Below are 65,838 nucleotides of genomic sequence, written 5' to 3'. Positions count from 1 at the left end.
TGGAAGTAGAAAGACTCCAGATGAGTTGGTGGGAGAGAGGTAGCAGACTGGAAATAGAAGTTGCAAGTGGAGACCAAATTCTCCAACAGTTTGGAGCAATAGCCAAAGGGGAGTATGAGTTTCATTTTCATCAAAAGAAATGAGAATGCGGAACATCCCCACGGCATTGGAAATTATAATATTGCATGCAGACGTTGGAATATACAGGATAAAGAAAGGGAAAGGGAAAGTGTAAGTTTTCCCAAAAGTTAGGAGGGGATCCAATTCAAAGTTCAGGTGGAGGTTTTAAGAGGAAGGCATTAAAAAAAATAATTATATAAATAATTATTTAATGACAATGGTGGCAAATGTTGTGATGGATGGTAAGTGTCCAATGAGAGCCTATATCTAAGGGGGCCCTATAACTGAGAACTGAAGGATCATGGATAGGATTCAGCCAAGCATCAGCTTGTCTTTCTAACTCCTGACTCTCTCAGCAGAACCTTCTCCCTTTCTCTGTACAATTAATTGGTTTATGCTGCCCCCTGTGATGACCCACGATCATCAGACTAATACATTTGACCTTTAGGATAGCACCAATGGGGTGTTCTGTTCACCCCTCTCCTCCAACTTTCCAAGATTCAGCTGATGTTTTATCCTCCCTAAAATGTTGAGTTTCCTTTTATCCCCTTCTCTTTGAAAGGGATCACCATAAACTCTGCCACCCATAGAATTGTTCTATTCCAATGATTCTCAGTCAGGCTGATTTTGCCCCCTACAGGACAAATGGCAATCTGGAGACATTTCTAGTTAGCACAAATCAGTACTGGCATGTAGCATGTAGATGACAGGGATCTGTTAAAATCTCACCATACACAGGACACAATAAATAATTATATAGACCAAAATGTCAATATTGTCATGGCTTAGAAATCCTGGTAAAGACTTTTGAGAGCTAGTGTTAAGATTTTTGTCTAAAAAATCCCAGCCATTACCTGTTACTTTATAATGATATTGAAAATATTGTCAGAAAGAAATCTCACAACCTTTCTCCATTATTATGTGCTATTTGATCTTATTTATTGTGGTTAAATTAAGTATATAATTCTGTTACTTAGCATTAAGTACATTCACATTGATCAGCAACCATCACCACCATCCATCTCCAAAACTTTTTCATTTTCCAAACTGGAACTCTGTCCCCATTAAACACTAACTACCCATCCCCCTCCCTCAGTCCCTGGCACCCACCATTCTGCTTTCACTCTAAATGAATTTGACTCCTCTAGTTATCCCATATAAGTGGAATCATATAATATTTATCCATTTGAATTATCTCAATTTTGACCTTTCAAAATCTGATCTTCTGATGTCCCTTTTCCTTGCCAAACTTTTTTGTCTTCCCAGACTAAAACTGAGTACTCATTAAACACTAACTCTTTATTTCCTTCCTTCCCCAGCCACTGGCACCCAGCATTCTGCTTTCTGTGTCTAGAAAGTTGACCGCTCTTGGTACCTCATATAAGTAGAATCATATAATATTTATCAATTTGTCATATCTCATTTTTGACATTTCAAAACCTGAACTTCTGATGTACCCTTTCCTTCCCAAATTTGCTCCACCCACAGCCCTCCCTGGCTCAATGAATACAATTCCATTCTTTCCATTGTTCAGGCCCAAAACTCTCGAGTCATTCTTGTCTCCTCTCTCTCATGCATATCTTACCTGGCAACAAATCCTCTCAGCCCAACTGACTGCTGCTTCTCAACCCTTACACCACTATCCCTTTGGGTCCTGGCCTCCTATATCCATTGGATTAAACCCGGCTGGCTGCCATCACCTCCAAGCAGACTTCCTCATATCCTACAATCCATTCTCAACTCAGCAGCCAGAATGATCTTTAAAATCCTAAGCATGTCATATGTCTGCTCAAAACCCAGCAATGAATCCCCACATCACTCAGAGTAGATGAAAGCAAAAGTCCTTCAATGGCAGAGAGAGCCGCACATGATCAGCCCCTGATACCTGTCTTCCCCTTCTACTGTGATACCCCAACTCTCTCTGCTCCAGCCACATTCACCCCAGGCCACCTCCCATCTCAGGTCTTTATGTTAACCTTCCCTTCTGTCTGGGGCACTCTTTCCCCAGTATGCACTCACCTCACTCATTCACTGTCTTCACAAATGCAACTTTCTCGACGAGATTTATTAAGATTATCCTTATAATATGACAACCTGACCTCCTCACACTCCTGATCCTCTTCATCCTGAAAAGCTGAGCATAAAATAATGATTGACATATAGTAAATACTCAGTAAAAATAGGTTTGATAAATTAAATAAACAAATATGGTTCTGAAGGGGCTGCCAGTGACATTGTCTCCTGGCTACAGTCGATTGTCCAAGGTAGGAAGAGCACATGATTGTGCCAATCACAGCCCTTTTCTGAGATTTTTTGCACATGAGAAGCCAAAATTAATCCAGTTCCTCTTCAGTAATGAAGCTGTGAGGTGTGAGCTGTGAGAGCTGCTGGTTTCTATGTCTCTTCCCATTTGCAAGTAGTCAGGCTGAGAAAATAAAGCTGATAATCTGAAAGGAAATCTTTGTAGTGTTTGAGCCACTGCGACCAGTTGTGCCAGTGTCCACCTGAGCCTCAGCTCAGACGAATCAGGAAATTCTCTTCTATAACTTGCCAGCAAAGCAGATCTGGCTGTTAGTGCAGACATATTAACATGAGCCAGGACCATGAGATTATCACGTCCAATGAAAATCAGCAAGGAGTGTCATCATAGACCTTCTACCTTCTCAAATCAAGGCCTTATCCCTCAATTGTTGGCAAAACCTAACTCACACACATCTCCTGTGGCACATTGAATAATAGCTTCCCAAAGACATTCATGTACTAGTCTCCAGAACCTGTGACTATGTCACCACAGATGGCAAAAGGCATTTTGCAGATGTGATCAAGTTAAGGATCTTGAATTTGGAAAATTATCCTGAACTATCTGAGTGGGCTCAATATAATCTCTAGAGTCCTTAGAAGAGGGAGGCAGGAGTTCTAGAGAGAGATGTGAAGATGTTCTACTGTTGACTTTGAAGATGCAGGAAGGGGCCATGAGCCAATGAGTGCAGAGGGTCTCCAGAATTTGGAAAGGGGGCTTTGGGGAGAAAAAAAATTTAAAAAAAAGGAAAATAAATAAATAAAAATATTGGCACCTGAGCTAACAACTGTTGCCAATCTTCTTTTTTTTTTTCCTGCTTTTTCTCCTCAAATCCCCCCAGTACATAGTTGTATATTTTAGTTGTGGGTCCTTCTAGTTGTGGCCTGTGGGACACTGCTTCAGCGTGGCCTGATTAGTGCCATGTCCGCACCCAGGATCCAAACCAGCAAAACCCTGGGCTGCTGAAGCAGAGCATGCAAACTTAACCACCTGGCCACAGGGCCGGCCCCTCCAACCTTATTTCTAATATCTCAGCCATAAGTTGCATATATCTTCCTGATGTACCTCACTCTTGAATGTCACCCAAACTTTTTTATTGGAATTACACAAGGTGAGCTGTAAACTTTTACCTTTGTTTTCCACAGGATCTACCATGCACCAGTATTATTATGATCACCCTCTGCATTGCAATAATTTGTGCCTCTCTGGTCCCCTCCTCAATTTGTACACAGCAGACAAGAAATGCACATTGGATTAAACTTAATGGAATCAAAATGAATTGAAACCACATCAAATAATTCTTTTGTTTCTAACAAATTTATTATTTTTAGGTAATTTTGCAGTCCTTGAGTAATTTTGCAGACAATAATTGGAGTAATTATTGTCTCCGATAATTACTTTCTTCTTTTTCTCTGAAAGTCCCTAAATCCTTTCATGATATTGTCTTGATACATCACAGTCTTTATCTTGTGTTAGTTTTGGTTCCCACAGAAGCAGATGCTGAGCCAAGGATTTGTGTGCAAGTACTTTATTAGAAGGAGCAAGGAACATGGGTGAGAGAGAGGAGAAGGGCTATAGGGAAAGATACATCCAATAAAGCTTGCATTAGATCAGCTACCACTGTGAGAGTTTTCATCCTGTGGGAAAATTCTGGAAAATGTTACAGAATCCAAACCTCAGCATTATCCCAGTTAAAGGGTAAAAGACATGGCATACCCCACACCTTTCCTTCAAGGACTGTCTCTAATGTGGCATAATTCCCTGTCACTTCTGCCACCACATGTTGGACAAAGTAGGTTCCAGCTGGTGTTGGCCACTAGCAGTCATGAAATGGAGATGCTGAAAGGATCCCAGGGAACATGGTAGGATAGTTGACAGCATCTACTATTCTACCCTTCCTTGCAGACTCAATTCTATCAAGATTCTTCTCAAAAAGTGAACTAAGCTCCGAACACCTTCCACACGTGTAACTCTGATTTCTATGGCACCTCCAGAGAGTCTCAGAAAAAAAAGTTAAACCATGTAAAAAACCAATCTGATTCTATTGTATTTATTACTACATTCTTTAGGATCTTAGAGGGTGTATTTCTATTCACAATGATGGGAAATAAAGGTCAAATAAAAGAAGGAAAGGAAGGAATGATGGATGGAAGGAAAGAAGGATTACAAGAATGAAGCAACAATATTCTAGGCAGTATATTACTGTGAATCATCTGAACAAACCAGCTTCTAAATCTACATTCCTACTTAGAAGATGAAAATCACATCACTGTTCTTCTGAAAAGTAGGATAGCAAAGTCAGTGTCATCTAGCCAGGTAATAGTCCATCTCAATCTCAGTCTCTTCTTTTGAAAAGTGGGGTGAATGAGAGGAAACATCTCAAAGAAAGTTTTCCAAGATGAAATAAATTCATACATGTGAAGGTCCAAGCACAGTCCTGATGCAGTAAGCACTTTGTTGTGATGACTATGATTTTCATTCTGTTTCTTTTGAAGAAAACAAGCACACAGTCACATGAAGGCAAAAACCATCAAAGTTGGAGAGGATCATTTTTAGGGAAACCACACCAGCACTTGAAATGATAAATAGGTTAAATCTAAAGTTAGAAATCATAACAATGGCTGCAAGAAAGCTGACCATAAATACAACTTTGTGGACAGCACATATGGAAGAAAAGTCAAAAAGGAATTACTGAAGGAGTTGTTGAGGAGACACTAACAAAAAACAAACAAAAGTGAAGTCATTGGTGTTTTGGAAGTTGAAGAAATCAAGCATGTGTTTTAGGGGAGAAAAAGAACCAGGAGATTCAACTTTGAGCCAAGGATTCATCTACAAGCACTTTATTGGAAGAAGCAAGGAACAAGGATGAGAGAGAGAAGACAGGCTGTAGGGAAAAATACATCCAATAAGCTTGCATTATATTATTTGTAGACGATATTGTGAACACTAAAGTTAAACAATGACAACAATCAATACAGAACAATTAAGTGCTATGGGTAAGGTGCATCTGCTGCAAAAATAGTTAGAGAACATAATAGAAAAATCCAACCCCATGAGGAATAAAATAGACAATACCTGGTGCATAATAGATCTTTGGTGAGTAAGTAGTAGGTGAAGAAATGATTGGACACAGAAAATCCAACAGAAGCCTACAATTATGGGAAAGAGTAGAGAAGAGGTGGAGACTCTCCAGAAAATAACTCTCATTGGAAAAAGGGTCTAGATTCCAAAAAGAGAGAGTAGGAAACAGAACAAGAGCTGGAAAAGACCGGTTTCAGTATAAAGTACCTTGAAAGTACTGAGACTTCACCCTCACAAAGTAAATACACATGGGACTGTCTCGGTCTTGTTACTCTAGAGGTAAACCCCAGTACCCACTATCTCTCCTCTTTTCCTTTTTACTCCTCCAGCCCTCGCTGGGACACTATGACCCTCTCTGATGGTTATCACTGAAGCTTTCTGTTCTCTCAGCTCTGTCCCTGGGAAGTCCATTTGGGTTTTCACCTAGGCAAGAATCAGACAATTACAGGAAAAAAGCAACAGGGATACACTATTATTACCTCAAGGCTTGAATTCTCAGAGCTTCTCATTAAATAAATTGTTCTCATAAATGAAAGTTCCATTGAATTTCCTCCTTCCAAGCAATTCAGCTCCCTTGTGGTACAAAAATAAGAGAATGGAAAATTTTCAGCCACCGTTGTGTCTGGGTAGGCAACATTGGGAGAAGAAGAAGATATTTGTTCCAAGAAGAAATTCTTCTTTCTTTTGTTTGTCTTAAAGGTGACAAGGTGTCCCCTAAGGAAGTTTAATTTCTACAAGAGCCAAACGCAGGAACCAACTCTCTGTGATGTTCTTCCCTTGACGAATCTCTCATGATTTTATAGATCCCTTGGTGTCCACAATGTCATGGAAGCAAAGAGGTCCTTTCTGATGAAAAGCACAGTGGTTAACAGTTTTGGTTTTGTTGAAAGGATTAACCAAATGAGGACAGAAAATATCCTTTGACCTTTGCTGGCAACATGGAGGCCTTTGTAGACACCAGGGAGGGTTCCATTTATTATGTCTAAATAGAGGGGCAGGGGCAGAAATAATCCAGGTAGAGTGGGTTGAAGAGTGAGTATTGAGGAAACATAGGTGGCAAAAATACATCACTTATAACATTTGTAAGGGAAAGGGATGAATGAGGTAAAATATAGCTTTAAGGGAGTATGGAGTATGGTTAGTTAAAAAAAAAAATTAGGGCCGGCCCAGTGGCGAAGCAGTTAAGTTCTCATGTACCTCTTTTGCAGCCCAGGGATTGCCGGTTTGGATCCCAGGTGCAGACCTACCCGCTGCTTGTCAGGCCATGCTGTGGTGGGCATGCCACATGTGAGGTGGAGGTGGATAGGCACGAGTGTTGGCTCAGGGCTGGTCTTCCTCAGTGAAAGGCAGGAGGATTGGTGGCAAATATTAGCTCAGGGCTAATCTTCCTAAAAAATAAATAAATAAATAAATAAATTTTAAAAAATAAAAATTAAATGGAAGATATTTGAACATAATTAATTTCAAAGAGGATGATCACATTTAGTGTAGGCATTTGAATACACAGGATATTCTGGCTACATAATTCACAAGATGCAGTATACACTCCAAATCAATGATAATCATAATGTGTTGTATCTCCAGTTTGTAGAATTCATGGGTCCAGGAATCAAAAGTTGGAAGCAGAAGTGACCCCAGCTACTATTACTCCCAGTGAGTTTCTTGGGAAGTTTCTGCTTCGGGTCTCCAACCTCTGGCCTCTGCAGGTTTAGAGGTATTCACTCCGATGGGGTTAAGGGCAGGCCACCCCAAGATGAACCACTCTGGTATGTGGATTATTTTGAGCTGAAGACAATAAAGGCTCAGAAGACTCAGGAAGAACATTTGACCTTCCCTCAAACTGCCTAAAATAATTTAACATAGAAGGCTTGTTCCAGGAAGGAGCTAATAACATAAGACAGCTGTAGTACAATGTAAAATAGATGTGATAGAAAGGCACCAACAAGCCCATTTTTGGCCCAGCAAAACTTGTTTAACAAACATTTGCATTTCCAACCCCACCTGAATTGTCTTCCTCCCCTCTGAAATCCCAAAACACTACCCCCAATATCCTCCTTTGCCTTTAGCTGAAGATAATATTTAAGGTGGCAGCTTTGGCCAGATGGCTGAGTTACTCCGTTTTCCTGAGTTTTTCTCATGCATACATGTAATAAAGCTTTGTTTGCTTTTCTCCTGTTACTCTGTCTTATGCCAATTTAATTCATAGCCCAGCCAGAAGGACCTAGAGTGGGCAGAGGAATTTTGTTCTTCCCATACAACTCCTGAAAGGCTAACACTTGCACAGCCATGGCAAAACTCCATTGAACTTCTGCTGCCTAGCACTTCATGTCCCTCACGCCAAGCAGAGTCATTACTGTTCTGGCAGGGGTAACTGATCCTCGTCATCAATGTCATTGTGTGACTATGGCAACGGGCACGCACTGGTACCCTGCTGTGCTCAGTCAGTTGCTGAGAATAGCCTAGGAGCAACCTCAGTACAAGCACAGTGGTGGATAAAGATGGCTGTTGGTCACTTAAGCTCCCACTGGAAGAGATCTGAGTCATGTGACCTTGAATGGGGCAGGTTCCTTTAGGTTAGCTAAGGGCTGTCAGATGTCTTCACTCTGCACCTAGAAGAATAAGCCCTTAATTCCGACAGAGAAGTGGGTGACACAGCACAGGATTCACTGCATTCCACCCCATCAGCCATTTGAATCATGACCTGCAACAATATATGTCCCAGGAGAGCTTATTTGTGATGCATGAGGGTCAGGAGTAGGGAAGGACTTCCCTTAGGAAGTGAGGCTTAAACTGAGAATGAATGATCATGAGTGAGACTCAGCCAAGCAGAACCTTGTGTTTCTGACCTGCTTCTCTGTAAGCCCAGTTCTCTCTCCCACTACTGCCATTAAGACAGGACACCAAACCAACACATGCCACTTCCAAGTGGATGTTATTAGCAGGGTATTTAGTAGGCACATCAAACTAACCTTTCCAAGAAGAAACTCAATGTCTTTTCCTTCATTTCTTTTTTCCTTCCTTCTTTCATTCTAAACATGTTATATCAGAGAGAATAACACAATTGACAACATCAACAGATGCACATATGGAATTGTCCTAGATGGTTAAGCAACAAAAACATTATGCTAAAATAGATTTCCTTACTTAGTCTTTACCTTTTTTTTATCAGCACTTATCGCAGTTTCTATTTTTTGTTATTTATTTATATATTATTTTCTTTATCCTAATAGAACGTAGGCTCTATAAAAATGAGCCTTTATTTTGTTTCAAACTTCATACCAGTACTTATTAGGTATCAGGAAATAAATATTTAAAGGCACAAATCAATCACACCAATGCTAATACTAGAATTAGAAATGATCTTAGGAGCTCTCTCTCCCAGGCTTTGCCTGATAACTAAACAACATCTACACAAACTAACATTTCTAACTGTCAGATGTAGAGTGGATTTCCCCTTCTTTCTCCCATTAACCCATCTGTTAATTTCAGAATGTCTTGTTTTTCATATACATTTTACTGACATAAAATTTAGGTAATTTGCCTCGTTAAAGCAAAAATACGGATCTAATAGCATTGTAAATAACAGAATAGAAAACGAAACAAGGACTATAGTTTTGATAGCATGTTTCCCACATGATTAATAAAAGGGAATAGTTTTGGAAGGGTATATTACACACATCTTGGGCACCGTTATGGACTAAGATGTGTGCCCCCAAAATTCATATGTTGAAAACCTAATCCCCAGTACCTCAAAATGTGACTGTATGTGGAGGAAGGACCTTTAAAGAGATAATTAAGATAAATCGGGTAATTAGGTTGGGCCCTAATCCAATCTGTCTGATGTCTTTATAAGAATAAGACATAAGGACAAGCAGAGAGACACCAGGGGCATTTGTGCACAGAGAGATGACCACGTGAAGAGGCAGCAAGAGGGCAGCCATCTGCGAGCCAAGGAGAGAGGCCTCAGAGGAAACCAAACCTGCTGGTACATGATCTTGGACTTCCAGCCTCCAGGATGGTGAGAACATAAATGTCTGTTGTTTAAGTCACCTAGGCTTTGGTATTTTGCTACGGCAGCCCTAGTCAACTAAGATAGGCACCAATTCAAGATCTTCTTGCCCATCGTTCTATTTAAGCCATGTCTGCTTTAATTATTTTAAAGGATGCTGTGAAAAGCTTTGCACAGCTGCAACTGGACAGCACCTGCTTCAGGCCCATGCCACATTCCTCCTGCTTCCTGCCATGAGGCTTCTCTGATACCACAGTATGTGACACCTGAGGGAATGTGCTTTGTATTCACAAATGTGAAACTCAGAAATGTGGGGATGTTGATCCCACTGGAATCACCTTGGCCAATAGAAGACACGATCTGTTGTCTTTCATCTACTTAGTGTAAAATTCTAAGACACATTTCATAATGCATCTCAGAAGGGTTTGGTCGCGTTGAGCAGTAGTCACCCATAGAGGGATAAAAATGATGATTCCTCCCAGTGTCTTTCCTTCCTTCTCTGTTTGACTCCCATTGTTCTCTATTCCTTCTCCTTGGGATCAAATTTCCCCCCTAAAAAACCATCTGTATACAGCTTTTGTGTTGAGAGCCTGTTTTCATGGAAACACATAATAAGATTGGAGAAGAGCAGTAAAATAACCTTTAGCTTATGAAATAGTAATAAAATTGTTAATGTTAATGAAATAATGCTAAACTATTTGCAGCTATATTAACATGCCTTGCTCGTTGTTATATCTCATTGTCCTCATATATGCTGTTCCTGATTTTAGAGTTGACTCAGCAATTCCAATGATAAGAATTCACCATTCAGGTACATTCATATTCAAGCAAAATGTTCTATGTACAAGGTTATTCACTGCAGCCTTGTAGTTATATAAAAGTATTGGGCACAATCTACCTGTCAGTCACTAGGGACCTACCTAGATAAATGAGGGAACACTAGTACAATGTAATACTGTGCAGACAAAGAAAAGCAAGGTGCGTGGTTAATACACATACATACACAAACTACTCTAGCTAAGAAACAAATTCAGCAAGGTCGCAGTGTACAATATCAACACAGAAAAATCAGCGTGTTTCTATACACAACAATGAACAATCTGAAAAGAAATTTTTAAAACTCCATTTACAATTGCATCAAAAAGAATAAAATACCTAGGGATATATTTAACCAAGGAGGTAAAAGACTTGTATACTGAAAACTACAAAACTTTGCTGAAAAAAAATTACAAAGGACCTAAATAAAACAAGGATGAGATACTGAAAGCAGCTCAATACAAGGTTGACATAAGGGAAGCCATATTGTAGAAAAGAGACCATGTTATAACCTTGAATGACTTCTGACTAACTAACTCAGCTGGATCTGCACCCTCCAGGAGATCCACCCATTCTGTGGATTTTACGACCCCTGCTTGTGCATATACCTCCCAGCTGCGATAAGATGATAACTTCATTCTTTTGAGTTCCTTAGGAATGTGATGACCTCCCAAACAGAGAGTCTATGCTGATAGCCATCATCAATGAAAACTGAAAGATCTGGTGTGGCAACTCCCAGTCTGTAACATCAGAGGGTCAACATTCCTAACCCCCGCCCCTATAACCCACTGGCCTATATAACTGCTTCAAGATTCTGTGCCCCTCTTAAGATGGATCTTTCAGACATTAGTCGACCATCTTCCCTCTTTCTAGCAAGCTGTAATAAAATGCCCTTTCTCTACCACCGTCTTGCCTCTTAACAATTGGCTTTTGTCTCGCGGAGAGCAGACTATGCCCTTTGTGTGGTAATAATACCACTACACATCAATTAGAAAGTATTATATGATTTCATTCACATGAAATGTCTAGAAAATGCAAATCTATGGAGACAGAAAGTAGGTTCCTGGCAGCTTAGATGCTAAGGGAGTAGGAAAACGGGAGTATGACAGCCAAATGGTGTTTTTGTATTGATGTAAACGTTCTAAAATTGTGATGTTGCACTACTCTGCAGACATACTAAAAAACACCGAATAGTATAGTATGGGTATACTTTACCCATACTTTAAATGGGTAAATTGTATGGCGCACAAATTATATCTCAATATAGCTGTTGCAGAAAACAAACAAAAGAGGAAAAGTCATGAGTAGCTACATCATTAAGAGTATAAAAAATTTAATGTCTTTGAAGCACCTAGAGTAGTGAGATGAAACAAACTTCAACAACCATTATAGTTTTAATTCTAAATGTTAAAACAATATAAAACTATTATAATTAAAAGAGTATGATATGGGCACAAGTAAATATTACTGGAATGGGAGAGTCTAGAAATTGATAGATATATATAGGAATTTATTAATAAAGGTGGAATTTCAAATCAGTAGGTCAAGGACAATCTATCAATAAATGATATTATTACCAAGTGGCCATTTTTCTGGAGGGGAAAAAAAGTGAATCCATTACCCCACACCACATGCTAATGACAAATAGAAATGGCAAGCAATAGGATATATCAGAGTATATGAGGAAGCCATTTGATGTAAACCTAATTTGGCTTGACTTTGTTTTTTCCAAAGGGGCCTGACGTTGGCCATTGAGCAGGCATTCTATATCTGCTTTAAACATTTACTATGGCAAGAACAAATGGCCTTAACATAAAGATGCAACTTCCCCCCACATTGGCATTTCCTTAAGGATAAGCATCTTTCCTTAGGCTAGGAACTAATTGCTGTGCTCACCTTTGACCACCCAGCTCACCTGTGACCACCCAACTCGAGACAACAGACCTGCCACCCTGCTATGTCCACCAAGACAGCAGACCTACCTGCTGTTTTGTGACTACTGTAAAAGGGACATTTCAATCATATGTGAAACATCCTGTTTGGGGGTATATAACCACTCTGTACACCCCACTTCTTTGGTGCCCTTTCTTCCTTTGGGAAGAAAGGCCCCAGCACGTGGTCCTCACATTTTAGCTCAGAATAAACTCACCCAAATTTTCATTTATAGATTGGTTATGGATTATTTTCGTTGACACTAAAAAAAAAAATCTGTGAGGATTAAAAACTAAAAATGTCATTAAAAATTAAAAATTTTAGAACAAAACTCATAAATTTGAATGTAATCTAGGTTTCAAGAGAACTTTTAAGGCAAGGTAGTGTCAAATAAAAATGGCAAGCAATAGGATATATTGGAGAATATGAGGAAGCCATTTGATATAAACCTAATTCGGCCTGACCTTGTCTTTTCCAAAAGGGCCTGACTGGGGTCGTTGAGCATGCATTGTATACCTGCTTTAGATTTTCCCTATGGCAAGAATAAAGGCCCTTCAGGTAAAGGTGCAACTTCCCTCCCCCTCCCAACATTGGCGGCTCCTTAAGGATTAAGTATCTTTCCTTAGGCTAGAAGCTGATTGCTGCGCTCACCTGTGACCGCCCAGCTGGAGACAATAGACTTGCCTCCTGCTACGCCCACCAAGATAGCAGACCCACTACCTGCTGTGTCCATCAAGTGCTGTGCTGACAGGGCAATCTTGTGACTATTGTGGGAGGGACATTTCAATCATATGTGAAACACCCTCTTTGAGGGTATATAACCGCCCTATGTACCCCCACTTCTTTGGAGTGCTCTGTTCCTTTGTGGAAAGACTCTCCCGGGTTATAATCCTCAGATTTCAGCTCAGAATAAACTCACCCAAATTTTCATTTACAGATTGGTTATGGATTATTCTCATCGACAGTAGGAAACCCAGAAATTATTTTTTAAAAAAGACTTTCACAGCTACTGATGAGAATTATTTTAGACTGGTTAATTTTAAAAACTACAGACGGGAAGGAGGCTCTTAGGAGTAGAATTTACTTACCCTTTGTTAAGAGACATTTGCATTGCAAAGGAAATCTCCACCTGTAAAGGTGTCTCCCCCTCTGTACCAGGAAGAAGGGGGGATGACCTTATCTCTAGAAACTCTTAATCAATGCCAAAGGCAAGGACTTAAATCTGCATTTGTTTACTGTACTTGTGTGGTAATCTCCTATGATCGACTCCCCCTCCACCCCCAACATCCTCCTTTGTCTTTAGCTAAAAATAACATTTAAGCGGTGGCTTCAGCCATTTACTTAATCTGGTTTGATTCTTATCTAAAAGTTATAGGACCACCCAATAACCAGACCCCACCTGCACTGATACCATTTTAACAACTTTTTTTACATATTCTTTCCTTTGTCTTGTAAAGAGATAACTCATATACCTATGCCTTGAATTTAGCCATACCCTCAACCCATGTTTGCAGCAGTTCTTCCTGCCCATGGGTCCTGTCCCCACGCAGCAGTAGCTCTTACTGCCCATGGGTCCTGTCCCCATGCTATTCCATGCTTTTCTCTAAATAAAAGTGCACTACTGTCAGACCTTGAGTCTAAGAAATCTTTCTTGCAACTCCTCGGCTTGCTGACCCTGCATCAGCTACTAAAAATTAAATATTTTGTACAGCAACAGATGAAACATTCATGAAGCAAAAGATATCAGTTCAATAGGTGCATAAAACATTTAATAATGCATATGAACAATTATTGGTAAAACGTTTTACTAATTCAGGATTTAGAAAGACTTTTATTAACTCCACGAAGCCACCCACTGAAACCCACAGCCAACATGATTACCTGACAAACTTTAGAACCATTCCTGAGTTAAAAAGCCTGGTATCGGCGCTAATTCACAATTTAGTATGGGAGGCCATGACCAAATGGTAAGATCGGAAAGATAAAAACCAGAAATATACATTTGAAGGAGACAAAAATTATAGCTACAGAAAAACGTCATTACACTCAAACGCAAAGGAATCAATGATTAGACTTCAGCATAGTGCCAGGGGTAAATAAAGAGAAATAAGGGGAAATAAAATATAAATAAGGGATTGATTGAACGGAGCCGATAGACCATCTCATGGATTGGCAGGCCCGTTATTAAGGGAGCATCATGGTAAGGGCTCTAGAAACGTGAGGACAGGCGGGCAAAGAAACCTCTGAGGAGCACGCGGCGGCGTGAGTCCCCACCCCCAGCCTCTCCCTTCTGATGTCTAAACCTCGCGCTGTGTCTCATCCTGCCTCCAAAGCCGCACCCGGGTATCGGCGCCGCACTCATCCTGTAGCCCCGCCCCCAGGCCGGCCTCCATCCTCCGCCTGGGCCGCCGGGCCTGTTTCCGCCCCCAGCCCCGCACAGAGCAACCCCAGGGCCCACCGGCACCCACGCGGGGAGAACTGCGAGTTCTCTGCCGGAAATGGACGGACGTGATTGGCAGCCCGAGCCCTGGAGACCCGCCCCTTACTCCCGAGGCAGGAAGCGGAAGTTGCGTCACTGGCTCGCGCGGTCTTTTTGTCCCGGGACTCCGCGCCTAGTGGAGCGGTCCCGTCGGTCCTCGTGCGGTGGCCCCGTCCTCTCTGAGGCCGGTGAAGGGAGGGCCCTGGGCGCACGGAGGGCGTTAAAGGACAGGTGCTGCCCGGGACCCGAGGGGCTCCGTAGAGAGGCCGGCCCTCTGCTCGTACGCCTGGCCACTGGGCCCCGCGCTGAGCCGGGACGGGAAGGGCGCTGCCCGGGGCGTTGGCGTCCCCTGCGCTTCCCTGGTCAGAGCCTCCGCGTCACCTTCGAGACTTTTCCCCAGAAGGAGAAGCAGTTCCGCTGTACGAGTCCCGTTTCTCAGGACCTGCGCCCCCGCCGTGTGGCTGTGAGTCGGGGGGAAAGTGGGTCAGGGGCCTCTGCTGCTTTTCCTGGGCGACAGAACGTGTCGCCGGAGAATTTGGCCTTGTCTTGGCGCGTTATTTTGAACATTACATGAAGGTAAGATAGTTTCTTAGGGTCAAGGGTGAGCATATTTGTGTATGTGATTATAAGCAGATGTTGACCACAGGTCTTGCATCTAAAGAAAAGCGGGAATAGTCTGAACTTCTGGGCCCCTCCATCCCCACAGAGGTTTTAAACATGGGCCTCCAGAAGAAAAAGATGGAGACTTTATGACACCAGTTCTAGAATAATGAAGTTTACCATTAACAGGGTGTTTGGACTAAGTATTTTACCCCCACATTTTTCTTTTGTAAAATCCTAAACTTACGGAAAACTTGAACATCCAGTACAATGAATGTTCATTGTAGTAGATTCACCATTTTTAGCATTTTGCGTGTTTTCTCTCTCCATAGATAAATATGTTTTATGATAACTATTTGAAACTAAGTGAGTTGAAAATAAATTGCAGACATGATACTTGACCTTTAAATACTTGGTAATCCATCTCCCAAAGATAAGGACGTTATCCTATTAAAACCACAATAATACTGTTTCACCCAAGAAAGTTAAAAAGAATGTCATCAAATATCCACTCTGTAAAAAGGAGAATTTTCTACATTGTTCTGAAATATGTTTTTGGAACTAGGACTCAATCAGTGATTATATATGGCGGTCATTTATGTCTTTTCATCTTTGACCTAGATCGGTTGCTGCTGTTTGTCCATTGTATTGACTCTTTGAAGAATCACACACATTCTTTTAGAAAGTAGCGCATTTTGATGTTTCGGATTTTATTTTCTTGGTGTGTTTAAATGTTTCTTCTGTTTCTTGTATTTCCTGCCAACTGGTAATTGGGTCCAGAACAGAGGTTGGCAAACTTTTTGTCTGAAAAGGTCCAGATAGTAAGTACTTGATGCTTTGCAGGCCATAAGGTATCCAGATTACTCAGCTCTGCCTTTGTAGTGGGCAAGCAGCCATAGACCCAAATAAAGAAATGGGCACAGCTGTGTTCCCACAAAGCTGTATTTACACAAACAGGCCTGTGACCACAGTGTGCCAGCTCCTGGTGTAGAGGCTTCAAAAGACTATTTCATAATATTGTGCAAGTGGTGTGTACATCAAATTGCATTCCACAGGGAAGACAAAAATTTATGCCATCCCTCCGTTAGTGGTGCTAACTTTGGTTACTTAAGGTAGTGATCAGCAGAACACTGTGTTTTAAAGGTAGACTTCTCCTTGTGAATAAAAAGTCCTATGTGGGGTCATATTTTGATACTCAGAATGTCTTGTTCCCCAACAACCTTTCTAACAATTATCTTAGCAGCTGTTAATCACTCGCAGTGAATAAACTTCTGTATAGGTTGTCTCACATTTGTGGTGGTGTATTTTCAGGGCAAGCTTCTTAGGTTGTTTTTCTAGGTCAAAGGGCAAATATACATTTACTTTAGCTGGATATTATAAATTTCCTTCTACAGGTCTTGTGCCATTTAGTAGTTTCTGAACGAACTTTTTAAAAACATATCTAAAAACATGGAGAAACATAAGGAACAAATTTTAGTTTTAACATCAGGGTGCTTGTTTTTAAAAAGAATATCCTGTCCACTTTCATCCTGATTAAAAATATTCAAATATATTTTCAGACGTGCAGTGTTTTGCATTATATTATATGCTACGCAGGCGTTTTATGTGAGTCGTACATAATTTTTAGGTTGTAATTCTATTTCTGTGCTCCTTTATTTGTGCATACTATACTGTAACGCTCTTGTGGAGAATGGCGATTCAATCCACAAATGGTCATTGAATTCCTTTAATGAGGTAGAATCTGTGCCAGGGACCGAGAAACAAGGGCCATCAAAATGGACAAAGTACTGCCACCATGGGGCTTCCAGTCTGTTTAGGAATACAGATATTAAACGAATACTGGCAAGTTTGTGATTTGGACATCAGAATAGCTTAATATGAGATGGTAATACGTATTGGGAGGGGTTGAGACTTAAGTTGTGAACTAAAGCCTGAGTAGGATGGACCTAGTCAGGTCATTGAGTGATTGTGAGGATTTGTAGAGTGGGTGAGAACATTTCAGGTGAAGGGAACTTGATGAGCAAAATCCAGTGTAGGTGAGACCTTGGTGTATTTGTTAAACTGAGGAAAGAGTGCGGGCAGAAGCAGAACAGAGTGGCCGCAAATAGAGCGGAGAGCAGGGACCGGACCAATGGAATGAGATATTCTAAGGCCATGGAAACTGCTGAGATGTTTTAGCAGGAGAGTGATCTGAATCCGTTGCAACTTAAATAGAACCCACTAACTCCTGCTTTGGGAATGGACTTCAGGAAAGATGAGAGTGAAAGCACAGAATCAAGATAGAAACTTAGGGTGGATAAGTTTTAAAACATGATCGTGGCTCCTAGATGTGGATGATTGTTATGGAAAAGGAAGTGAAATGATTTGAGAGTTTTGTAGAAGGTAAAAGTGAAAGAATCCAGGCATTTCCTGCATCTATTCCTTTATTAGAGGCCATACTCCCGCTTAATGAATGTTTGGTTAGTGCTTAGTGAAAAAATTCAACCCAGAGCTCTTCTTAGGACGCTTGTAAACTATTGGAGGAGGCAGACTTCTATCCAAGAAAGTAAATATATTATTACAAATGGATTAGCGTTATGTAGCTAAAGTAGAGGACAGTATTATTTTCTGTATCTTTAGATGGGAGTAGATGAAGGCAAGAGAGTTGATAAATATTTAAGTTATAAAAAGACAAGGCATAGGAGTTAGCCATGTTGGAAGGGACGGGAGTAGGAGATGGGGAAAGCGTTCTGTATTTGGTTGATTTGGTTTCTAGGATGAGAGAGGGGAGAACATCAAGGGTTACATGCAGATTTGACAGTAGAGACCTTTTATTTGGTTCGGGAAAATGCTGAGGGAGGATTCTAATCTTCATTGTATACCTGACAGGAAAAATGAGTGATATCTGTTCAAATGATGTGAATCAAGAGAAAATAAGAGAAAGTACGAATGTGTTTTAATTTTATGAATAGTAAATTGATTCCAAGGAACTAATCAGAATCAGTATTCACTGTGTTATTATCAACGTTTCAAGTGTTTATGTTAATAAACATAGAGTGGTTTTGTAGTCCATCTGGAGGTTCCTTCTCCTACCCAGATTAGGCCTTTGATTCCCTGACTGAACATCCAGAGTGAGCCCTCCTGTTTGACTTTTTATAGACAGTGATGCCTGTAGGGGGCTAGAGTCACTCCACAGGTAAAGGACTAGAAGACTCCCCTGATAATGCGGGTTGCCAGAAAGCACTGAAGCTTCCGTGTAGCTTGGTAATATCCACGTTACCCTCCCTGTTTCCCACTTGGGTGTCCCAATGAGCTAGCTGTGCCATAGTGAAACAGTTGTTGGGGAGTCTGTAGATAAAGTTGATGAGGATGTGCAAATACTGAGATTCTGTGAATGTCTTTCCTATTATCAAGGAGCTCAGCTCTTTGCTCAGGTCCAGTGGCTTGACTAAATGTGTCCCCAGATCTCCTGTTTACTCGTTTGTCTCCAGGGATCACTGTTCTTCTCAATTGTGCATGAGTCCCCATGAAATCAGGAGACAGAAATCACACTTTGATTTAAACAAGAGAAGTGTAATATAAGGATGTAAGGAGAATTGTAACAGATATCCTAGAGTTATGGAGAGTGCCTAAGGAAATCCACACTTGTAGGGGTTCCTCTCCCCCAGCTGGACTTCAGACCCTGTTGGAAAAGGTATCATGGCAGCTTATGGGATGGTAAAGAAGTTCACTAGGTTGCCGGGACCAGACATAGTGAACAGTCACTGCAGGCAGTGACTAGAAAGATCTAGAGCACTAAGTATCCAGATAAGGAGGCCGTGGGAAACGACTGGTGTGCAGAGAATCCGAGGCTGGTGGATGAGTGCTCGGAAGACAGGGTTCCTCCCACCCTCACATTCTCAAGTAAGTAAATATATTTCTGAAACCTGAGATGTATTGTGTGATGAACATTTAGCTATAATCTGGGTGAAGATTGAAGAGTGGTGTGAGGGATCTCTGTTGTCTGTTGATCACCAATCCCTGGGTGCCTTCAGTGAGCCAGGCTCTATGCCACTCAGTACTGGCAGACACTGGCATCCAAAACAGACATAATGCTACCTGTGAGATGCAAGAAAAAAACTTCTCCACAACTAGCTGATCCTAATGTCAGACAACAGTGTCAAAAAGCAGTAGTACAGCTACAGAGGTCCTTATGATAAAAGATTCTGTTTCTCCAAAAATATAAAAACTTAAATATGTATCCACTTAATAATATTGTTACAAATATATAAAGCTTTGCTTGACAGAGTAGAAGAAATAAACAAGTCCCCACTTCTAGTGGGGGATTTTAATATAGTTTGCCCATGTTGTGAAACAATAGAGGAAAAAGCAGTTAGAATATACTTTGGAAATGCTATGTGAACTGCCTAATGTACATTTACAGAATAGTGTGTCTAGCAACTGATGGAACTCAGAAATTAGTCTGCTGGGAGGGAGGGGGAAGGAATGGACTGGAAGGAGCAAGAAGGCTTTAGGGAGGCAACTATGTTGTGTATCATGTTCCACAAGTATTTGCAACTGTTAAAACTCATCCACTAAATATTTAAGAGGTGTGTTTAATTGTACATTAATTATATCTCAATTACAAAGTAAAAAGGAAAGGAAAATGTTCTTTGTGGGCACCTCCTGACTAAACAGATTCTTGGGCCTGTTAAGCCCAAGGACCTCCAGTTTGAGACCCCTGGTAGTAAGGACAGTTATACTGTGAGTCTAGACATTTTTTGTGACCATGTGTTTCTGTTTTTAGTCTTCTGAACTGTAGCGTAAGGACCATGGGAATGTGAGGATAGTATTGGTTCCTAAATAAAAATATGTCAAACTTTCAGTGGTTGTCATCATTCAAATACCGTTTTGTAGATCAGCATTTGGCCTGCTGGTCTGTGATTTATTAAAGGTTATTGTTTGGTTTTTTTTTTTTGAATTGAGGTCACCTTGGTTTATAACATGTAAATTTCAGGTGTACATCATTATGTTTCAACTTTTGTATCGACTGCATTGTACTCACCACCAGAAGTCACCATACACATGTGCCACTTTACTCCTTTTGCTATCTCCCCACTCCCTTCCCCTTCTAGTAATCACCAGTCTGTTCTCCATATGTATGCATGTGTTTGTTTATCTTCCACATATAAGTGAGGTCATATGCTAATTATCTTTCTCCATCTGACTTATTTCATTTAGCATAGTACCCTGAAAATTCATCCACCTGTTTGCAGATGGAAGATTTCGTCTTTTATGACTGAGTAGTATTCCATTGTGTGTGTGTGTGTGTGTGTGTGTGTGTGTGTGTGTGTGTATGCGCTTCTTCTTTATCCATGCATCTGTTGATGGGCACTTAGTGTGTTTCCTACTCTTGGCTATTTTGTATGATGCTGCAAGAACATAGGGGCGCATATATCTTTTTGAATTCGTGTTTGCGTGTTCTTTGGAGAAAGAGCCAGAAGTGGAATAGCTGGATCAAATGCTATTTCTGTTTTTAATTTTTTGAGATATCTCCATACTTTTTTCCATGGTAACTGCTCTCATTTTACCTTCCCAGCAGCAGTGTATGAGGGTTCCTTTTTCTCCACATGCTCTCCAACACTTGTTATATTTTGTCTTTTTAATAATAGACATTCTGGTGGGTGTAATATGCTATCTCATTGTAGTTTTGATTTGCATTTCCTTAATTATTAGTGATGTTGAGCATCTTTTCATGTGCCTATTGGCCAACTGTATATCCTCTTTGGAAAATATCTGTTCATATCCTCTGCCCTTTTTTAAAAAATTACTAAGATCATATTGGCTTATAACATTGTGTAAATTTGGGGTGTACATTATTTCAGCTTTTGTATAGATCACATCGTATTCATCACCAACAGTCTAGTTTTTATCCATCACCATACACATGTGCCTTTTTACCCCTTTTACCCTCCCCCCATGCCTTCCCCTCAGGTAACTGCCAGTCTGTTCTCCTTATCAATGTGTGTGTGTGTGTGTTTATTTTCCACGTATGACTGAAATAGTACAGTATTTGTCTTTCTGTGTCTGACTTATTTCACTTAGCTTGATACCATGAAGGTCTAGTCATGTTGTTGCAAATGGCACAATTTTGTAATGTTTTATGGCTGAGTAGTATTCCATTGTGTGTGTGTATATATATATCATCATCTTTCTCCATTTATTTGTTGATGGGCCCTTGGGTTGCTTCCAAGTCTTGGCTGTAGTCAGTAATGCTGCAAAGAACATAGGGGGTGCATATATCTTTTTGAATTAGTGATTTCATGTTTTTGGATAAATAGCCAATAGTGAAATAGCTGGATCATATGGTATTTCTATTTTTAATTTTTTGAAAAATCTCCATACTGTTTTCCATATAGCTGCACCAGTTTGCAGTCCTACCAGCAGTATATGAGGGTTCTCTTTTCTCCACATCCTCTCCAACATTTGTTACTTCTTATCTTGTTAATTATAGCCTTCTGAGTGGAGTGAGGTGATAACTCATAATTTTAATTTGCATTTCCCTAATAATTAGTGATGTTGTACATCGTTTCTTTTTTCTTTTTTTTTTTTGCGAGGAAGATTGCTGCTGAGCTAACATCTGTGCCAATCTTCCTTTGTCTTTTGTATATGAGATGCTGCCACAGCATGGCTTGATGAGCGGTGTGTAGGTCTGCACCTGGGATCCAAACCTGTGAACCCCCAGCCACCCAAGCGGAGCATGCACATTTAACCACTACACCTCTGGGCTGGCCCCTGAACATCTTTTCGTGTGCTTGTTGGCCATCTGTGTATCTTTTTTGGAAAAATCTATTCATGTCCTCTGTCCATTTTCTGATCAAGTTGTGCTTTGTTTTGTTGTTTAGTTATATGAGTTCTTTATGTATTTTGGAGATTAACCCTTTGTCGGATATATGATTTGTAAATTTTTTCTCCCAGTTGGTGGTAGACGTGGTTTTCGAAAAACATACTGCTAAGACTGATATCAAAGAGCATACTGCCTAGGAATGACAAGGTTTCAGGTCTTGCATTTAAATCTTTAATCCGTTTTGAGTTAATTATTTTGCATGGTATAAGATAATGGTCTATTTTCATTCTTTTGCATGTGGCTGTCCACTTTTCCCAACACCATTTGTTGAAGAGACTTTCCTTTCACCATTTTATGTTCTTGGCTCCTTTGTCAAAGATTAGATGTCCAGAGATGTGCAGTTTCATTTCTGGGCTCTAAATTCTGTTCTCTTGACCTGCGTGTCTGTTTTTCTGCCAGTACCATGCTGTTTTCATTAGTTTTGCTTTGTAGTATCTTTTGAAATCAGGGAATGCGATACCTCCAGCTTTGTTCTTTTTTCTCAAGATTGCTTTGGCTATTTGGGGTCCTTTGATTTTCCATATAAATTTTAGGATTCTTTGTTCTATTTCCGTGAAGAATGCCATTGAGATTCTGATTGGGATTGCACTGAATCTGCAGATTGCTGTAGATAATACGGACATTTTAATTATGTTAATTTTTCCAATCCATGAGCATGGAATATCTTTCCGTTTCTTTTATGCGTTCAATTTCTTTCAACGTCTTACAGTTTTCAGCATACAAGTTTTTCACGTCCTTGATTAAATTTATTCCTAGGTATTCTTTTTCTTGCAATTGTACTCTTGATTTCTCTTTCTGCTAGTTGGTTGTTAGTGCATACAAAGGCAACTGATTTTTGTATGTTGATTTTTTTTACCCTGTAATGTTACTGTATTTGTTTGTTATTTCTAATAGTTTCTTAGTGGATTCTGTAGGATTTTCTATGGATAGAATCATGTCATCTGCAAATACTGACAGTTTTACTTCTTCCTTTCCAATTTGGATCCTTTCTTTTTCTTTTTCTTGCCTAATTTTTTTGGATAGGTCTTTCAATGCTAGGTTGAATAGGAGTGGCGAGAGTGGGCGTCTTTCTCTTGTTCCTGTTTGCAGAAGAATAGTTTTGCTTTTCAGTGTGAAGTATGATGATGGCTGTGTGTTAGTGGTATCTGGCCTTTATTATGTTGAGGTACTTTCTTTCTCTACCAATTTTATTGAAATTTTTTATCATAAGTAGAGGTTGAATCTTGTCAGATGGTTTCTCTGCGTCTATTGAGATGCTCATATGAGTTTGATTCTTCATTTTGTTAATGTGGTGTATTGCATTGGTTGATTTGCAGGTGTTGAACCATCTGTGTGTCCCTGACATAAATCCCACTCGATCATGGTGTATGATCCTTTTAATGTATTGTTGTTTTCAACTTGCTAATATTTTGTTGAGGATTTTTGCAGCAATGTTCATTGGTGATATTGATCTGTAAATGTCCCTTTTTGTGTTGTCCTTGTCTAGTTTTGGTATCAGGGTAATGTTGACCTTGTAAAATGAGTTAGGAAGCTTACCACCTTCTGCAGCTTTTGCAAGGGTTTGAGAATGATAGGTATTAAATCTTCTTTGAATGTTTGGGAGAATTCACCAGAGAAGCCATCTTGTCCTGGCCTTTTGTTTTGGGGGAGGTTTTTGATTACTGTTTCACCTTCTGTAGTTGTGATGGGTCTATTCAGATTCTCTATTCTTGATTCAGTTTTGGGAGGTTGTATGATTCTAAGAATTTGTCTGTTTCTTCTAGGTTATCCTATTTGTTATTGTATAGCTTTTCATAGTATTCTCTTATAATCTTTTCTATTTCTGTGGTATTTGTTGTAATTTCTCCTCTTTCATTTGTGATTGTATTTATTTGAGCCTTCTCTCTTTTTTAGTGAGTCTAGCTAAGGGTTTGTCAATTTTGTTTATCTTTTTAAAGAACCAGCTCTAAGTTTTATTGATCTTTTCTGTTGTCTTCTTAGTCTCTTTCATTTATTTCTGCTCTGATTTTTATTATTTCCTTCTTTCTGACTTTGGGCTTTGTTTTTCTTCTTTTTCTAGTTCTTTTAGGTGCACTGTTAGATTATTTGAGATTTGTCTTATTTCTTGATGTAGGTCTGTATTGCTGTAAACTTCCCTATGAGTACCACTTCTGCTGTATCTGTATGTTGTGTTTTCATTTTCTCTTGTCTCCAGTTATTTTTTGATTTCTCTGTTTTTTTTGCATTGATTCAATAGTTGTTCAGTAGCCTGTTGTTTAGTCTCCACAGCTGTGACTTTCCCAGCTTTCTTCTTGTCGAGTTCTAGTTGCATACCATTGTGGTCAGAAAAGATGCTTGATATGATTTCAAACTTCTAAAATTTATTGAGACTTTTTTTTTGTTTCCCAGCATATAGTCTGTCTTTGAGAATGTTCCATATGCCCTCAAGAAGAATGTGTATTTTGCCACTTTGGGGTAAAATGTTCTATATTTGTCTGTCAAGTCCGCCTGGCCTAGGGTTTCATGTAAGGCTCAGGTTTCCTTGTTGACTCTGTCTGGATGATCTATCCATTGAAGTTAGTGGGGTCTTGTAGTCCTCTACTATTACTGTGTCCCTTTAAGTCTGTTAACGGTTGCTTTGTATACTTTTGTATGCCTATTTTAGGTGCATATATATTAATATAAGCTCTGTCTTGATGGAATGGCCCTTCCATCATTATATACTGTCCATCTTTATCTCCTGTTATCTTTTTTGGCTTGAAGTCTATTTTGTCTAAGTATGGCTATACCTGCTTTTTTTTGGTTGCCATTTGCTTGGAGTATCATCTTCCATCCCTTCGCTCTCCGCTTGTGTTTGTTTTTAGAGCTGGGGTGAGTCTCCTGGAGGCAGCGTATTGTTGGGTCTTATTTTTTAATCCATCCAATCACTGTGTGTTGTGTGATTGGGGAATGCAATCCATTTACATTTAGGGTGATTATTGATATATGAGAGCTTAAAACTGCCATTTTGTCTTTTGTTTTCTGGTTTTTCTATATTTCCATTGTTTCTTTTTCCTTGTGTTTCTGGCTGCCATTTCAATTTGGTGGTTTATGTCTTGTGACTGCTCTGTATTTTTGTCTTGTTGTTACCATGAGGTTTGTATAAAAGATCTCATAGATGAGATAGTCGGTTTTCTGCTGATAGCATCTTATCTCCATTTGCCTATGTAGGTTCCATCCTTTTCATCTTCCCCTTCTATGTTTTTGTTGTCACCAGTTATCTCTTTTTGTATTGTGAGTTTGTGACCAAGTTGAAGTGTTTATAGTTATTTTTTTATTGAGTTAATGATAGGTTACAATCTTGTGAAATTTCAGTTGTACATTAATGTTTGTCATTCGTGTTGCAGGTGCACCACTTCACCCTTTGTGCCCACCCTCCACCCCACCTTTCCCCTGGTAGCCACTAAACTGTTCTCTTAGTCCACATTTTTAAATTCCTCATATGAGTGGAGTCATACACAGATTATCCTTCTCTAGCCGGCTTATTTCACTTAACATAATTCCCTCGAGGTCCATCCATGTTATTGCAATTGGAATGATTTTGTTCTGTTTTGCATCTTAGTATTCCATTGTATATATGTACCACATCTTCTTTATCCATTTATCTGTTGATGGGCACTTAGGTTGCTTCCATGTCTTGGCTATTGTAAATAATGCTGCAATGAACATTGGGGTACATAGGACTTTTGGGATTACTGACTTCAAGCTCTTTAATTTTTTGAGGAATCTCCGTACTGTTTTCCATAGTGGCTGCACCAGTTTGCATTCCCACCAGCAGTGTATGAGGGTTCCTTTTTCTCCACAACCTCTCCAACATTTGTTACTATTAGTTTTAGATATTTTTGTCATTCTAAGGGGTGTAAGGTGATATCTTAGTGTAGTTTTGATTTGCATTTCCCTGATGATCAGCGATGATGAGCATCTTTTCATGTGCCTATTGGCCATCAGTATATCTTCTTTGGAGAAATGTCTGTTCATGTCTCCAGCCCATTTTTTGATCGGGTTGTTTGATTTTTTGTTGTTGAGTTGTGAGAGTTCTTTATATATTATGGATATTAAGCATTTGTCAGATATATGACTTGCAAATATTTTTTCCCAGTTAGTGGGTTGTTTTTTTGTTTCAATCCTGTTTTCATTTGCCTTGAAGAAGCTCTTTAATCTGATGAAGTCCCATTTGTTCATTCTTTCTATTGTTTCCCTTCTCTGAGAAGACATGGTGTCCGAAAAGATCCTTTTAATACTGATGTCAAAGAGTGTACTGCCTACGTTTTCTTCCAGAAGCCTTATGGTTTCAGGTCTCACCTTTAGGTCTTTGATCCATTTTGATTTTATTTTGGTGAATGGTGAAAAGGAATGGTTATTTTTAATATTTTCTTTTCCCTTTAGCCTTTATGTTATAATTGTTTACTAACCTATTGTGATATTGAGTTGCAGTTTTCTGATTCTGTCTGTCTTTCTCGCCTTGCTCAAAGCTTTGTATACCTTTGCCTGTTTGTTTCAGGTAGGAAGCCTCCTTTCAACATTTCTTGTAAGGCAGGTCTAGTGGTGATGAACTCCCACGCCTGTTGTTTGTCTGGGATAGCGTTTATTTCCCCTTCATATGTGAAGGATAACTTTGCTGGATAGAGTATTCTTGGCTGACGGTGTTTATCTTTCAATATTTTGCATATATCGTTACATTCTCTTCTAGCCTCTAGAATTTCTGCTGAGAAATCCACTGGAGCCTCATGGGGCTTCCTTTTGTGATTTTTTTTTTTCTCCCACTCTGCCCTTAAATTTTTTGTGTCATAGACTTGTGACAGTTTTAATGTAGTGTGCCTTGGAGAAGGTCTTTTTGCATTGAGATGATTAGGTCTTCTGTTAGCTTCATATCTTTGTATTTCCAGTTCCTTCCTCAGGTTTGGGAAGTTCTTAGCTATTATTTCTTTAAATAAGCTCGCTGCTCCTTTCTCTCTTTTCCGTTTGGGATTCCCATTATCCTTGTGTTGCTTTTCCGAATTGAGTCAGATATTTCTCATAGAATTTCTCCATTTTTTAAAAAGCTTGGTTCTCCCTCTTCTTCCACTTGTATTGTTTCTAGGTTTTTATCTTCAAACTTGCTAATTCTCTCCTCCATATGGCTTGCTCTATTTCCAGTGCTTTCTGCTTTATCCTTAATCTCATTTTGTTGTACTCTTCAGCTCTAGAATTTGTTTGTAAAACTCAATCTCTTTGGTGAAGAACTACGCCTGCTCATTAATTTTATTTATTTATTTGTTTATTTATTTTTTTTTTTGAGGCAGATTAGCCCTGAGCTAACATCTGCTGCCAATCCTCCTCTTTTTTTCACTGAGGAAGACTGGCCCTGAGCTGACGTGCATGCCCATCTTCCTCTACTTTATATGTGGGACGCCTACCACAGCATGGCTTGCCAGGCGGTGCCATGTCCACACCTGGGATCCGAACCAGTGAACCCCGGGCCACCAAAGCAGAACGTGTGTACTTAACTGCTGCCCCACTGGGCCAGCCATTTTTTTATGCTATTGGGTTACTGTTGTGTTTCATGATACCTAATGAGTCGTTTTCTGCTAGTGCATTTGGCGCAGGAAACATTTTTTGTATTTGAGTTAGCTCTGTTTATTTTGATTCTAAGCTGCTTCTGGTTGTATGTGAGAGCCTGCACTTTCCACTCTCCACTATCTCTGCCAGACGAGTTATCAGTGTTCTCATTGCGCTGCTTGTGCCTCCAAGGTTGCTGTTTCCTAGCTGCCTGTGTGGTCACTGCAGTTGCTAGTGTCATCCCCAGGGTCACCAGGCTATGAGTACCTCTGCTGCTTCTGGGGTTGCCTTGCTTGGAGGTTCTCCCACTGCAGCAGGGAGCACAGGGAGAGTGGGGCAGGAGCTGGGGTCACAGACACCTCCACATTTTTGCATCTGCAGGTGCTGCTGCTCTGGTTAAGAGGACTGAAGTAGTATGTGCCTCTGCAGCTGGGGAGGACCGAGGTAATTTGCCTCATTGTTGCTGTTGTCTGGCTCTTTGCGAGCTCTCCATGGGCTTGGGCACTGCTGCCACAGGTGACCCCTTTACTGCTGTTCCTGGTTATCTAGGGGCTGCTGGCAACACTGCTCCTGTGGATGCTGGGTTTGCAAGTGTTGCTGCTGCTGGTGGACCTAGGTTCACGTACAATACTGGCAACACAAGAGTAGTAGTACTTAGGTCGCGAGTGCCGCTGGCTCCCTAAGTTCTGGTCTCCAGCCCCTGCATGGGTCCTGGAACTTGAGACGGTCATAGGCAGCACCCGCTGCTGGCGGGGCCAGTGTCAAGGCAGCACCACCGAGGCCTGAGTCCTGGACACCACTGAGGCTCTGAAATCTCAGGTCGTGGGTGCCACATGCTACTGCTTGGGGAGCAGAAGGGCCTGAGCCATGAGTGCTGCTGCAGCTCCAGCAACCTCTGGTGTTGGACACCAGCATGATTCCTGGAACCTCAGATCACAGGTGCCGCTGCCGCTACCTGGGTATCAGCGTCTTGGATGCAGCCCTGCTGCTGGAAGGCTGGTGTTGGAAGCACTGCTACCAGAGTAGGGGGAGGGCGCTGGGTTACAGGTATCACATTTCCCGGAACCTCTGGTGACGGGCCTGCAGGGATTCCTGGTGCCTCCAGCAGCGTGGGCTGCCTGGGTTCCTGGGGCTTCCATTCATGTGTGTTACCTCAGTTTTTGAAGCCTCTGTTCAGAGGTGCAGCCACAGTTCCTAGAACTTCCAGTCTCAGGAGCCGCTGCCACTGGTGCCCTGCTTCCACCACATCCAGGAAGTTTAGTCAGTCTACCTTCACTTTTATAGATGTATGGAGCTCTCAGGCGTCCTGGTGCGCTGTACAAAGAGTCCTTTTGTGATCTGTGGATGTCGTACAGCTTGTACCTTGGGGGAGAGAGAGAGAACAGCTCATTCCATCTGATGCTGATATGCCAAAGTTTATTGATTTTTAACGAAAAGAAGATAACTTTCAAACATAGAATGTTAAAAGACAATTTAAGAAACATAAGGGAAGTCTATGGGAAAAAATGAATAAATAGAAAAGCCAGTTGGGTGGAAAATGGAACCAATGAGTAAAATGAAAAGGTGGTCATCTGAAAAGACTCATAAAATAGGCAGATGTTGGGGCAAGTATGATATGGCACTGCCCCATTCCCAAGGCCAGGGTGGAGCAGAAACCTGTTTGATTTGAGTGTTTCCAACCAAGACCTGTGGGGGCTTGCCGTACTTTACTGTATTCTGAGTTCTTTTGTAAAAACTTTGACATGTGTTTTCTAATCTTTTAGGGTCAGATTTGGAAGTCCTAATGATTACTTCCCCTTTTCTTCCATTTTCTTGTTCAGGAACCAGTAGAATGTGTGTGCCTTCTCTGTGTGTGTGTGTGTGTGTGTGTGTGTAGGACACTTGTTATTTTCTCAATTTCTTGATCGTTTTTCTATATCAGCTGTGAATTGGTTTATGTATTATTACAATATCACCTATATTCTCCAATAGGAACATTGGATCTTTAGTATCTAGAACACTTTTTGTATATGGTACTGCTCTCAACTGAGTGCCTAGCAGAGTACCGTAACTTCTTCATTATGTACTGAAGGAATAAAGGAATAAGGCCATGATAAGAACTTAAAGGAGGCCCAGAGCTTCAGAGTTCTCTGGCATCCGTCAGGGGAAGGTCAAGAGTGTTGACCAAATAGAGCATTTCATTTTTCCTCCCTTCATATGGCCAGGCGCAGTCTTGACCAGCATTGTCCAGTAGAATGTGTAGGTCGTGTACGTAATGAAAATATTTACTTAAACTTGTAAGCAGTATTTTAAAAAATGAGATATTTTATGTTATTATCTATATTTGAAGCATTTTAAAGTCAGTAGACACTGATAGTTATCAGATATATTGATTTGTATTTAGATCATACAGAATTTAGAATTAAAAGAGTAGATACAGATGTTCATGTTGTTTCAAATATATAAGTGAGCTGTAAACTCCTAATGAGACATCTGGTGCAGATGGTCCTCAGTAAATGGAAATTGATATTACTGATGCTCTTGTTATAGAGCATACTGTTTTAGTAGCTTTTAGGTTCTCCCTGCGCAATATACAGTCCTTTGGTCTGGGCTTGAGCAGTCATGCTGCTGGTTTATCTAGGAGGAGCTTAAGTGAGCCAGTGAGTGCTGTTCTCTTGTCAGCTCCCTGGTACATATGCCTTACGGAGAGTGGCTGCATAATCTCATTCATCAAGTCTATTGCCTTGACAAATGAAGAGACACATTCCTCAGGGCTTAAGTTTCCCTCCCCGTAAAATGAAACCATTATGCCTTTCCTCAAGGGCAGCATGGCTCACAGTCCCCTTTTGTGGCTCCAGGTGAGACAGGACTCCTCTGGCATTTGATGGCAGTAGTGTGTATTTCTGTGAGATTGCTTGAGTGTGCAGGGATATTTGGGAATTTCAAGCTAGAATGGAATTGTAACCGAGCAAGGGCTCATTCTGCTAGCCGCACCCTGATGCTACTCAACTCCAAGATGAGTCGGTGGTTGAGAAAGGGATTTCTTCAGTTAGTTAGCAAAATTAGAAGATGGTGGATTCATGTCCCAAAGACCATCAAGCAAGCACTAAATCTTGAGGCCATTATATGGGGAGGAGGGAAGAAAAGGGAGTGGGTCAGGCTATTTCTGGCATCCATTCTCCAGACTTCTTATCATCTGTTCTGCCCGCAGGGTCTGATGTTATTTCAAATAACTTCCTTAACAATGAGTTTTGGTTTCGGACGGCCTCTTCGGTTCCTGAAAAATGACTCATGCCACTATCAGCAAAATTTCATGTCAGATTTGAGAACCTTCTGAAACATGTTAAAACATGTCCCTGTACCCTTTGTATAATAGCCTGGTTACATTATAAGTTAATGATCAGCAATATGTGATTGGCAGTTGCAGAATGATTTCCAGGTAGGCGAATGTGGGAATTAGGGTCATCTCTGGGTCCTCATGCCTTCTTTCTTTTCTTCTAGGCCTGCTTTCTAAGGACCGTTCCTGCCTTCTGAGGAAAAGATAGAGGCAGAAAAGATGGTAACTGACTGTTTGACACATTTTTTTCGGGTAATTAGAAAGTGTATCCTGGGGCTGGCTCCGTGGCCGAGTGGTTAAGTTCGTGCGCTCCGCTGCGGCGGCCCAGGGTTCGCATCCTGGGTGCGGACATGGCACCGCTCGTCAGGCCACATTGAGATGGCGTCCCACATCCCACAACTAGAAGGACCTGCAACTAAGGTATACAACTATGTACAGGGGGGTTGGGAAGGTAAAGCAGAAAAAAAAAAAAAGTGTATCCTACAAAATGACATATCAGGTCCACCAGTTACGCACATTTCCGTCTAGGTACATCTGTCTGCACAGTTTCTGAAAGAAATCAAGCCACTCAAGGACTGAATCCCTCTTGAATTCCCTCCTAAAGTGGAGCCTCTGATTGGTTCCTGTGAAAAATCTCAGTATTTCAATAATTACCTTCTAATACTGTCTTTTATGATGACGACTGCATAATTTTCATTTTGCTACATGCTCTGACATGTAATGAAGATGGAAGTGTTCATTTCTCAAAGAATTTATTGATTGATCAACTTTTCCAAGTGTCTGCAATTTGCTTAGAACCATGCTCCAAGAGAGAAATAAGACGAGAAGAACTTTTAGTCTAGTTGTGGTGAGATAAGCTCATGTCTTAGAGGTTCCATTAAACCCATAACTGGAGGAGATCAACCATGAGTGAGTATAGACAGAGAGGAGTACCTGGGAGCATTCCACTCTGAGGAAGATGATGAGAGACCTTCAAACCCTCTGTTACCATTGGCTCTCCCATCCTCATTCCCCAGTGAACGCTGGTGTACATGTTACTTTACTGACCCAGCTTGTGTGTGATGGTTTAGGACTCAGTTACCTTCGCTGATGTGGCTGTGCATTTCACCCGAGAGGAGTGGACTTTACTGGACCCAGCCCAGAAAAATCTATACAGAGATGTGATGCTGGAGACCTACAAGAACCTGATCACCATAGGTAAGGCTGCCATCATTCCTGTAACCCCTTATGGAACAGATATATATGATGTCTTTATTGTGTTCCACTATTGGTGATGAGAAATCTGCAAACAGTGGAAACTAGGAGACACCAGTCTCTACACTCCTGGGTTTTAATCCAGTGTGGTTCCTGTAAAACTGTGGTTCTAGGACTAACACCATCCCCATTACTCTCTTAGAAATGTGCATTCTCAGACTCCACCTTTAACATAGTGAATGAAATTCTGGATTTGGACCAGACGTCTGTGTTTCCATGAAAATACTGGACGTGATTCCAGTGGACAATGAAGTTTGACAACCAATGGTCTAGTAATTTCCATATGGTATTCTAATCTCCATAAGAATGAACCTCTCTTTTGCATTTATTTTATTTCCTGTTTCAACAAAAGTCTCACTGCTTTTTAATGTGTATGTATACATCTGAACGTGAGTTTCAGCAGCCAGAGATAACCAGTCTCTTTGATGCACAGAAAGGGGATATTTGCTTAGCTCTTTTGAAATAATTTTACTACATTAATTAGAAATATGAGAGCTGATTCATGGGAAAGTTTCTTATCTTTTGCAGGGGCTTTTCTGTTAATACATTTTCCCCTATAAACAGGATATCAGTTGTTTAAACCCAATCTGATCTTTCGATTGGAAGAAGAAGAAGAAGATTTGAGAACAGTGGAGAGAGGAGTCTTCCAAGGTCAGTGATTCTGAAGAACTCTCCTGGTCAATGAAAGTTTCAGTATATTTGGAATTGTAATAAGCAAACTTTAATATATGCTTTTTCTCAGAAGGCTGAGGTCATTGGTCTCTGAAGCTTTGCAGTATCTTCAACTTCTCATACATTCCTCTTTACATTTACTCAGAATATTTTGTGATCTCACAGAATGACTTGTTCTGTTCCTTTTTTAACTTTATCATTTTGATATATGCACTTTGTCTATGACTTTCCTATTTTCTTTCTCTGATAGTATTCTCTTTTCCCCATTGTATTTAATTTTCATAGAATTGCTTTATTTTTTTTTATTTCTTATTTTTTGTGAGGAAGATTGGCTCCGAGCTATTGCCAATCTTCCTCTCTTTTTTTTCACTCCCCAAATCCCCAGTACATAGTTGTATGTCCTGCTTGTAAGTCATTTTAGTTCTTCTGTGTGGGATTCTGCCACAGCATGGCCTGATGAGCAGTGCTAGGTCCACACCCAGGATCTGAACTGGCAACCCTGGGCCACTGAAACGGAGCACATGAACTTAACCACTCAGCCACGGGGCCAGCCTCCATAGAATTGCTTTAATCAACTCCTGGATTTTGACTATATGTGTTTATCATTGCAAAATTTCTGGCATAGCTGAACTTCTGAAATCTCTCTTGCCCTTTTTTTTTTTTTTTAATATGTTTAATTTGGAACTGATGCAAATGACTCAGTGTTTTTAATTCCTTTAATCTACATTTCTTTCTGAAAACTCTACATTTGTTACTCTTTTTTGTTTTAGAATGCAAAATGCAACTTAAAACCAGAGACTCGACAATTCAGCAGGATATCTTTTGGGAAAAAACACCCAGTAGGCTAGAAATGGTAAGATCAGTACATTTAAAAAGAGTTATTTCTTATTTTTCACATTCAGCAAAGATTGAGATTTTCATTAGATAGAACATGAGCACAGCTGATAAATATTTGAGATAAGTAGCATTCGCCCAAGAGAGAGCAATGCCTCTGGAAAGATACTCTGTATATGTTGAATTGGGAGATTCCTAAGCTTAGCTTGAAAGTTGTTGCTTCAGAATTCCCACAAGGACTCATTTCCAGGTATATAACTAGATACTGACTTTTTAAAACAATTCCATGAAACTGTACAGGAATCTTTTAAGATTAGAGTAGATAGCCTATCATTCTGGCAGAAGGATTCCATCATTCAACTTGAAAGAAATCAACAGGGTAGGAAGTGTATGAGTGTAGTGGAAATGGTAATCATCAATGTCATAATGATGTTTCAGTTTTCAGATAGATGGGATCAATTAGTGAGTCTGAGAAATCTTTGAATCATCATTCTTCATTCTTCAACAGGAAAGAATCCACAGTGGGTGGGAACTCTATGATTGTGAGCAATGTGAGAAAGTCTTCAGTGAACATTCATGTCTTAAGAGCCAGAGGAGAACTCAAAATGGAGGGAACACTTATGAGGATAATCAGTATGGGACAAGCTTCCTTACTCTGCACAAGAAAAGCTCTACTAGAGAAAAACTTAACATGTTTAATCATTGGGGAAAAGCCATCAGCCTGACTCCACATTTTGTTTATAGGAAAATTATCGTGCAAAACAAAGCCTTCAAATGCAGTGATGGTGGGAAAGCCTTTGTTAATCAGTCTTACTTTCAGGCACCAATGAGAACTCACAATGGAGAAAAACCCTATGAATGCGAGGAATGTTTGAGATCTTTTATTCACTCTACAAGCCTTGGTCTGCAATTACAAACTCACACTGCTAATAGTCACTGTGACTGTAAGGAATGCAGAAAATCCTTTGAACAGTCCACATACTTTTACAGTGATGTCCAAGTGCACACTGGAAGAAAACTCTTTAAATGTAAGGAATGTGGGAAGGCCTTTATTAAGTCTTTTGAATATATTGAACATATGAAAACATACACTGGAGAGAAGCCCGTTCTATGTGAGGTACTTGGAAAATCCTTTAGAAATTCCTCATACCTTTATGTTCACAGTCGAATTCAAGCTGAAATAGAACTCTCCAAATGTAAGAAATGTAGGGAAAGCTTTAAATGTTCTGTGCCTCTTAATGTTCACTTACAAACTCACACTGGAGAGAAGCCTTTGAAATGTGACAAATGTGATGAAGTCTTTGCTACTTTCTTAAATGACACTAAACGTTTAAGATCTCTTGCCAGAGAGAAGCCTTTTCAGTGTAATATATGTGGGAAAACATTTACCAGGTCTTCGCACTTTACGGTTCACAAACGTCTTCATACTGGAGAGAAACCCTATAAATGTGAGGAATGTGGAAAAAGCTTTAAACGTTCTGAGCACCTTAAAGTTCACATGCAAACCCACACTGGAGAGAAACCCTATGTATGTAAGGAATGTGGGATGGGGTTTAAACGTTCTATGCACCTTAAAGTTCACATGCGAACCCACACTGGAGAGAAACCCTATGAATGTAAGGAATGTGGGAAAACCTTCACTCAATCCTCAGGTCTCATTTACCACAATAAGATTCACACTGGAGAGAAGCCTTTTAAGTGTGACATATGTGGGAAAGCCTTTACTACATCCTCAAATCGGATCATCCATTTTAGAACTCACAGTGGAGAGAAACCCTATGAATGTAAGGAGTGTGGAAAGGGCTTTAAAACTTCTGTACACCTTAACCTTCATACGCGAACCCACAGTGAAGAGAAACCCTATGAATGTAAGGAGTGTGGAAAGGGCTTTAAACATTCTGTGCGTCTTAACATTCACATGCGAACCCACACTGGAGAGAAACCCTATGAATGTAAGGAATGTGGGAAAGCCTTCACTCAGTTCTCAGGCCTTAGTGGACATGCAAAAATTCACACTGGAGAGAAGCCTTTTAAATGTGGCACGTGTGGAAAAGCGTTTGCTCTTTCCTCATATCTTAACAGACATTTTAGAACTCATACTGGACAGAAGTCTTTTGAGTGTAATATATGTGGGAAAGCGTTTAGCAGTTATTCTTACATTTTTATTCACAAGCGTATTCACACTGGAGAGAAACCTTATAAATGTAAGCAATGTGGGAAAGCGTTCAGTTTTCCCAATTCCTTTCGGCGTCATGAAAGAACTCACCTGGAGAGAAATCCTGTCACTGTAAGGAATGTGGTCAAGCCCTCAGTCATCGCGAATCACTTCAAAGATCTGAAAGGGCCACGCTGCAGAGCTGTTCTGCAAATGTAAGGAATCAGGGAAAGCTGTCAGAATTTCCTCACAACCCAGCATGTAAGGACTCACAATGAACCATACTATTAAGAAACAGAGAAAGCCCTTCACTGTTTCCTCAGTGAAATATATATTATATGAGAAATCTTGCAGTGGAGAGAAATCCAACTGATATAAGACAAAATGTGGGAAAATTGTTCTGCTAATGTTTATTTGTGATCTTTCCATGGAGAAAAACTTCATGAATTTCAGAAATATTGTGGAGTCATCATCGTTTTCCATTAGATTTTTTCTTATCCTTAATGAACATGGATGATTCACAGTCAAGAGAAACTGAATATAGGAAATATGGGAAAGGCTATCCTGAGTGTGAATCTTAGGGTCTTCTTAGATGCATAACATTCTGGGTGGTTCTGTAGATGTATTCTGAGCATTTGTGATTAGGCCCTGAGCATTCCTCCAGATGATGTGTCTTTCCACTGATAGGCCAGTCTATTTGCTACATCTTCCAGGTCACAACATGACCAAAGATGGGTCTGCAGGATTTATATTTAATCCTTTCTAACCACCTGGTTTCTCTTGTTGGATTGACACGGTCTTACATTGTGATGACAGTGACTACTTGACAGTTCTCACTGAACTCACTCACAGTGAGTCACACTGGCCAAGGTGGAGGGTAAAATACATCTCTGTGAATTTTGTAAAAACTACCTTGTCCCTCTCACACCTGGTCCTTTCAGATTAGAATGTCAGTGTCAAGCATAGTGGTGAAAAAGTGAGATTACACTTACTGATGTGAGACACCCTGATTTCATGACTTTGGAGGATTCTCCTGCCACCTGGGGAGGGCCTTTAACCTCAAGCCACACAGGATGATGGTGAGAATACCGAATAGTTTCTTTCACACCATACACAACACTACAGCATGATAAAACAATGATGTCATTTGTCTGTGTCAAGCTACAGCTCTCAGAGGTGATATGACCTTCTTCTGTGTCTGTCATTCTATCCATGGGCTGTGAAAATAGGAAAACTCATGTGAATATAGTTGGTCCTGATAATCTGCTGTGCTTAATGCCCTCATTGGCTCTTCCTGAAATGTGACCCTTGGGTATAGACAAACCAGCACAGTCTTGTTTCACCTTCAGTGATACAAATTCACATAGTTGAGATGCTCAAGCAGCCTTAAGTTATGTCAAGCATGGCCATCAGGTGTGCAGTGCTTAATGACATTTTCTTGAGGCTTAAAACACTGTACGATAATCTAGATCAAGCTTAACAATAAATCCTGAGTGAGAATTCTCTGCACCTTTGTGTTACATGTTTGTATGTGTGGAGGAGTCCGTCATGTTCTGCTTCACTGTTGGGTATGAATATTGTTATTTAGCCCATCTCTTGGGTCTTTAATTATTCGCAGCAATAGCAAAGATCAGCAGATTGGTCTTAACCTTTTGTGTATGGTGTAAGGGTCACTGATTGGCCTTAGATGAGATCCTAATTGTCTGAAAGAAGAGCTATGGATCCTGCCAGAATTTGGAACAGGTGCCTGAGTCTACAACCTTGTGGGTAGTGTTCGAGGTCACTCCTGCAGACTGGCCTCATGCTGCTGCTGGCGCTCCCATGACAGCATCCTCAACAAGTGCTGTGCAAGAGAAACGGAGCAGATTTGCATAATAGTTATCAACTCAACAGATAAATAAAATATATTTGATAACGTCCACTAACAATTCTTGATAAAATGTTAGTAAATCAGAATTTCAAAAGATTTGAGTTAACTCCACCATGGCTACCCACTGAAATCCACAGCAAACATGGTTACCAGAGAAACTTTAGAACCATTCCTAAGTGAAGAAGTTCTGGTATTGGTGCTATTTCACAACATAGTATGGGAGGCCATGGGTCGTATGGTAAAATCAGAAAAATGAAAACAACAAAAAGAAAAATGAAAAGATTCGTAGAGAATGTCATTGCATTAAAAACACAAAGGAATCGATAATTAGAGTTTAGCATGGTGTCCAATGTAAATAAAAAGAAGGAGAAATAAAAACCTAAGGATGGCATTGATTGAAAGGAGGAAATAGACTATTTCATGGATTGGTAGGCATATCATTACAGAAGAACCATTGTAAAGGCTCTAGGAAGGTGAGGTGAAACAGGTAGAAAAGGTGTTGCAGAACATTCTCACCTCCAGCCACAACCCTTGGTGAGGGCATTGCCCTCCGCCTCTAGCCCAACATACAGACCTATTCTAGACTCAACCTTATCTTGGGCTGTTTCTCCCTCCAGCCCTGGGACTGAGCCAACCTGGGCCTATCCCCACCCTCGTAGTTGTTAAGTACAAGTTCTGGCTCAAGGTCTATCTTGGCTCACAGCCTGAGCCTCAGAGCTCTGCCCCTTCTGACCCCAGACGGGAAGCAGAAGTGGAATGACTTGTTCATCCAGGCTTTTCTCCTGCCTGCTTCTGGTGTCTTGGAGACCATGTTGGTGGTACTGCGGCTCAGCTCTGCTTTAGTGAGAAGGAAGGAGTTAAAGGACGTGTTTGGTCCCGGCTGTGTCGGGGCTCGCTAACAGTCCTGGCATTAGGCGCTCACTGCTTTGGAGGCCATGGGCCTCCCAGCACTGCTAGGTCCCAGAGCCAGTTTGGGCCATCATTCCCCACAAAGATTTTAGTCGGGAAATGCTGTAAAGGCGCATGCATGGTGTCTCATCATCCACTGAGTTTCCCTCTTTAAAAGCCTCCAAAACAATCTTTGTGACTTGTCTCCAGAAGGAAAAGAATTTCCGTTGTTGGAGTGACATTGATTCAGCCCCTGCATGCTCCCCACCTCATGGATCTGGCAATTCTGGCCTATTCTGGGGAGCACTGGGTGAATGTTGGTTCCAAAGGCCCTCTGTTTCCTTTTATATGCAAAAGAATGTTTAATCTGGGAATTTGGTGTTGTCTTTGTGCATCCTTCATTTAGTTTTGATATGTTAGATTCAGGTAGAGTTTACCTATTAACCTCTAATTCCCCATTTCCCCTCCTCTCAATCCCTGGGTATCTCTATTAATCTCGTTACTCTAAGTTCCTTATATAAGCAGTGCACACAATATTTGTCTTTTTGTGTGTAGTTTTTTTCGGCATCGTATCTAGAAAGTTCATGTTGCAGCATATGTCAGAATTTCCTACGTTTTTCTGAATAATACTCCATTGTACATATATACCACATTCATGTGTCAGTGGACACTTGGGTTGTTGCCATTTTTTGGCCCTTGGGACTAATGCTGCTATGAACATGGCTGTGCAAACATGTATTCAAGGCCCTGCGTTCAATTCTATTGGATGTACACGCCCAGAAGTGAATGCTTGGTCATACGGCAATTCTGTGCATATCCCATTCATTTATTAGTCCTATCATTTGTTGGCAGGTGTTTTATTCCTAGGTATATTTGAAAATTCACCAAAAGGGGTTTTATTTTAAATTATGGGAAAAAACGCTTGAATTACAATCTTAACTGTTTTAAGTGTACAGTTCAGTAGTGTCAAGTATATGCGCATTGTTGTGCAATAGATCTCCAGAACTTTTTCAGCTTTCAAAAGTGAAACACTCCATATCCAATAAATAATGAATCTCCATTTTCCTCTCTTCCAGGCCCTGGTAACCTCCCTTCCACTTTTTGTCTCTATGAATCTGGTTGCTGTAGGGACCTCACAGAAATGAAATGATGCAATATTTGTGTTCCTGTTAAAGGGGTTTTTTGACGTGCAAAAAGTCCCAGGTTTGGTTGTCCAGATGTAGTAACAGCAGTCATATCACCAATGCACTCTTAACTCCTCTTATTTTCTCCCCCTCCTTTGCCCCTAGATGATTATTTATATAGAGGCACCTTCTGACGGAGGCTGCAAGGTGTCAAGTGACCCCTAAGATTTAATTCCAGCGGTCCTTTTTTTAATTGGCTTGGCGAACATGGGCAGGTACTTGATCGGTCTGTTCCTGTTTCCTCATCCATGAAGGGGGAAAAATAAAAGTGTCCTTTGTTTGGTGGGAGGAGGAGACCTCAGCATTTTTGCATTAGAAACCCCTGCCTGGTCCCACCCTCGGTCCTACCTCTGCCCTGCACCTCAGACTTGTCCCCGCCCCTCCACTGCAGTTCCACCTGCGGACACTCAGGAGTTTTCTTTGGCTTAGGAAGGTTATGGTTCCTGTTCCCTCGCTGTCCCAGTCGCCCCTCCGTGCTTTCTGTTCCTGGAGCCCATCCCCTCGCTTTCCTGGAATTGCAAGTGCCCCCTACGCCGGCTTTCTTCTCTTGGCTGCTCCTCTGGCTGGTCCGGAGATCCTGGGTATCAGGTGAACCTCGCGAGACTGGGAGGACGGGCTGGGTCAAAGGGCGGCCACCTGCGATCCCTGTGGACACCAGGCAGCTCCAGAGCCGCCACTCCTCTTCCTGCCAGCCAGGCTCCTTACTTTCCTCCGTGGCCTCTATTCTGGCGGCTCCCCGCCCTGCAGGACATCCTCTCACTCCCAACTTTGCTCTGCGATCACGGCCTGATCTCTGCTCTGGGGCGGCGGCCACTCCCCGAAGCGGCAGGGGATGGGGTCCGCCTGGAGCGTCTGTTCCAGGGCGGAGGATCGAGAATAGGGATCGCGGAGGGTCAGCGGGGCCTTTTCATACCCTGTGCTCCCCTTTTCAAAATGCCTCCTAAGCAACCTTTGTTGCCCTATCCAAAAGAAAAAGCGTCTCAGTCCTTCACCCGCCTGGGCATTGGGGTGAGTTCTGGGTGAATCTGTTCTGGTTGTGGGTGTCAGTTACTTAGGTTTGGTTTATTCAGGTGGGAAGATAAGAACCATTCTTACAGTAATAGGGAGGACATGTACCTGATACCCTTAAGTGTATGAGTGAATGAATACCCATAAATAGGAAATTTACTACTACAGGAAAGCCGGGCTACTCGGCTCCACCCAATCTTGCTTGACCTCCAGTGCCCTGTCAGTCTCCTGGAACTTCTATTATAGGAGTGTTTAGAAAAAAGGTGTAAGCTTCTTTTTGTTAGGACCGGCAATTGGAATTGGATTTATATAGTTTAGGAAGAGTAATTAGTAAGCGGAGGGGTTAAGCTTGGCACTGTGGGAACATCTTGTTTCCTGACATTTTTGATATTTTCCTGGATCACGTATTATATTGAGTGTTGCCAAATGGTGATTTTCTGGTGCATTTATTCTTAGCTAGCAGTTTCTTTTTTATCTTTTTTTCTACCTTTTGATTATTACCATGCACTCCTGGATTCTGTCTCAATGTAGTTATAATACGATTCTTTTTGTTAGTTCCAAGTTTATCTGGGGGTAGCTCCTTTAAGCTCCCTCCATTGGACACAACCCCATTGAGGTTTCAGTTCTTTATTGCTTTCTGACTCAACAAGCTGTTGCAGGTTCATTTTGTACATTCCTGGCCCACATCTGGTGTCAGACAGTTCTCCGAAAGAGCCTGGTTCTTTTTAGAATTCATTACCTGTTTGCTCCCTGTGCAAAATTCTACTTTAGTATCGTTGCCTCAAGGCCCTTCCAGAACTAGCAAACATTTTTCAGAATCATATGTTTGTATTAATATTACCAGTGCAAACTTAATATTGTGGTTTTTGTCTTACCTCCTCAGATTTTAAATATGTGTTTTTTTCTAAACCTTGGTTCCTCATAACATTAGTTTATTTCTTATTTGCCTTATCTACATGACACACCCCAAAAATGCAATATTACAATACTAATGTTACCAAAGTTTTGTTATTTCTTACTAGTTCTTTTTGTACTCGGTATACATTCTTTTTATTCTTGTTTCCATTTTTGAAGTGATTTTACTTGAGCATGTAAAACTTTCATATGGTTCAAAAGTCAAAACAATATGGTAAAGTATACTCAGAAGTTTCCGTGCATGTCTTTTGCATTTCATTAACATCTTACCAGTGTTCTGTTTTCCTTTCAGAAATAAGTGGTATGTGTGGATTGCATTCTCATGCACATTTGTGCATCTTCTTATTTCCTTACAATCTTAAACATATAATCTTTTGCATTTCATATTTTCACTTAAATGTATATGCTGGAAATCACTCACCTTGCTTTATAGAGATCATCTTTTTCCACCAGTTTCCCATTCATAGGTATACCATGTTTAATGAGTTACCTATGAATAGAATTTGACTTGTTATTTTTGATTATTAGAAATCTTGCCAAATACCCTCCACTTGATTTGTGTCATTTTACAATTTTAGAATACATTTGTTTAAAGCAAAGTTAAAAGTAATTGTGCAGAAAAATAAGCAACATTTTCTTTAATATATTCTTTTTTTTTTTTTTTTTTGGAGGAAGATTAGCCCTGAGCTAACATCTGCTGCCAATCCCCCTCTTTTTGCTGAGGAAGACTGGCCCTGAGCTAAGATCTGTGCCTATCTTCCTCTACTTTGTAGTGGGACGCATACCACAGCATGGCTTGCCAAGTGGTGTCATGTGTGCACCCAGGATCCGAACCGGTGAACCCCAGACCGCTGAAGCAGAACATGCGTACTTAACCACTGTGCCACTAGGCCAGCCTGCAACATTTTTGTTTTAACAATCTTGAGAAGGATCTTGGTTGCCCATCAGTCAGCAATCTCTGGGTACCTTCATTGAGTGCCCTGCAGTGATCTTGACATCAAGGAAATGAGTATCAGGCAGATTTTACCATTGGCTTCATAGGATCTCAGCTATTGATTTGTTGTATGGTGAGTCCTAGGTGATGCTCCTTTTCAGACTCTCCTTTAGGTCAGCCCCGCACAGTATGGCATCAAATGGTCTAGGACTGAGCAGTAATGCTCTGGTGCATTTAAGAGGAGCTGAAGTTGGCCTGAGAATGCTGTAAGCAAGGAAGTCCCCACTCAACTAAGCCTCTGGTTGAATTTCCCCATAGTGGAGCCTCTCATATTGGTGAGGGATTATCCTGCTGATAATCATCCCAGTAGTTCAGTAATTCCTAGTGAATCTTGACTCTCGTGGTGTCAACTGCCTGCTTATATTGCTGAGTGCTCTGATAGCAGGTAAGGAAGGTGAAAGTCTTTTTCTCAAAGAATTTGTTCATTCTTCACCATCTATCAATTGTGTGCTCAAGAGTATGCTGCAATAGAGGGAAATAGTCCTCCTAGTCTGGTTGTAGTGAGATAAGTTCATGTGTAAGAGGTACAGTTAAAGCCTTGTGACCGATGGAGATAAACAGTAGGTGAGTATAGACAAGGTGAAGAATACCTAGGACCACTGAACACTGGGGGAGATAATGGGAGGCCTGAGAACCCTGTTTTGGCTTTGGGTCTCCTGTCCTCATTCTCCAGTGAACATTGGTGAAGACAGCACTTGCTCAAGACAGCCTGTGTGTGATGGTTTAGGATTCAGTGACCTTTGATTATGTGGCTGAGGACTTCACCCAGGAGGAGTGGACTGAACTGCACCTCACTCAGAGAAACCTTTAGAGAGATGTGATGCTGGAGACCTACAAGAACCTGGCCAAAGTAGGTAAATCTGGCATCATTCTTTGTACCCTGTTTTGTATCAGATATGTATTATGTACTTACTGTGTTCCAGAATAGAGTATTCAAATCTGAATACAATGAGAAAGAGCAGACACACACTCCCTGCACTCATGGGTTTGAATCTACTGTTACCAAAATGTGGCAACAGGACGAACAACATCACCGTCACTCTGTTAGAAATGTAGATTTTGGGGCCGACCTGGTGGCGCAGCAGTTAAGTTCGCACGTTCTGCTTCTCGGTTGCCCGGGGTTCGCCGGTTCGGATCCCAGGTGCAGACATGGCACCACTTGGCACGCCATGCTGTGGTAGGCATCCCACATATAAAGTAGAGGAAGATGGGCACGATGTTAGCTCAGGGCCAGGCTTCCTCAGCAAAAAGAGGAGGACTGGCAGTAGTTAGCTCAGGGCTAATCTTCCTCAAAAAATTTAAAAAATGTACATTTTTAGACTTCATCTTTGACATAGTAAATCAGAAAGCTGTGGTTGATGCCCTGTCTTCTGTGTATTACACAGCCCTCCAGATGACTCTGATGCACTCTGAATTAGTTTGAGAACCACCTCTGTAGTGGTTTCCCCACCAGAAGGAAGATCTCTTTGTTGCACTTCCTTTATGTCTTTGAATCAAAGCCTTAGGGTTTTGTAAATGTGTACCTAAGGCTGAGTGTGTATTTCAAGGGTCGAATATAACCAGTTTTGGGGGGCCCAGAATATGAAGACGTTTCCCTTTGTAGCCTTTTTGAAATAATTTAGTGTTTCCTTGGAAGGTAGTTCCTGATTTGTGGGAAGATCTGTCATCTCTTGTGTGAGTCTCTTCTATTAATCTATCTTTCCCTGTGGACAAGATGTGAACTGTTTAAATTGAGTCTGATCTCTTGGTTGGAACAAGAATTGAGGACAATAGAGAAAGGTGTTCTCTAAGGTGTTTGCAAAATAAAGCCATAGTCAGTGAGAAGTTCAGGATGTTTAGAAGTATGGGGAAAGTTAACATGCACTCTTCTCAGAAAGTTGAGGCTGCTGTTCTCTGACATCTGGGGATACCTCCAGCTTCTCTTACTCTTGTTTTATTTGTACTCAACCTTTCCAACGATCACAAAGTGTCTTTTTTTCCTTTAAATTTGTGGTGTTAATGTCAGCTAATCCAGATCTTTCATATTTACTTCCCTAATATTTTCTCTTTTCACCATCATTTTTAATTTTTATAGAATCATTTATAGTAGAAAAAAGATTTTGACCGTATGTCCTTATTATTGCTAAGTTTTTGACATAACCATACTCCTCAAATCTATTGTTCCTTATATTCTTTTACTATATTTAATTTGAAATGTAATATACAAATGAGCCCAATCATTCTTTTTTTTTTTTTAAGATTTTATGTTTTTCCTTTTTCTCCCCAAAGCCCCCCGGTACATAGTTGTATATTCCTCGTTGTGGGTCCTTCTAGTTGTGGCATGTGGGACGCTGCCTCAGCGTGGTTTGAAGAGCAGTGCCATGTCCACGCCCAGGATTCGAACCAACGAAACACTGGGCTGCCTGCAGCAGAGCACGCGAACTTAACCACTCGGCCATGGGGCCAGCCCCGAGCCTGATCATTCTTAACTTCTTTAACCTAACATTTATTTCTGAACTCTCAAATTTATCTGTTTTACCACAGAATGAGAAATAGGATGTAAAGCTAAAGAATCAGCACTTCAGTGGGATTTTTTTAAGAGAGTACAGCCCTCCAAATAGGATAAAAATGGTAAGATAGATGGTGATATTTATTTTCCACATACAGAAAAGATTGTGAATTAGATTAGACAGGAAATCGGCGGCACAAATGGAAGATATTTCAAACAGGTGGCATACCACAAGAGGGCAGTGTCTCTAGGGAGATATTCTGAAACTGATGAATACCCTAAATTTTGCTCAAACCTTGGTCCTTCAGGGTTCTCACGAGGGTGCAATCACACATATTTAAAGATAATGAGTTTTTAAAAACACTTTCATGAGCACTACAACAATCATTTTAAAACTAACATTCTGGAAGAGGGTTCCATCATTCAAGTTGAAGGAAATCCTCAGGGCAGGATTGTATGCTTGTAGTGAAAATGGTAAAAATTATAATCATCATGATAATGTTTTTACCTTGAGATAGTGTAATGTATAATGAGCCTGAAAAATCCTTTAATCATCATTCATACCTTCATCAACAGGAAAGAACTCAAAATGGAGGGAAACTCTCTGCTGTAAACAATGTGGGAAACTCTTCAGTGAACAATCATGTCTTAAGAAATACAGGAGTATTCAAAATAGAGGGAACAGTTATGAGGATAATCATTATGAAAAGGGCTTTCTTACTCTGTCCAAGAAAACATCTACCTGAGAGAAACATTCCAAACTTAATCAGTCTGGGAAAGCTATCAGCCTGACTCCAAATACTGTGCACCAGAAAATATGCACACAAGAGAAACATTTTGAATGCAGCGACTGTGGGAAAGCCTTTGTCAATCACTCATACCTTCAGGCACACGTGAGAACTGACAGTGGAGAAAAACTCTGAGTGGAAGGAATATAGGATACCTTGTATTCATTCCACAAGCCTTACTGTGCATATACAAACTCACACCATAAAAACAAACTTCCTTAGTAAAGAATGTGGAAAAGACTTTAGGTATTTTGCTTATCTTAATATTCCCATGTGATCCCACACTGGAGAGGAGCCCTTTGAGTGTAAGATATATGGGAAAGCGTTTATGTATTCCTTGTGTTTGAATATCTGCTTGTGCACTCACAGTGCCGAAAAACTATAAACATGTAAGGAATGTGGCCAGGCCTTTAAATGTTCTACAAACTTTAATGTGCACATGTGAACCCACGCTAGTGAGAAACCCTGTGAATGTGGGAAAACGTCCACTGTTTTCTCACACCTAACTCACCATTTAAGAATTTGTACTGGGGAGAAACTCTATAAATGTAAAGAATGTGGAAAACTTTTCACTAGTTCTCAACCTACAAAGTGTATTAAAAAAAAAAAAACAGTGCAGTGTAGCTTTTTGAAGGTAAAGAATGTGACAAAACTTCACTCAATCCTCAAATCTTTCTGGACATCAGAAAATTCATACTGGCGAGAAGCCCTTTGAGTATAAGCTATGTAGGGAAGCATTTACATCTTCCTCATGCCTGAATAAGCACTTGCAGACTCACAGTGCTGAAAAACCATACACATGTAAGGAATGTGGCAAGGCATTTATGTGTTTCACAAACAATATCCACATGTGAACTCACATTGCAGAAAAGCCCCATAATTGTAACCAATGTGGGAAAGCCTTCAGTTATTTTAATTCATTTCAAAAACATGAAATAATTCATACTGTACAGAAACCATATGAATGTACACTGTGTGGTAAAGCCTTCAATTCTTCCATTTTTGAAGTCATGAAAGATGTCACACTGGGGAGAAACCCTGTCAATGTAAGAAATCTGGGAAAATCTTGCATTGTCTCTGTTGAGTTCAAGGACATGAAAGAACTCACATTGGAGAGAAACTCAAAGTATAGAATGTGGGAAATTCCTTAATTGTCCTCATTTGCTGTGAAGCCATGAATGAACTCATACCTTCTCATAGAGAGGAACACTGTGAATTTTAGGAATGTAGAAACATTGTCACTAATGCCTCAGGTTTTAATTAACATGTAAGAATTTACAGCCTTATGTCTATAGAGAATGTGGGAAAGCCTTTAGTAAACCTTCCAGAGAAGCCCAACCCTGTTGGCACCTTGATTTTGGACTTCTGGCCCCAGAATTGTGGGAAAATAAATTTCTGCTGTTTAAGCCACCCAGTCTGGCATTTTTTTTGTCAGGTCTACCAAACTATACAGTGAAGAATGTGGAAAAGCTTTTAGATAATCTTCTATGCTCAGTATTCACATACGAAGCCCAACTGGAGAGAAACCCTATAAGTATAAAGAATATGGGAAAGCCTTCATTCAGTCTTCAGCCCTTTCTGGACATGTAAGAAATCATACTGGGGAGAAGTTCTATCAATGGAAGTCATGTGTAAAAGTCTTTAAATATTCACCAGCCCTTGATACTCACATCCAAATCACCTGGTGAAAGACCCTATGCAAAAAAGGGAATAAGAAAAAAACGGAAAGGTTATCTCACTATGAAGGTAAAGACTGTGACCTTATAGAACATTTAGGAACTTAGAGTGGACTCACTATAAGGTATGTGGAAGAGCTTTCATTAATATTTCATACCTAACAGAAGATGTAAAAACTGACACTGGAGAGAAGCCTTTTGCTTGTAAGGCATGTAGGAAAGTTTTCATTCATTCCACAAATCTTATTTTACACATCTGAAATTGCTGGAAAAACCCTGGGAACATAAGGAATGAGGTACAACCCTTAAATATGTCACGTGATGATATTTGTGTGAAACTTCACATTGGAGAAAGACCCTGTGTCTGTAAGGAATCTGCATATTGCTCAAGCTTTAATATCCACATGAGAGTCTGCACTGTGTGAAACCCTGTGACTGTAAAGGGTACAGGAAAACTTTCACCTGCTCCTCGTGTCTTACCATTGAGGAACCCACAGTTGAGAAATGCTGTAAAAATTTAACAAGTGTGTGAAAGCTATCCGAATGTCCTCACACATCAGCATATAAGACCTCACTGAAGCCATACCATTTAAGAAATGTTAAAAACCCTTCACTATTTGCTCAACTTTTACTGAATAAGAGAGATCTTGCAGTGGAGAGAACTCTAATAACAAGATGTGGAAAGTTGTAGTTCTGCTACATGCTTTAATATTCACTTATAATCTCACAGTGGGGAAAAACTTTATGAATGTAAGAAATGCTCGAAAGTCATCATTTTTCCCTTATATTATCCCTCATACTTTAATAAACATGGCATGATTCACGCTCAAGAGTTGTAAATGTAGGGAAGGTGGGAAATGTTTCCGAGTCTTGAAATCTTGTGTTGAGAGAAACATGGCTTTCTGGATCATTCTGTAGATCTATTTTGAACATTTACACTTCTGTCCTATTTTGGGGCACAATGTGTCTTTCACCTGATAGCCACGGCAAGCCAGTCTAGTGCTACCCTTTCCAGGTTGCAAGCAGGCCAAAAGTGGGCTGACAGGATTCACACTCAATCCTCGTATAGCCACCTGGATTCTCTTGTTGGATTGACATGGTCTTAGACAGTGAAGAGAGTGACTGCTTGACTGAATTCACTGCTCATGGAGTACGTCTACACTGGCTCACACTGGTCAAGGTGGGGATATAATACATCTCTGTAGATTTTCTTAAAAAGGCCTTCTTACATCTTATCAATTCACATGAAAGTTCAGTGTACAAGCAGAAGATGAGTATAGAGAAGGTGAGGTTGGGGCCAGCCCGGTGGCACAGCAGTTAAGTGCGCACATTCTGCTTCTTGACCACCTGGGGTTTGCCGGTTCAGATCCCGGGTGCGGACATAGCACCACTTGGCAAGCCATGCTGTGGCAGCCGTCCCACATATAATGTAGAGGAAGATGGGCACGGATGTTAGCTCAGGGCCAGTCTTCCTCAGCATAAAAGGAGGATTGGCAGCAGATGTTAGCTCAGGACTAATCTTTCTCAAACAAAAAAATAAAAAAACCTGAATGGGAATGTCCTGTGCCTTTTTTCATTATATGTTTGTGGAAGATAATTGGTTGTGGAGAAGTTCACTCTGGCTATGAGTGTTGCTGTTTAGCCTGTCTGTGACAGCCTTTAGTTATTGGGAACAACACCAAATATAGCAGATTAGTCTTTACTCTGCTGTGTGGGTTGTATGGGAGAATAAATTGGCCTTAGATGACATCTTGATTGTCTGAAATAAGACCTACCAGTCCTCAATGGAACTTGTTCACACTTGACTGAATCTAAGATTTTGTTGGTCATGGGAGAGATTAATACTACGGGTTGGCCTTACCCTGATTTCTGGACTCTTAGTGATAGTAGCATTAATAAATGCTGCATGAGATAAAGTGAGCAGATTTGGTCTCAAACTTTTTTGGTTGGTGTCTGACGGAGTGGCATGTTCATGTGAAAAACCACCAGAGGCAATGATGGAATGTTGAGAAATACTACCCCATGAGTCTTTGCTCACACTTGGTCATCTTTCTGAGCATGCCAGGAATGCAAGGCCCTGACCGCTCTTTTCCCAGACCATTTCCCAGGATTATGTTTGCAGCGGGCAACCATGAGGGTGAGATCCTCTCTCCTGTTGGGACAAAGAACAGGCTTGCTTACTAACCTGCTATAAATGAATGAGGTTCCCCAAACTCATCATTCCTCTCCTGTAGCACAACCCAGTGTATATGCAGACATACATGTGAGTTCTTTGGGTCACTCCTGAGGGACTTGGGGACAAAGAGAACAAGTACAAACATGCTGATGCTCATACTGCTTGTTGCATCATGAGAAGGCATCTTATGCTTTCTGACTCCAAATTCACAGGTCTTCTGCTGTCGTCTATGAAATAGTAATAGGCTAACTTATTAGCTTGCAAGTAGGGTATATTCAATTCTGGGTCCAGCATTTTGACAATGAAAATGGCATGCTGAGAGACCTAGCTTTGTGACAAAGGACAAGGTTCCACAGGCTGGGTTTGGAGATGTAAGATTACCTGGAATCCAGTAATGAAATCCTTTCTCCAAAGGGTTTGCCCAAGTTCTGAGCAAGAAGAGGGGAATAAGGATCCCTGTAGTGTCCTACATATTCATGAGGCTTAGTGGCAACAGGATATGATTGGAACAAGCCACCCAACTGGTGCCTTGCTGGTTCTCTTTCTGGTCAGGTGTAGGGGGATGGTATCATTATGCAGCAGTAAGCACTGCTGTTCCAATCTAAAGACAGTGTGGCAATGGCTGCTGGGTCAGTAGGTCAAAGGTTAAACATGGTGTCAGTCATGAGGACTTTTTACTTGATTTAGTACTTTGAACTGAAAACAGAATTTTTTTTTGGTTGATCTGAGAGTGAGAAACCACTTGAAATGGAAAGTGAGTGCAAAACTCTGCTCGCTCCTGTGGAGCCACTGTCTTCTCCCATGCTCCTGATCACTTTCCCTGTCCATCAGGAGGATGACAAGCCATATGCACACATCTGGTATGCTGGGAAACTTCAGGGAGAGAAGGGACTCAACCTTTTATGGTTTTGTTAGATATTGGCATTGAATGATGATCTTGCCTGTTGCTATGGGAGAAGGGGTGGCCAATGTGGCAGGGACTGTGTAGCAGAATGAAAGGGGCACCTGGGCCTCAGAGCTTGCCCAATGCTGAGAGATACACCTACTGCATGTGAGGGAGGAAGCAACAGTGGCATTTGAGCACAGACCCTGTGCCACCTTCACTATGCCCCACAGGCTACCCACTTCCATACCCTATACTGCTCTTGCTCTCTGTCAACAGATGGTATACTCTCTCAGCAGCAGTAGTTGTGGAGCCACCAGCCTATGACACATGCATTTCAAACTCCTTGGTCCATGTTTCTGTAAGGGTTTGGGTAAACTTGGCAGTAGGAAGAGAAAGCTTAAGTGACTTTGTGGGTAGGATCCTATGGACTCAGTCACTGTACTGTTGTGGTTTCTGTGTGGTGTATAATTGGTATGGATGTGTCACATGCTTGCAGTTCCCTGTCCTGTGTCAGAGGTTTCTGAGATTGCCACATGTTCTGTCTCTTTCCAAGTGGCCCAACAGACAATATAGAATCGCAGGAGGAGAAAGCTTTTGTGGAGTCTGCACAGAGGCCATTTCCCCATACAATAGTACCAGATGCCTGATGTGGCCACCAAGGACACTCCTTTTTTTAAAAGGCAGCTATGAATGTGCTACTGATCCCTTGCTGAAAGTGAATTCCTGACTCAAGCAGGCCTTGTGACTCTGGCCTGGCATCCCCATAGGACTTTGTGATCAACTAGGGAAAGTTCAAACAGGCTTTGCTACTCAAATGGAAATGGTTTATTTAGAATGCAGCAGCCTTGCCAGAAGCATTTTGATTTTGCCCTTAGGCAGCTACCCTTTCTGGGGAAAATTCATCCTCCATTCTACCACCTGAACCAAAGTCACTGCCGGTTCTAGGTTCACTGATAGTTGGGCTTAGCTGAGGGTGGATGTTTGCCACTGGATGGATGTGAATGGGGAAGAAGAAAGATCGCAAATCAACAACTCTACCTTGAGGAACTAGAAAGAAAGAACAAACTAAATACAAATCTAACAGACAGAAGGAAATAATAAAAATAGAAGGGAAATAAATAAAATAGAGAATAGAAAAACAATAGAGCAATGAACCCAAAAGATGTTACTTTAAAAATGTCAACAAAATTGACAAAATTCAACTAGTCTGACAAAAGAAAAAGATTTGAGTAACTAAATTTGTTACTACTGACTATTCAGAAAGGAAAAGGATTATAAGAGAATATTATGAGCAATTTATGCCAACAAATTAGATAACCTAGATTAATGGACAAATGCTTAGCAACACACATATTACCTAAACTGGCTTGAGAAAAAATGAAAAATCACAAGAGAACTGTGATAAGTAAAGAGATTGAATCAGTAATTCAAAACCTCCCAACAAAGAAACACAGAGGACCTTCCATGATGAATTGTACCAAACATTTACGAAGAATCAACACCAATCTTTCTCAAACTCTTCCAAAAAATAGGAGAGGAGAGAACACTTCCTAACTCATTCTGTGAGGCTGGCATTATACTGACACCAAATCCAGATAAACCCATCATAAGAAAAGAAAATTACAGACTCATATATTTCAGGAATATAGATACAAAAATTCTTAACAAAATACTAGCAAATCAAATCCAACAGCACATTAAAAGGATTAAACATCATGACCAAGTGCGATTTATCCCAGGAATGCATGAGTGGTTCAGAATAAGTGAGTAAAAAAATGTAATACATATACATTAATAGAACAAAGCAGGGAAAACATATTTATCATACTAATGCAGTAAAGCCATTAGACAAAATCTGACATCCTTTTGTTATAAAAACTCAGAAAACTCGGAATAGAAGGGAAGTTATTCAACATGACAAAAGGAATTTATGAAAAATCCACAGCTAACATCAAACTCAATGGTGAAAGACTTAAAACTTTTGCCCTAAGGTCAGGAAGCCCGATTTCACTACTGCTGTTCAACTTTGTACTGGAAGTTCTAGCCAGAGCAATTAGACAAGAGAGAGAAATGAAAGACTTCCAAACTGGAAGGAAAAATACAGCTCTCTATATTGCAAGATGACATGATCCTGTACCTGTATTTAAAGCACTAGCTATGATCTCAGCGAGCTGGCTATAGAGAGTAGGGGTGTTGCTGTGGCAGTAGGGAGGAGCCAGAGGGGGAGGGGTAAGTTTAGGGCTCTGTGCTGTGATGCGGCCCAGGAGCGCTGGGCTGTATGTTCTTGTGCTAGAGAGAGAATGGAGGCCTCATGGTGGTATGTGGTGGGGGCCAACAGAGTCTCCTGTCATTTTTAGGAGTGCACAGCGGGAGGGGACTTCACTAGAGAGCCCTGTAGGCAAGATAGGGTAATAATGGGGGTGGGCATCTTTAAGAGAGTTGCGAAAGTATTCAACTTGAAGCCAAAAGAGTCTGGGCATGCGTTATGATGGAGTTACAGCTGTGAGAGTAAAACTCATGGTTTTGCAGGTGTCCTAGAGCAAGGCAGGATCAGAAGGCAAGTAAGCAGCAATATCCAGAAAGTCAGTCATGTTAGTTGAGTCCCATTGTTTGAGGCAGTGCTCCGTAGTAAAGTTGGTCACTGAAGGGGTGCAGGGTTGTAGTTTCATGTAAGTGGCATGGGATCCTCTGTGGTTGTCCCAGAGAATGGGAGAGTGGCATTGGAGATGCCATCTGATGCTGTCATCTCCAGCAGTGACCTCTTGAGCTAGAGTGATGATAGCCTTCCCAAGTCACTGTTTGTTCAGCTCATTAGGGGTTCCTAACTTTAGAATCTCTAAGATTAAAGTGTCCCTGCACAATCTGGAGGACCTGGGCATGAGAACAGGACTGCAGATGTCAATTGGATTTTGTGGGTTATCCTGCATGCAATTTGCAAAGGCCTGGCCAACTCGTGCATGCTTCCTGAACCTGACCACATAGCTTGTTTACTGGAGGCACGTCGAAAAGCCAGAGTAAATGAGGTGGCATAAAGGTTTTTAAAAGAAATCTGTGATGTTGCCCAGATAGGTCATGATGGGAGCCCAGCTGCAAATTAAGACCATGTCTCTTGGGACAACCTGGGAACATGTCAAAAAGTGTGAACTCAGATCCACTTCAACTAAAATATCATCATAATTTCTAACTTGGCCTTGTGAGTGGTCCTGCCTGAAGGCTCTCCAGACTGGCCATTTGGCATGTGCTCTTTATCTTAGGGTGCAGTTCTGCTGTGCTTGCTGAAGTTCCAGCCTAGCCATGTGCAGTGGCAAGTGTGGGTCTGTGGAAACGTAGGAGAGGCTGGATATATTTCCAATTTTGAACTTTCCAATTTTATGGCAGCATGTTTGGTTGTCCAGGGGCTTATAGTAATCCTTGAGTCAAAATTATTGAGCCTGAGGCTCACAAACTATTCCAAGTACCTAGACCAAACAAACACAACTAGCCTGCTTAATGGAAAACAGCTGCATTTGATAAATGTGTTGTTTGTCATTTTGATGAGGATTTTAGGCTGGTTACTTTTAAAACTGCAGATGAGAAGGAGGCTCTGAGGACTGGAATTTGCTTGCCCTTTGATGAGAGACATTTGCATTTGTGAAGGAAGTCTCCATCTGTGGGGGGTGCCTCCCTATCTGCACCAGGAGGAAGGTGGGATGGCCTTATCTCTGGAAACTCTTAAGGGGGAAGGCAAGGACTTAAGTTGTTTACTGTCTGGTAACCTCATGTAACTGGACCCCTCCCCCCACCCCAACATCCTCCTTTGTCTTCAGCTGAAGATAATATTTAAGTGGTAGCTTCTGCCATTTACTTAATCTGGTTTGGTTCTTATCTAAAAGTTATAGGACCACCCAATAACCAGACCCCATCTGCGCTGATACCATTTTAACAACTCTTTTTACATATTCTTTCCTTTGTCTTGTAAAGAGATAACTCACATACCTATGCCTTAAGTTTAGCCTTCCTCTCCACCCAGGCTTGCTGCAGCAGCAGTGACAGCAGCAGCTCCTTCTGCCCGTGGGTCCTGTCCCCACGCAGCAGCTCTGACTGCCCATGCGTCCTGTCCCCATGCTATTCCATACTATTCTCTAAATAAAAGAGCACTGCTGCCAGACCTTGAGAGTCCAAGAAATCTTTCTTTCGACTCCTCGGCTCACCGACCCCACATCATTTCTTGTAGCCTCTCTCCCAGAGAGCTCTTCCATTACCAGGCGAAAATGAGGTGGTCGCAGCTGTAGAAGGCTTTTATCTCCATATCCGTAGGAGTGTGACCCAGCTGACTTTGTGTAGTTTAGGGGCTCCACAGAAAGCAGAAGATTTGTTGCCTGGTCAGTTTGGGATATAATGACATTTACTAAGTGGAGTTTGTTGTCTCCACTTGTAGTGGTCCACACCCCTCCTGGTGTTGTCCCTGAGGCTATTATTTCCATTTCCTACAAGGGATCACAGGGGACAATAGGGATTTATTAATCAGCCTTTATATGCTGAGAAGGCTGGCAGAGCTTTTGGAGCAGGGAAGTCAGAGGAATGCTCTGCGTGATTGTCCCAAAACAGGGCTGTCAGTGGTCCCTCAGGGCATCCTGTTACTGGATCATAGTAGTTTTCTGTCCCTGATCAGGTAGCTGACCCTTGTAAGAGAACAGAATGGTTAAAAAGTCTAAGTGGATGGGGGAAGTGGGTGAGTAGGTACATATAGAAATAGTCTCAGCGAACATGTAATAATTTTAAGTCTCCCTTGACAATAATGGGAGACATGGCAGCTTGTGAAAAGTTAGTATGAGTTCTAAGACCTCCCTGTCTAGAATTTAATAAGATCAAGGCCTGAGACAGGAGAGAGAGTCATTTGAAAGGGGACAGTCTACAGATGTTAACTAGACTTATGGTGGTGACCATTTTGAAGTATGTACAAATATTGAATCATTATGTTGTACACCTGAAGCTAATATAATGCTACATATCTATTATATCTCAATAATGAAAAAAATTTAAAAAATAAAATCTTTAAAAAGGGGGGACAATGTCATCTGGGTTTTTCTCTTCAATCATTGCCGTTCATCCTTCCCCCTTCTTTCCTGGAAATCAGATACATTCCTGGAATTTGGATGATAAGTTTTGTACCATGAGGACAAAAGCCACAGACAAATATGGTCTGGCTAAAAAAACATATGGACACTTCCCTTCCATGATATCATCGTACCTGCCATTCGACTAGTTGTTAGAAGACTTTTTGGTACATAAGAAAAATCAGTTCCTTATCAGGCTGAGCACTTACATTTGATGTCATCAGAGCATAGACGGCATTTAATGCCATTAGATTAGATGATTTCACTGGACGTTTGACATGCCCTGGAAAACTTCTAGCTTTAGCAGTTGGGGTCACAGGAGGAAGTGTTACCGGCCACAAACACAGGTTCTTTTACCCACTATATGAGAGGGAGACCAAAATAAAAGTGGTAATACCAGGCTTATAGTAAGGAAAGAGGTTTATCGAAAGGCAGCCAATCAAGGAGATGGGAGTTAGAACTCAGATCCACCTCCTCAAAGGAGAAAAGGTAGGGTTTTTTTTTTTTTAAAGATTGGCACCTGAGCTAACAGCTGTTGCCAATTTTTTTTTTTTTTTGCTTTTTGTCCCCAAATTCCCCCAGTACATAGTTGTATATTTTAGTTGTGGCATGTGGGATGCTGCCTCAACATGGCCTGATGAGCGGTGCCATGTCGACGCCCAGGATCGGAACCGTGGAAACCCTGGGCCGCCGAAGCGGAGCATGGGAACTTAACCACTCGGCCACGGGGTCGGCCCCAGAGGTAAGGTTTTTTATTTGAGGTTTTAGGTTGGGGAGGGGGAGCATGTGGCCTTGCACGACAGCACTTTGCCACCAGCCTGCGTTTGGCCTTGTAAGGCTGCTTGCAGGAAGGAGGATGGCGAGATAAGGGTATCTGCGGGTGAGTGTCCTTAGTTGTCTGTCCCCATGGTAGATGGTGGATTCTGGTGCCAGGAAGCCAGGGAGTTGGGGTCTGGGAAGCTTCAGCTTCTTCATAACCTCTGGATATCAGTTTCCCTGTAATAAAACTTCAAAGGACCTGTAACTAGCCAAAATGTTAGCATGAGGCCACCTGGGCTCTAACAACATGTAAATTCTATTTGCCTTGTGAAGTTCAGGGATACAAAGATATATAAAAAAAAATGATATTTACATATGAGTGTGACTTAGAGAAGAGAGGGAAGGGGATGAGTGCTTTTGGTTTTAACCCCATATGTGCTGGGTTTAATGGAGGGCAGCTGATATCAGGGCTGCTATCAGAAGTAGCAGATATATTGAGAAGTAGTGGCCCATGAAATACAAATAGAATTTAGATTGGTGTCCGTGAATCCATGCAAGGAGCAGTGACTGATTGACTGTACCAAATGCTCATTGGATGAGGTAAATGAGGTTGGGATTTGTCCATGCCAGTCATGAAGGACCTTTCCAAAAGATGACTTTGTGGAGCAGGATGTGTCTTTTTTGAATAAATTTCAGAGAAAAGAGGATGGATAGGCATTGCAGACAATAAAGATAGGTGCTCCTCTTTGACCTTACAGTCAATACCCTAATATTCCAGCTTTCCATTGTGTGTTGGTTTTCTATTGCTGCTATAACAAATTACATCAGAGTTAATGACACAAAACAGTCATTTGCCATCTTATGGTTTTGGAGATCAGAACTCCTAACAGGATCTCACTGAGCCAAAATCAAGTTGTCAGTAGGACTGTATTCTATTTATTTGCTTTTTCCAGTTTCTAAATGCCTTTTGTCTCATTTTTTTTCCATCTTCAAAGCCAGAAACATCAGTCAAACTCCTTCTCATGCTGCCTATCTTTGATTCTTCTAATATGCTCCCCTCTTCTACTTTTAAGGACCCTTGAGAGGCTATTGGGCACAGCTGCACAGTCCAGGATAATCTCCTTATTTTAAGGTCAGCTGTTGTACAACCTTAATTTCCCTTTGCCATGTGACCTCACATATTGTTTAAAGGGTCCCTGGGATTTGTCTTAATCTGGTATAGTAAGACACACAGACATAGAAATGACTGTCATGAAGGAAGAATTTTATCCTACTCAACAGTTCTCTGGAAACAGGAGGCACAGCAGGCCATGCAGTGGGTCTGCCCAGGGAAGCATCAGTGCTGGTCAGGAGGCAGCATGAGCAAGGGGGAAATGTGGCCAAGAGGCTTTATTGTGGTTTCCACGGGGAAGGAATAAGCGAAGCAGGGTAGGCAGGTTTAACATTCGCTAGTTTGAATAATGTTGCTGAACCAAGAGTGGGTTCGCCTCCTGGTGAGTTAAAATCAGACTCTCAGCCAGAAGTAGTTGTCACACAAAGTAGAAGTTATTTGCAGCAAATAGGAGCCCACACAGAATCATTTCCAACATCATGGCTGTTCCAGAACAAAGGGAAGCAGGTGCATTTTATTTCAGGTGGGAAATGAATATTCAAAAGGGAGAGGCGGGGTTATTCACTTGTGCAGTCTCAGTTGGCATCTCCTTAGCTCATCTGTGAGGGTGCTGCTCTCACAGTGGGGCTCTGCCTGGTTCAGGATGGTTGACGATTGCATCTCTTAACAAAAACTTCCATACCTCCCTTGAATTCCTCTGGGTAATTAGTCAATGACCATTTCAGCAGGCTCTTGGACACAGGGGCTGTCCCTGGATGGTACCCGACCTTGTGGTGATTAATGCAGGTTGATAGTTGCCCAGAGTTTGAGAGCCCAATAAAGGAGTGGGTTGGGAGTATAGGCTCTCCATTGGTTGGTTTGCATGTAAAAGGGGTGTTCCTAGAGGAGCTTTTTTTTTTTTTTTTTAAAGATTGGCACCTGAACTAACAATATTTTATTTTAGTTGTGGGTCCTTCTAGTTGTGGCATGTGGGACGCCACCTCACCATGGCCTGACGAGTGGTTCCATGTCCGTGCCCAGGATCCAAACTGTGGAAACCCTGGACTGCCGAAGCAGAGCACACAAACTTAACCATTCGGCCGTGGGGCCGGCCCCCTGGATGAGTCTTTATGTCTAGGAGCTGGTTAACCCTGGGAGGGGCAGTCCCTCCAGGGTCAGGAAGCCCTCCTAGATGTCATATCATCAGAATACAGAAAATTAAAATTGGTTAATACACATATTCAAAAGTTCCAGGAATGAGAACATGGATATCTTTTACAGACCATTATTCTACCTACCACACGTCATTCATATTTGTTATGTTATTTTTTAATATTTTTCTACCTTTCTGGTTATAGTAATTGTGATTGTGAACGTTTTAACAGCATCTTAAAGTCCAATCTGAAACATCAGCTACAGGTTAAATTATCTTATATTAGTTCTGATTACTAATGCAGTGTTTTCATTTCTACACTGCTGTCCTGTGATTTTTTCCCATTCTTAAATTTTATAATTATAGCATACATATAGAAATCGTGTGAGAGTGAATATGTGCTAATAATAAACAACAGAATGGTGAGCCCCTAGATACACGTCTTTCAGACCAAGAAATGGATGATTGCCTTACCCATGAGTGTCTGCTTTATATTGTATCATATTCTTCTATCCAAGAGGAAACTTTGGTATTTGAATTTCGTATTAACCATTGTTTTGATCATGTTTTAAATTCTCTGTATATCATGATTTTTTGACATCTTTGGAGTGTTTGTGGCTAGAGCAAGACTGCCCCTCCCAAGGCCAGCTACTTCCTAACTTGGAGCATGCATTTCATATGCAAACCAACCAATTCAGAGCCCATGCTCCAACCACCTCCTTCATCTAACTCACACCAGTATTGCCCCTGCCCTGAATCAACCCAGAGCCAGGTAGCAGACAGCGAGGACACATCCAGTATGCCCCAGAGCCTGCTGGAATGACTCAAAGAGGCCAGTACCAAGCTGTATCCTGCTCTGCCTGCCTTCACTTGCAGAAACCCCAATAAAGATCCCTGGTTAGCTACATAAATTATATATTTGTGAATGTATATGTGGGTGTTTATATAATTATATAAGTATATATAATATTTTAATATATATGCATAACAAATTATTAAATTGTATATAAGGTGTAAATTAAAAGAGATCCATGATTTGACTAAATTGGAAACCCAAAATTTATGTATTAAAATGTGTATAGTAGTAACATATAATAAATTATAATATATATGAGAAATATGTAACATAATTTATATACTAAAAACTGTATACAACAAAAAGATAAAAAGTGCACCCCTTGGCTCTAGTGCCCCTACGATGTAACTTCTAAATTAACTTTACCATTTGCTAAAATGCATTTATTCACAAACTGTCATAGACTTTAATACTGACACTCAAATTACAGTTATACCTGGGGATTCCAGTACATTTAAACATTACACTCCCCTATAATCTTTAACAACTAAAAATAAAGTAAAGGGAAAATAGGCGTACCTCACTTTAATTGTCGCCTTGCTTAAATTTCCCATAGGACCCATTTCCCTCAAATACCCCGTCTTGGACACAGACCCCCTGACATAATAATAAATTTAAATTAAGGTAAGTCTTTGACACTAATTGTCCTGATAAGACAAGACCCTCAAGGAACCCTTGTTAAAATAATTACTATGTCCCAATATGAGTAAAACAGGGCCTGCAAAGTTTAAAACTTATTATACAAACCTAAGTAACAAAGAGGAGATCATCTCCACTCCTCCATTTACTAACCCAATTTTGCTTGTTCTTAAAACTGAAATAAGTAATAACTAAATAAATAATCCATTCCTTGGCTACTGGGGAACCCCTTGGGACTAACTGAATAAAGAGCAATAGTTTTAAACAGGGAAACTATGGCGTGTGAATTATTTTTCAATATACCTGTTTCAAAACACAAAAGAGAAAATCATAAAAGTAGCTACATCATTAGGAGCATGAAACATTTAATGTCTCTGAAGCACCCAAAGAAGTAAGATGCAACAAACATTAGCTACCATTATACTTTTACCACTAAATCTTAAAATTTAATATAAAACTAATGTAACCGAAAGAGTGTGCTTTTGGATTAGTAAATATTACTGGCACAGAAGAGTCTAGAAACTGACACAGGTATATAGAGGAATTTATTGTTTAATAAAGATGGAATTTCAAATCAGTAGTATATAGTTTACCAATAAATGAAACTATAACAATTGGCCATCTTACTGGAAGAAAACATTATTGCATGCACTACCCCACATCACATGTCAAAATACACTCTTTGAGGACTAAAGATTAAAAGGTCATTAAAAATAAAAAATTAGAAAACTAGGAGATCTGACTGTAATCTATAGTTTGAAGGGAATTTTTAAACAAAGCAGGAAACCCAGATTATTTTTTAAAAAATACTTCTTGGCTACATAAAAGTTAAATATTTTTTACAGCAACAGATAAAACATTCACGTAGCAAAATAGTTACCCATTTAATAGATGAATAAAACACATTTAATAATGGACATGAACAATTCTTGGTAAAATGTGCTAATAAGTCAGGATTTAAAAAGACCTTCATTAACTCCACAAAGGCCACCCACTGAAACCCACCGCAAACTTGATTACCAGAGAAAACTTCAGAACCATTCCTGAGTTGAGAATGTCTGGCATCAGTGGTACCTCACAATTTAGTACGGAGGCCCGGGACCGGATAGTAAGATAGAAAAAATTAAAAAACAGAAATACATATTTGAAGAAAAAACATAAAAGTTACAGAAAAATGTCATTACACTGAAAATGCAAAGGAGTCAATGATTACAGTTTAGCATGGTGTCCAACTAAAGAAAGAAAAACAAAGGTTAAATACGGGATTGATTGAATGGCGGAGATAGACCATCTCAGGGAATGGCAGCATATCATCACTGGAGAGTCATTGTCAGGGCTCTAGGAACCCGGAGAGGCTGGTAGAAAAGCTTCTAGCGAGCACGTGGCGGCGTGAAACCCCACCTGCGGACCCTCCCTTCTGACGTCGAAGGCCCGCGTTGGGCCTCCTCCCACCTCCAACCCCGCCCCCGAGTATGTAGCCCGCCCGTAGCCCCGCCCCCAGGCCGGCCTCCATCCTCCACCTGGGCCGCGGGGCCTGTTTCCGCCCCCAGCCCTGCGCCGAGGGACCCCAGGGCCCACCGGCACCCACGCGGGGAGAACTACGAGTTTTCTGCCGGAAATGGACGGACGTGATTGGCAGCCCGAGCCCTGGAGACCCGCCCCTTAAGGCCCGAGGCAGGAAGCGGAAGTCGCGTCACCTCTTCGCGCCATTTTTTTGCCCGGGACTGGGCACCTCCTGCAGCGGTCACGTCGGTCTTCGTGCGTTGTCTCCGTCCCCCGTGCTGCCCGTGGAGGGAGGGCCCTGGGCGCACGGAGGGCGTTAAAGGACAGGTGCGGCCCGGGACCCCAGGGGCTCCGTAGAGGGGCCGGGCCCCCGGCTCGTCCGCTTGGCCTCGCGCTGAGCCGGGGCGGGAAGGGCACCGTGCGGGGCGTTGGCGTCCCCTGCGCTGCCCTAGTCACAGCCTCCGAGTCACCTTCGAGACTTTTCCCCAGAAGGAGAAGCAGCTCCGCTGTGCGAGTCCCGTTTCTCAGGCGCCGCGCCCTCCTTTTCTCAGGACCTGCGCCCCCGCCGTGTGGCTGTGAGTCCGGGGGAAAGTGGGTCGGGGGCCTCTGCTGCTTTTCCTGGGCGACAGAACGTGTCGCCGGAGAATTTGGCCTTGTCTTGACGCGTTCTCTAGTTTTCAACATTACGTAAGGGTAGAAAGATAAGACAGTTTCTTAGGTGTCAAGGGTGAGCATATATTTGTATATAATTATAAGCATATGTTCATCACAAGTTTTGCATCCAAAGAAAAGGAAAATACTCAGCTATCTCTTCATCAGAACTTCCTAGGCCCGTACGTCCCCACACAGCTTTTAAACAGGGGCTTCTAGGAGAAAAAGATGGAGACTTTATGACACTAGTTCTAGAATAATTCAGTTTACCATTAACAGGATATTTGCACTATGTTTTTTCCCCACGTTTTTCTTTTGTAACATCTTATACCTACAGAAAATTTGGATATCCAGTACAATATTCATTGTAGTAGATTCATTCATGTTTGCTCTCTCCGTAGATAAATACATTTTAGGGTAAGTATTTCCGAGTATGTTGAAATAAGTTGCAGACAAGCTACTTGGCCTTTGAATCCTTGGTAATCCATCTCCCAGAGGTAAGGATATACTAGTAAAACTACAATACTGTTATTTGACCCAAGAATATTAAAAAAAATAATGTCATCAAATATCCACTCTATGTAAAAACTAAACGTCTCCACATTGTTCCAAAATATGTTTTTGCATCTAGGACTGAATCAAGGTTTATATATACCGACTGGTTATGTCTTTTAATCTTTGATCTACACAAGTCGTTATTGTTTATATTGGCTCTTTGAAGAATCGCACACATTCTTTTAGAAAGTAGCACATTTTGATATATGTTTTTATTTTTATGGTTTGTTTGAATGTTTACTCCATTTCTTGTATTTCCTGTCAACTGGTAATTGGGTTCAGAGCAGAGGTTGGCCAACTTTTTGTCCGAAAAAGTCAAGATAGTAAGGACTTGAATGCTTTGCAGGCCATGAAGGGTCAGAATTACTCAGCTCTGCCTTTGTAGTGGGCAAGCAGCCCCAGACCTAACTAAACAAATGGGCACAGCTGTGTTCCCACAAAGCTTTATTTACAAAAATAGGCCTTTAACCAAAGTGTACCAACTCCTGGTGTAGAGACTTCAAAACATCATTTCAACAGACATTGTATTTGATGTGTACATCAAATTACATTCCATGGGGAAGAGAGAAATTTATGCCATCCCTCAGTTAGTGATGCTAACTTTGATTACTTAACGTGGTGATCCCCAGAGCACTCTGTTTTAAAGATAGACTTTTCCTTTTGAAGAGAAAAGTAATGTGGGGTGATATTTTGTTGCTCAGACTATCTTGTTCCCCAACAACCTTTCTAACACTTGTCTTAGCATCTGTTAATCACCTGCAGTGAATAAACTTTTGTTTGTCACCTCACATTTATAGGGGTGTATTTTCAGGGTAAGCTTCTCAGATAAGTTTTCTAGGTCAAAGGGCAAATATACATTTACTTTAGCTGGATGTTATAAATTTCCTTCTAAAGATTTTGTGCCATTTGGTAATTTTTGAATCATCTTTATAAAAACGTCTAAATATGTGGAGAAACATAGGGAATAAATTTTAACTTCAAGGCACTTGTTTTCAGAAAGAATATCCTGTCCACTTTCATCCTGAGTAAAAATACGCAACTGTTTTTTCAGAAGCACAGTAGTTTGGTTTCTTTTGTGTGTATTTTATGTGATTCTTATTTGATTTTTAGGTTGCAATTCTGTTTTTGTGTTCTTTTTATTTGTGCATACTATACTCTAACATTTTTGTGAGGTATGGCAGTTGTCTGACAATCCACAAAATGGTCGTTGAATTTAATGAGCTAGGTTCTGTGCCAAGGACAGGGACACAGTGGCCATCCAAGTAGACACAGTACTGCCACCGTGGAGCTTCCAGTCTGTTTAGGACTACAGATGTTAAATAAATACTGGCAGGTTTGTGATATGGACATCACAATGGCTTAATGTGAGGTGATAATACATATTAGGAGGGATTGATATTTAAGTTGTGAACCAAAGGAGATGAGTCGGACTGATCTAGTACTAGGTTGTTGAGCTATTGTAAGGATTTGTAGAGTGGGTGAGAAAATTTCAGGTGAAGGGAACTTGATGAGCAAAATCCACTGTAGTTGAGACCTTGGTGTATTTGTTAAACTGAGGAAAGAGTTTTGGCAGAAGCAGGAGAGAGAGAGTGGTGGCAGACAGAATGGAAAGCAGGAACAGGACCAGGGGGAAGGTGCTAAAGCATGGAGACTTCTCAGATGTTTTAGGAAGAGAGTGATTTGAATCCATTACAACTTAAGTAGAACCCACTAACTCCTGCTTTGGGAATGGATGTCAGGAAAGATGACAGTGAAGGCGTGGAGTCAAGATAGAATCTTCTGATGAATAAGTTTTAAAACACAATCGTGGTACTTAGATGTCAATATTTGTTATGGAAATGAAAATAAATGAAATGATTTGAGAGGTTTGTAAAAGGTAAAAGTGAAAGAATCCAGGCGTTTCCTTCATCTATGCGTTTACTAGAGTATATACCCCCACTTAATGTTTGAATGCTTGATTAGTGCTCAGTGAAAAAATTCAACCCAAGACAGTTCTTAGGAAACTTCTAATGTATTGGAGGAGGCAAACATCTGTCCAAGAAAATAAATGTATTATGACAGGTTGATTATGGTTCTGGAGCTGAAGCAGAGGACAGTATTATTTTCTGTATATTTATATGGGAGTAGATGAAGGTAAGAGACTTGATAAATATTTAAGTTATAAAAAGACAAGGCATAGAAGTTAGTCACGTTGGACGGGGTACTAGTAGGAGATGGAGAAGGCATTCTGTATTCGGTTGATTACATTTCTAGGGTGACAGAGGGGAGAGCATCAAGAGTTACTCCCAGATTTGACAGTAGAAACCTTTTATTTGCTTGAGATAAATGCTATGGGAGGATTCTAAACATCAATGTATAATTGACAGGAAAAATAAGTCCTATCTGTTCAGATGATGTGAATCAAGAGAAAATAGTGGAAAGTATGAATATGTTTTGATTTTATGAATAGCAGATTCATTCAAGGAATTCATCAGAAATAGTTGCTGAGCGTGTTAATAAACATACTGTGGTTTTGCACTTCACCTTGAGATTCCTTCTACCCAAATTAGGCCTCCACTTCAGTGTAAGTAGTCTGACTTGATTCCTTATGGACACTGACCCATCTGGAGAGCTAGAATCCTTCCACAGGTGAAGGACCAGAAGACTCCTCTGGCATTGTGCGTTACTAGAACGCT

General features: G+C 41.0%; 1 protein-coding gene across 4 annotated transcripts; it reads left to right on the top strand.

Annotated features, from left to right (window-relative positions):
• Positions 1–14,873: 14,873 nt before the first annotated feature.
• On the top strand, positions 14,874–42,423 carry LOC124225761 (zinc finger protein 266-like). 4 transcript variants are annotated; one of them, XR_006885088.1, is made up of 7 exons: positions 14,874–15,312; positions 31,238–31,295; positions 32,144–32,270; positions 32,892–32,978; positions 33,770–33,852; positions 34,342–40,145; positions 40,360–42,423. XR_006885088.1 is itself a non-coding variant. In XM_046638410.1 (6 exons), exons 2-6 carry the CDS (start codon positions 31,293–31,295, stop codon positions 36,205–36,207), a joined length of 2,166 nt encoding a protein of 721 aa, XP_046494366.1. In that variant the 5' UTR covers positions 14,874–15,199; positions 31,238–31,292; the 3' UTR covers positions 36,208–42,423. The 4 variants fall into 4 exon arrangements, 3 of the variants coding, with proteins under 3 accessions (XP_046494366.1, XP_046494365.1, XP_046494367.1); XM_046638410.1 differs by having other exon boundaries at positions 14,874–15,199; positions 34,342–42,423; XM_046638409.1 differs by having other exon boundaries at positions 34,342–42,423.
• The last annotated feature ends 23,415 nt before the right edge of the window (positions 42,424–65,838 follow it).

This window comes from Equus quagga, chromosome 14, assembly GCF_021613505.1.
Source record: "Equus quagga isolate Etosha38 chromosome 14, UCLA_HA_Equagga_1.0, whole genome shotgun sequence".
Taxonomy (NCBI): domain Eukaryota; kingdom Metazoa; phylum Chordata; class Mammalia; order Perissodactyla; family Equidae; genus Equus; species Equus quagga.
Note: the sequence above shows the minus strand (reverse complement) of the source record. Positions and strands in the feature narration are given on the sequence as shown.

Coding starts and splice junctions, on each gene's coding strand:
- LOC124225761 (XM_046638410.1), top strand. Junction 32,271..32,891: donor CAAGAACCTGATCACCATAG/GTAAGGCTGCCA, acceptor CCCTATAAACAG/GATATCAGTTGTTTAAACCC. Junction 32,979..33,769: donor GGAGAGAGGAGTCTTCCAAG/GTCAGTGATTCT, acceptor TTTTTGTTTTAG/AATGCAAAATGCAACTTAAA.